This window comes from Pristis pectinata, chromosome 19 (genome assembly GCF_009764475.1).
Source record: "Pristis pectinata isolate sPriPec2 chromosome 19, sPriPec2.1.pri, whole genome shotgun sequence".
Taxonomy (NCBI): domain Eukaryota; kingdom Metazoa; phylum Chordata; class Chondrichthyes; order Rhinopristiformes; family Pristidae; genus Pristis; species Pristis pectinata.
The window spans coordinates 37,664,351-37,736,439 of NC_067423.1; the positions used below are offsets into that span (position 1 = coordinate 37,664,351).

Below are 72,089 nucleotides of genomic sequence, written 5' to 3' on the forward strand. Positions count from 1 at the left end.
GTCACTGACACCATTTCAGAAGTGTCTACGTGAGCACAAGAATCACCTAGGTGTAGAAGGCTACAAGCCAAATGCTGGAATATGGGATTAATACAAATGGGTGCCCACTGCTCAGCATGCCAAGGTGGGCCAAATGGCCTTTGGAAGTGGAAAATACTGGAAGCACTCATCAGTTCAGGCAGCATCTGTGGAATGGGAAACAGAGCTAATATTTCAGGATGAAGAGCCATGACCAGAACTGAGAAAGAATCAAAAGCTTGTTTTAAGTTACAGAATAGTTTGGGGATGTTTGGACAGGACAACGGGGGGGGGGGAGGGGGGCGGGGGGGGGGGGGGGGGGCGGGGGGATATCTGTGATAGGACAAGACCAGGTCAGATAGATTAAGGTAGGGAATTTGACGGTGAATCCTTGGGACCACCCTGCCCTCCCCACCTTCTCTGCTGCGGAAAACTAACTTGTTTTCTTTCTTCCCCACTTCCAATACACTAACACATTAACTCGCTCTTTACACAGATGCTGCCTGACCTGCTGAGTGCTTCCAGCATCTGTTTTTATTTCAGATTTGCAACATCTGCAGTTATTTTGATTTCCCTCCCTGACCCCTGAATACACCACCACAATGATAAAAGAAACGGGTTGAAACACAGGTTAAAGTTATAGTTATTGGTTCAGTTGCCCAGGCTGAGCTTAGTTGAACAGCAAACAAGGACCAAGTTGATAAGGGGTGATTGTCTCTTCAGCATTTTCTGTTTCCAAGTTTACCAAGGCCAAGATCAGACTTTGCTTCAAGTGTTACACAGCTGGAGAACCCTGTCCTGTCGTGTCAGCGTGCTGTAACAGGTAAGCGAACATCCTGCGCAATCTTCAACTCTCTCCTAAAGGTGCCGACGGTTCTTTGTTTGCCAATCCCCTCTCTCCAAGTCAGGAGACGAGCACTGACGTCCGCTGAGGGGTTAGGCAGAAGGTTGAAACGTCGTGGGGAGGTTGCCGGGTTAAAAGGGTTAGCTTTGGTTCCTCGCTGATGTCCATCATTCGCCGACGCCCCGCAGCTCGGCTCTTCCCTTGTGGCTTCATCTCCTCCATCTCCAAGATTGACAAGTGGCCCCTTTAAAAAAGGTCGAGCATTTAAAGAGTGCATGCCGCGCACAGGAATAAACGCCAGTGAACCTGCTATCAAACCTCCAACAAGGATCTAGAGAAGAAATATGAAGGTGAGTGAGCTGTAAGTGGCTTGTAGCGGATGGCTACTCCATTGTACTGAATGACCGGAAGATTACGACTCGCCCCCCAAGTGTTCATTGCAAATGATTTAACCTGGTCTAACCTACTGGTTATTGAGTCCAAAGCCATGCCGCCGGATAGGCTTTGAGGAAGCTGTCTGTTCATATAACTATACGCATGTGAGATTGGGAGTTATATTACGGAAGGTTCATTGGAGAGACGAAAGGAGTGCAAAGTTGGTCTATATTTGCAAAACAAAGTTGCACTTCCTAAACAAAAAAAAAATTGATGTAAGTTTGCAGGAAATAATGTGACAAATTATTTACTGAGCTCCGTTCTGTTGTGCAGGGTCTGGGGACTGTCACGGTTCTCACTTTCTTGCTCCTTGTGTCTTCGCTCTTCGTACAGTCCAGCAGCGTTCCACAGGTATTGGTCCAGTTACTCGTCCCGCTCAGCACTCGGTTATTTAAAACCAATTCGGTTCCAAATTCGCGCTTTATGCTTCTGCTCCGTGTTTATAGTTATAGCTGACGAAATTGTGCTTCTTGTTGGATAGGCTCCATTTCGGAGGCGAAACTGGACACCTCAAGCAATGTTGTATCTAAAGGCGCACGTAAGTCAAACCTGAGGGCAATGTAATGACCACTCTCCGAGCTGGCAACTTGTCCAACGGGGATTTAAACAATTATATCTATTCTTTGTTTCAATACGGAGAGATAAACTAAAGAGCCAACCTAACGTTTAAGGAATTAATTTGGTAAGTGAGAATTACACCTTCATTAGGAACTCTAATGATAAAGAAACAGGGCTCGGAAGTGGTATTACTGCCTCTCGATATCCATGCAGTGTTGGGATCTGGAGATGGGAGGTTTATACTGTTTGCAGAATACCTGATGAGTTGAGGTGCACCGTTGGAGGTTACTTATATAATTAGCTTTCATCTATTCTCTCTATTAATTCACGGTAGATCCCGTAACAATTCATTTATAGGAGAGGAGGACAAGGTTATATTTACTGTGTACCAAACTGGTACTCGCGATTACCTACAAAATAGTGAGTGCGTTTAAAAAATAATTATTTGGTGTGAAGTGCCTTGTTTTGCTCAAAGGGTTGAAAGTTATTACATGAATTTACACTCGCCAATGACCATTCGTAGGTAATCTGCACTCCCCGAGCATCAACTCATCTTGAACCGAATACAGCCGACGAAGGAGGCGGATAATTCGGAGCTAAGTGTAACTATTTCTTGCGAAATGGTCTTCAATGTTCCCGGCGAAGAGATCATTTCACACCGCCTTGACCAGCGGTTAAACAGCCGGGTTCACACTCAGTAGGATCTTAAGTTCGTAGTGAAAGGCAGGGAAATGGCAAAATAGTTCCTCGTTTCAAATGTGTGCGTAAATTACCTTTACAGAGGGACGGCGGTTCATAGCGGATGATGGAAAAGACAGCGACCTCTTTGAAAACATAGATATCGGTAAGAGGCAAAGTAGAATCGGGGAAGTCTTTGGTGATAAGGGTCACGGTATCTCAATGATGCTCTGTACTTTACTGTTTGGTATTGCATTAGACATGATCATATTGAATGGCGGGGTAGGTTTGAGGGGCCGAGTGGCCTACTCCTGCTCTTATTTTCTTGTGTTGATTGATTAGCAGTAAGAGTTCATCCTGGTAGACTCAATAACAGCTCTTTTTCTATCAGAAACGAGAAGCCAAACCGCCAGACCACTAACCCTATTGGAAGCAAAGGCCTTATTCCTGGCTGCAATAAGGCAGGCAGAAAAAGGCAAGTATGTTGGCAAGCGCTCTGCAAGTTCACTGCGCACGGAGGTAGGTGAGATTGTAAACTTGAAACACATGAAGATGGTGAGAAAAGACCAGCAGACCACTTTGCTAGGCTGTCCTCGTTGTTCGACACTCTGCAACATCAGTAATCTTAATTCCTGGGCATTTGTATTTCATGGCAAAAAAAAGTTCCCAAAAGAGCTATAAATTCTGCAAAGGAAAGCAAACGTGATACTCAGATAATCCGGCGTCCGATTGTCGGAAATCCTAATGGTTAAGCATCTGGCCCACTCATTGATCCAGAATACCTGATGTTCACAGTGCAATGGACTGTGTGGCCAGATGCAGGGGGCTTGGAGTGCAGCCAGGGCTGAGGTCTGGACCGTGGACCGGGTGTGCTGCCGAAACCAGGGTTGGTAGGGGAACGCCTCAAAGTCAAAGTGCAGTTTATTGTCATATGCATAAGTACATGTGTGCACAGGTGCAATGAAAAACTTACTTGCAGCAGCATCACAGGCACATAGCATCAGATAAGCAGCATTCACAAGAAAAACATCAACATAAATTATACACAATTTTTACAAGAAAATTAGAACAGAATTCCTGGAGCCAGGAACATGGGTAGGTTTGCGGCTGCAACCTGGGTCCAGAGTGCTTTTATATTTCCTGAACCCTTTAAAGTCACAGAGTTCACAGGAACACATTATATTACTGTGTTACATTAAAATGTTTGGTATTAATAGCAGCAGCATCCAATAACCTGGAAAATTTATTTGTCCAGCCTCATCAAAAAGTGCCAGAATATCAGAGTTTTACCACGCTGAGGTAATTCTAGTTCACACTGCTTTCTTTTTAAATGGAATTTAATAGCAGGTTCTTACAGCAGTTAATAAAATGAGATAAACTTGGATCAGAGATTCTAAACTAGAGGAACAGTGTTTGTTGTGGTGCTAAATGAATTTTGGATATGTAAAATCGTGATTTACTTTCTAATAGAGATACTTCATAGACCAAAGTCTGAGCCAACTAAGATCAGGATAATTTATTGATCCCACATCCAGGATGGGAGCTATAGCAAAGGTTGGAGAAGACATATGGGGTGCCAACTCTGTCTCCATCCTGCAGCTGCTTCAAGTGGGAGACCATGTTGGAGGCAAACAAATTACCCATTTCTCCAATACTCTTAACTTCTCATGATTTGACATAACCAAAATTCATTTAGCACCACAACAAATACTGTTTCCTCTAGTTAGAATCTCTGATCCAAGTTTATCTCATTTTATTAACTGCTGTAAGAACCCGCTATTAAATTCCATTTAAAAAGAAAGCAGTGTGAACTAGAATTACCTCAGCACTGTATAACTCCGATATTCTGGCACTTTTCGCACACATATCTTTATTAGTCACATGTACATCAAAACACACAGTGAAATGCATCTTTTGCGTAGAGTGCTCTGGGGACAGCCTGCAAGTGTCGCTATGCTCCCGGCACCAACATAGCATGCTCATAACTTCCTAACCTGTACGTTTTTGGAATGTGGGAGGAAACCAGAGCACCCAGACGAAACCCATGCAGACACGGGGAGAACGTACAAACTCCTTACAGACAGAAGCCAGAATTGAACCCGGGTCACTGGCGCTGTAATACGCTAACCACTGCACTACATCATATCAAGAAATAGCTCTGTAGCTGCCAACAAATCTCCCTTAACCCTCCCTTACCCTGAGAGAAAAAGCTAGACCTGAACACCAAGAAGGTGAATGTTGTTGGAGTCACCGATAATTCAGGTTTCACTGCAGAGCATAATTCTGACATCTGAAAAACAACACATGCAGCTGTACATCCACAATGTACTTTCCAGCAGTTATTAAGCCCAAACACAAGGCTATGAAAACATCTGCTGGTATTTCTTCCCCTTCCAAGTCTGATAGTGATAAGACTGGTAGTTAAGGTCCCTTGATAGTTATTCTTAAAATAGGCATTAATCCTAGATCTTCCTGCAGGAAAGAAAGTTGACAAGAGATGTGCTAGACAGCTTATTTGGAATGAGCTGTCAGAAATAGTGATTGAGGCAGGCACATTAGCAACACTTAAAAGCCATCTAGATAAGTACATGGATAGGAGAGGTTTAGAGGCCTATGGGCCAAATATGGGCAGAAGGGACTAACTCACTATCTACAGCAGTCAGTGTGGACCGGTTGGGCCGAAGGGCCTTGTTTCCATGCTGTATGACTCTATGACTCTAGCACTGTACACGTTCCCGGCTGGTTAAGTCAGGGTGGATAGAGGGAAGCAGTTTAAATTAGCAGTTAGTTCAAGGACCACAGGATGCACATTTGGCAAAAAGATACAGAGAGGTGAGAAAACTTAATTTTTTTTTACTCTGAGAGCAGTTATAATCTGGAACTCCCTGCTATTTGGCTGGTGGAAATGGAGTCAATCAGTGTTTTCAAGAGGGAATTAGGCTTGAACTTGGATAATTTGCATCCCTTGTGGAAGGAGTGGTGGTCTGACACTGATAGAATTGCTGTACTAGGAACTGATGCAGTCGAATGTACCAAAGTGTCTTCTTTGTGTTATTACATTGCTACAATTCCCACTCTGTAAGTCTTGGTCTAAAAGGCATCACATTGACCAGTGCATTCCCACATCCAGGAACTGGGTCAAAACTATAGAGTTTAAAGATCCCAAGGCACAATTTATCTTACCTTATAATAACACAAAGGAGGCTATTCAGCCCACTGGATCTATGCCAGCTCTCAGGGAGTAGTCCCATCATTCTCATTCCCCCTCTGCTTATTTCACTTGCCACTGAAACCTATTCTCTCCATTGCATGCCCATCAACACTACCCCCTCCTACCTCCTTCAAACTTTTTGTCACTAATCTGTACTAAGGGTAATTTACAGTAGCCAATTCACCTACCAACCCATCTTTGGGATGCTGGGAGGAAACTGGAGCATCCAGAGGAAACTCACACGGTCACAGGGAGAAAGTGTAATCTCTACACAGACAGATTCATGATTGATGCTGGGTGGCTGGAGCAGTGAGGCAGCAAATTGATATGTCACTCTACCACCTAGGACAGCAGGCATCTTCTCCTAGTACCAAGCACCAATATGATGCAGTGTCTTGTGAGCTTTTGGTGAGTATAAATTAGTTGCTACATTAGCTGAAAAATAATGAATGCTCTTCAAAAATAACTGATTATCTTTAAATATTTTGGATAACCAAAAGTGTTAAAGGAACGTGCAAATTTTAATTTGCTCCTGATGATCTTTGTCTGCCAAGTCTGAGCAGTTTAAGCCTACAGAACGAGGCACAGCGAGCAGAGCTGCTGCCTCACAGCTCCAGTGAACTGGGTTCAATCCTGATCTCTAGTGCTGTCTGTGTGGAGTCTGCACATTCTCCCTGCGACTGCATGGGTTTCCTCCCACATCCCAAAAGTGTGTGGGTTGGTAGGTTAATTGGCCACTGTGAATTGCTTGTGGCGTGTAGGTGAATGGTAGAAACTGGGGTGGGGGGCAAGAGTTGTTCAGAATGTGGAGCGAATAAAAAGTGGGACTGATGTAGGATTAGTGTAAATGGGTGGTTGATGGTTCGCACAGTCTCAATGGGTCAAAGGGTCTCTTTCCATGCTGTATCTCTCTATGACTCTAGAGGTGGAATGACAAATAGCACAATATGAATGTTTAAAAGTAAGCAAATGAATATTCTTTAAGCTATTACCTAGTTTTCTGTAATCTGCTGTTTGGTAAGTTATTAGTATCCAGGTTGCTGAAAAATTCCAGGAATCAGCACTTGTTCAAACAAAAGGGTAGGATGAAATCCTCACAACTATGGTCCAATTAATAGGAGGGAAACAGCTTTAAATAAAATAGGTAGAAAATTAACAATCATAGGCTAATTAAGAAGAATCACCGATGATTTGCAGGCTAATTGTCTTTAAATAATTTAGTTAAGCTTTATCATGAGGTAGTATATGAGGACGATGCTGTTAATCTTGTGTATATGAATGTTCAAAAGCCTTATGATAAAGACTACATATTGGACTTATTAGCAACACATGGAATAAACGAATTGGTAGTAAGGATACAAAAATTGATTGAAGGATAGATAGCAGAGCTCGAGAAAATGTTTGTTTATTAGACTCGAGTGAGGTATACAGTCGAGTTCTAAGGTTCTGGGGTTGCCACTACTTGTGCAATTTGGGTTTAACAGTACTATTGAACTTGTGCAACCAGCAATAAATATGACTTCAAGAGGACACAAGATCAGAAAATGGTCAGACATAACAGATAAAATTCAGTGCACAGAAGTGTGTGATGATGCATTTTGTTGCAAAGAATGAGAAGATGCATGCTAAATGGCATAATTTTAAGAACAGGTGGTAAAAGAGCTGCTTGTACACAAATCTCAAAGTAGCAAGAAAGGTTGATAAAGCATATTGGAGTCTGGGCTTTATAACTACTAATACAAACACAAATAAAACATGCCAATCCTTAAAACAAAACTTGTTTGCCTTCAGCTGGAGTACTGTGTCCAATTCTGGATGCCACATTCTAGGAAGGCTATGGTGCCTTGAAGAAATACAAGCAAGATTTAGGGATGGTTTAGGGATAGGAACCACAATGGTCTAGGGGTGATGAATAGGAGGGATGAAGCTTGTTTGAGTCACAAAGCATGCAATCAAATAACTCTTCATTTTCCAATTGGCATGGTGGAGAGGAGGCACCATGGTGATGGGTGTATCAGGCCATCAATCGCGGGAGCACAAGGGCAAGCAATCATGTGTTAAAGCCTCCAGCAATATATTCAACCAGACTTGGCAGCCCAACTTTACCAATTTTGATTAAACACAGATGTCTATGGATTATTTCCTGTTACATGTAACTCTTTTGAAATTACAGATAAGAAAAAGAAAAGTTAAACAGTAGCATTTCTGGGAAGAGAACCAAAACTGGAGAAAATCACTCTTCTAAATACTTGGACCTGCAGTTTTCCTTATCAATCCATTAAATTAATTTCATCTGTTCTATTAGACTCTGTACCAATGGTTACACAAAAGAATGTTTGTAAGTTATTGATTACATTGTAATTGGTAATTAATATACATCTTTTGCATTATCCATTGTAATGTAGAACTGTTTTATGAATTAAAACTCCATTAGCTTCTTGAATGCTAATTATTCCTGCCCAAGTATCATGGTTTTCAGTGACATTTTCCGCAATAGTTTATTAAAATTGGAAACACAGCTGTAAACTAGAAAATCAGAAAAAAAATTGTTCTCCCTCAATTTTTGATACTATTTCAAATTAGCCACATCAACTGTTCCAGATATGAAACATGGCTTTGTAATAATAAAGAAATTCTGATTACATTCACACAGACTGCCATTTCAATATAGTGTAATAACAAAAATTTAAAAAAACTTTAAAGAATTTTGGGCTTTTTGAGCATTTTACTTACTGACAAATTATATAATCAAGAGTTATATAATTAATGTCCACTTTAACTTAGATTTTTGACCTCCATTTAAAGGATGACTTGCATTCAGTTATGCCTTTCACAACTTCATATCCTACAGCATTTAGTAGCTGATTAAGTATTACTGAAGCGTAGACACCATCGCAAAACACTGCAGGCAATTTGCGGGACCGTCTTTCAGGAGATAGATAACCAGATCAAATTCTTTAAATGTTCTGTGACCGGGATATAGGGGAGAGCACTGCTGCCCTCAAATTAGCCATCTTTTATGTTCGTCTGGAAAGAGCAGATGGGACCTGGAACTGACACCTTTGAAATTGCCACATTCCTCATTACTGAAAGAGAGCCATGGCTTTCAATTTTTTTCCTCCCCTCGGGCACCCCATTTAACCAAATGGCTCTCCTCCACAGTCCCCAGTAATAAGTTCTCTGGCCTGCACACCAGCATTTATGTAAAGTAGGGAGACAACCAGACAGTTTGGAAAACATCCCACAACCCAGCCAAAAACTGATGCCCTGGCTTGAAAACCATTGCACTAGCAATGTAAGCCCAGATTTTGCATGAATATTTCTCTCCAAAATGGAATTCTTAATTGAGTAATAGCAACAGTAGGTTAACCAAATACTCCAAATCATAGGCAAAATTGGGAAAACATTTTTAAAATATATAATACATTCACAGCTTAAATATTTCATGATATTTATTGCACACTGAACTGATTATCAATTACACCTCATTAGTATCAATCAAAACAAACTAGTTATCTGAAATATCATAATGTTCTGTGCTGGTAGTGCTGTGTTAAGTAGTAGAATGCACCATTATCTAATGTCCTAGTGCAGCATAATTACACTCAGGAACAAAGAGCTACACTGACCAGGTAAGCAAACATTTAAAATACAATCAAAATTAAACTTAGATAATATCAAGGGGCAAATTGGACATTGTATGATGTGCCATGGCTTGAAATTAAGAGGAGATTCACATGTAGTCTGCAAATTTGGATTCAGAACTAGTGGCAAGGAATTCCAAAACATTAATTTGCAGTCACGACTTTTCAGGTCAATATTATGAAAACTAACAAAATTTAGAGTTCAGCAAAATAACAATGCAAACTTCACCACATCTAGCCAGAATTAAAATGAAAACTGCTAATTGAGATTAAACTATTGCATTGGAGACACTTTAATAGTGTTCACAAATTAAACTGGCAGTCAGTCATTGTGACTGCTTCTACATGATGCAAAATGGATCATTAATGCTGCAAATATAGAACAGCACCTATTAAAACCAGTCTGTATACATTATCACCACATTAGTCTCATTCCCACTGCATCACCTGTGGTTTTTTTGCAGTCAGTCTAATTCAGGGATAAACCAGGCAGATAGAAGTACCACTGATTACTATCTCACTGGACACCTTCTATTACCCTTTGCACTGTTCAAAGTAGTAACAAGTTTACAATCTAACTTTTACCATTGGTACCTGGGGCTACTGAACATAGTTAGAGCCAGGATTGTACTGGAGACATCTGCCCACGTAACTCATGACTGAGCACAATTCTTCCATCCTCTACTGATAGATGCTAGTTGTGAGATCAACTTATATCATTTTTTAAATATATTTACACACATTATAGGAGGCAAACTCCTTGCCAAGTATATTCTAGAAACTCTATAATGCCAAAATAGGAAGAAATAAACAGAGCTTGAGATATTAGATATTAGAGACAATACACAAGAATCTGAAAATCTTTGTCTGCTTTTTTGGCTTTTGCAATATAAATCCAAACAATGAACTAAATAGGAATTTAGGTTGCTCAGCAGCATATGCAATGAATGCTACTATTATAAAAAAAATTTTGCAGTTAAGCTATGCGTGGAGACTTAATGATGCTGATGTATTGTGCCACAGCTGCTAAGGTTTGGAAAACAACACAAATAATTCAGGAGCTAATGCATCACTCCTGGATTATCTAGCTTGGAAACATACCACCACCTTTTAGTATTTCTCTGCAATGGTGCTTACAGGAGTGAGAGAACTGTAACAAAACTGAACACTTTTGCTTAAAGCAATTCACATCAAATTACCTATCTTAATCTATTGAATAATTAAAGTGGGGTATTTTCTATTTCCCACATTTATTCCATGCTCCAAGATAGGCAGTTTAGTATCAACAAGAGTTAAACTAAAAGATTATTTTCTTGCCTTGTAGGCATGATAATGTGGTGACAGTCATATTTCATCAGACCTTCCAGTCGGATGAAGCAAAATTTTTACCTTATCAGTCTGGATTAGTTTGAAACTTTGATTCCAGAAGCAAGAGTGATGTGCTAATTAGTTGCAATATTCAGTCCCTATTGATAGCACCAATTAGTTCTAAGCTTCTCAGTTCTTGCAGTTTGACTGACCTTTGAGGCAAGGGTTCAAATATGGTTGAAATTGGATACAATTCTTCAAGGCAAAATTATAATTACAGCTACAAAATAATATTCTAAAATCATGAGTTGCAAAGAAATGCAGAAAAGGTGGAAACTATTCTAACTAAGAACTAATAGAACAGATCTGACTTGTGGGGTGAATAGATACTTGGTTTTAAGAAAACAAGCAATTTATACAACAGGAATACCTTGCATTTTCTCAACAATCCACACATTTCACCAGTTTGAAATTCACCAGTTACAGAATAAATTCTCAGCTGGATAGCAACAGCTGCATTTTCGTGAAGGAACTCACTTCATATATTTTCTTCTATGGTATGGGGGATAGGATGATTAATGTGCACCGTTTCACATGGGGGTAAATGATTTGGTGGTGAAAGAAGTGCTGCAAGTGGTCCTCAGTGAATGGGGCAACCTGTACATCCCACTATCACTCCCACCCAAAACAACCACTATGAATAATACTAGCATCCAATCAATCATAATATTACAGTCTGGTTTTGTTTACTGGTACTGCGAATGTCAAAAGTGGTTACTACAAGCTCCAGCCCCCTGAACTGAAATACCAGTTCAGATGGCAAATCTTGGTAGGTCTTTCAATTCACGGATTCTGAAGCATTAGGCACTTGGTGATAACCATCATGTCTTTCATTCTGAAAGATTGATTACAGAAAACATTTCCTAATGACTAAATATGACGTAATATAATTATAACATTCTAACAACCTATTTGTAGAGATGGTGTAAATGTGTTATGGAATCAAGGGGTGGCTTTGAGTGTGCATTATTATTTCCTTATGTGGAAATTTATTACTGGAATTAACTTCTGTTGAATTGGAAAGGTAGATGGAGTAACCAGATATACAGCAAGAAAGCGTGCAATCCTTTCAGCACTATTTTGATATAACACAGTAGGAAAGAGAAAAGGCACATCTTTTCCTTTATTACTGTAAGAATTTCAAAAGTTTACTATATGTATTTGCACACGACTTCTTCGTAAAACAAATTTCTGGTCTTGATATAGTTGAGAATGTGACAATATATAGTCACAGGACACAGTATAACCAGACTACATGGTTTTAATTTGCCAGCTCTCGCATTTCTACCTTCCCATTGTCAAAGTATTGTAAACAATGTTTCAAAGGGTAAAGTTAGCCATCTACTCAGTTTTGGTACTCTGCGTCTGATTGGTTCTTCCCAATGGGTGCTTTAATGTTCCTTCGATCCTTTTCTGCCTCTTCCTCCTCATCGTACCGCTCATCATCATTCTCCTCATCGTCACTCTGGTGCGGGCTTGAATGCAATGACACAGAAGGGGACGGGGGCACAGAGGCTGGTCTGGGATATCTGAAACCTTCAGTCTGGCGTGAAACAAAAAAGATTAGTCCGTAATGTTACACCCTAAGAAAAAGACATGCATTTGTGGCATACAGTTTTTGTAAGCCTGCCTTAACAGAAGTCAAATCAATCTGCAACACAGACAGACTTACCAATGGTGGCGCAACTGGCTCCATCTGGAACTTTTCTGGGAAGGCTTTACACAGCGCAAGATGGCGGGCATGCATGTAGTACTGAAGGTGAAAAAAATTGAAAAGTATCATTCACTGCTAGAGAATGCAATGAAGGTCATAGAACCCAACACTGCAGATCCTGTATGTGTCAAGTTTTCAGATTGAGCTACAGGTCCAGGATTTGGATGAATGCAAAATAACATACTGCAAAAAAATTTGCAATAACCCTCTTGCAAAATAACCATAAGGATATTAATTTTATTCAGTTTTGAAAATGCCTGATGTCCATTTTAAGTTGGAGGCAAATTTATGTTTACTAAATTTTAACAGGTTGGTTAATTGTCTTACTTTCTATTTGTCAAGGTAGTCTCTTCAGTCCAGAAATTAAATTTATTAAACTCATTTCCACTCCACTTTTGAATAATACATGAAAAGTGCCATACAGCAAAACTCTGATAATCTGGCAATATGATTGTTGGGAAATCCTGATGGTTCAGCTTCTGGCTCACTCGTTAGTCCAGAATGTGAGCTGGGAGTGCAAGCAGGGTGCAGCCAGTGCTCAAGGTCTGGACTGTGGGCCAGGAGTGCAGCTGGAGCAAGGATTGGGATCTGGAATACCTGGGATTGGGAATTTAGGTAGGTTTGTAGCTGGGGCCAGGATCTCAGTAGCTTAAATATTTCCCACTCTTTAAACTCACCAAGGTTCACTGGAAAATCATTATACTACTGTGTAACATACAAAAAAGTAAAAGTGTGGTGGGATATTAATGGTAAATCCAATAGTCCAGAAAAATCTCAAGTCTGGCACTACCAAAGTCCCAAGGGTGCTAGATTATTGTTTTACTGCATTTCACCTTCAAAGGCACAACCAAAGTCAACAACTTTCCCTTCATTCCCCCAGAGTCATTTAAAGCCAACATCTTCTTCTCTTAAAGGATGCTTTCTCTCTCTGTACAAATAAGTATCCTGCTACCTCATTCAACATTCTTTTCAATGTCTTCAAGTCTCAGACACAGGAGAATGTTTTAGTCACTGTCTCCACATTGTTCCTGAGACATGAACATGGGAACAATACTAGGTGTGACCTGACAAGGGGTTTCAAACAGCTTTAGCATCCCTTGGGAAATAAAACTGAATTATGTAAAACTGCCACCTCATGTAGTTTTGACACCAAGAGTCGACCTAAACCTTTAAACCTTTCTACAATATGCTCTTACAGCCATGGAGTCCATGTGCTTTTTTTTCTTCATTCTCAATGTGCAGTAACTTATACCGAACCTGATTTGCCACTGATCAATTCACAGAAGCATAAACTTTCATGAATTAAGCTAAGCCTCTAAATTCCATTGAGAATTTAGATTTTTTTTCTGGCAAGGTTACCACAATCACAATTAACCAACTATATTTCAGGAATAAGTTGTCAACCCATAAAACATTCTTCACTTCCAGCTCAACTCCATCCACTAAATCTCCTTATGCTTCCTATTTTGTGTTACATACATACTTTATTACTCTAGACACTAACCTTACTTGGTAAAGGAGACTACAATATCTTACCAAGGGAATTTTGAAAGCCCTTGCGCATCATCTATAACAAGACATGTCCATTTATTCACTAAGCAGGGGTGTCACCTTCTGCAGAAAGTTGAGGTTGATCAGATAAGATCCACCTTTTCTAAATCTGCTCTTTGTGTGGTTATTTTCAGACATTTACTTCTCTGTTCTATATCTGGTTACGAATCCCTAATGGCAAGCCTACTATGTCTGCAGTTGTTGGGAATGGCTCTGGGATCCTTACTGAGCATGGGAATTTGCTTGCTTACAGTCCATCAGAAATCTTTCTGTCTCCCATGATCAAGTGGTTTAATAGACTTTCAGATACTTCAATCTACTGGAATCTCAGCTTCACTAATCTCAAAGCCACACCAGTTCCATAGGCATCAGGTCTCAAAGCCACACCAGTTCCATAGCGTCAGATCTTCAGCTAACATGCTTTGTTGCAAGCCAGGAAACTGGAAATACAAAACACCAGACCCTCACCACATCCAAACTCCTCCCCATGTACATTTACTCTTCCTAAATGTACATGGTGTCAGCTGCTTATACTTACCCTGGCCAGGTATCTCCAGTCCAGAAGTTCTGAAAGCCTTTCTGTCCGATTCCTTTGGATAATTCTCTGGCGACGTGACTGCTTGCAGAACCCGAACATGAACTGTGTCAACTGATTGCATGACTCCTCGAGAGATCGGAATCTCCGATCGACGATATAAATCCCTGGACGCAGTGAGAACACGGAAGTTAAAGGAAACAAAAAAACCCTCAGAACTAAATGTGTATCATCCTATGGTGCAGCATTTGATGTACAAGGACTTACCATAAGCTGTTGGGTCTGCCACATGTTCCTGCATAAAACAACCAAAGCCAGAGAGGTTGGTAGTCACACTGGGAATTCCCATCACTGTGCACTCAGCTGCAAATGCAAATAGCCAAGTTGTGAATATCATCTTATGCAAGTTAACTTTCATCTTTTACTAACTGTTGCACAATAGTGAGTTACACATGAAAAGACAGTGAAGTGATTGCTGAGGATTAATTTCCTATGATGGCTTATTGCCCCTTTTAGCTCACCACTGCTTCATGATCAGCTTCCTTTCCTGGACAATAATGAGGAAATGGATGAGCACATGTTCACGATACCAGGTTCAGTGATGGGAAGGAAGTGTGGTGGGGGATTGCCGGGTGACAAGGAAAGCTCCCTGTTCTATTTTTAATAATTCTGTGGGAACTTTACATGTACAACTGAACTACTAGAAGGAAGGGACATCAGTTGGGAACCTGCAATACAAAAAAAATGGGGTCCTGTGTAGTAAATAGGACAACAGAGTTCAGAGGAATAACTGGTCAGATCATGCAATAAATGATGATCAAAAATGCACATGCTGAAAATCTGAAATAAAATCAGAAACATGCCGGAAACACTCAGAAGGTCAGGCAGTGTCCGTGGAGAGAGAAACAAAGTTGGCATTTCAGGTTGGAGGGAAAGGGTCTGAGAGATGGCTTGCTGACAGTCAGACTATTTCCAGCACTTTGTTTTTATTTCGTGCTTCATGCACCTTCACCCAAATGAAGTAGACAGTTTAGAGGAAGGGTATAAAACACCTCCTATACTTTGGAACAAAAATAGCAGGTGAGCTTCAAACACTTATCTCCAGCCCAAGGACATCCAAGACAATCCCGAATTCTAGTTCTTGCTTCATTTTCCTTCCTCTGAACCACTATACTCTGTCCAGTGTTCTTGTTGGATTTGTATTTTAACTAATTTTGCACTTTTCCTATAATATAATAGTGACCACGCTTCCAGATTATTTCCACAGCCATTGAATATTTTTGGTCAATTCAAGATCATAAACACAAGTTCTCTCTCCCTCTCATACCTTCTTCCAGTGAACTATTTAAGATCTTCCCCCGACACTACACATACAAACTTTTTCAATCTTTTTGGAAGTGAGATTAGTTATGGAACTGATGACACATACCAGGAGTATATCCCCAAGGCTCATAGTAGGACGGGAATACTCCAAGATGACAGCCTCGGACGAACTCTTCATAGTCCATAGGCAAAAGTGGACTGGTGGATGATAGAAACTCAGGATGAAAAACAATCTAGAAAATAAAAAGATTTTAAACACATCAACAACAAATGTATTGACAAACAAGTGATATTGCTATTCAGAAAGAATTTCTGGGAGCAGCTCTGAATGGCATTTTGCTTGTGAATGCATTGATATACAACCTCAGTGGTAAAACCACACCAGACTAGGTGTGAAACAGTGAGTGACGTCCTGCTCCAGCCCTCTCAGGGTTGATTACTGCAGTAACTGAATGAGGAGCGACTGATACACGATTGATGTAGGAACTTTGGATGAGGAGGCAAAAGAAATTACTCCACATCCAAGAATGCATGGCTGTTGAATTCACTGCATACTTAAGACTAGATTGGATAAACTGATGAAGCACAAATGTATAAAGCAGCACGGGAACAGTGGGCAAACACGAATAGGGGTATTTGCCCATTTGCTGTTTTCATACCACTGTACACTGCAGTTGCATCAGACCGGACAAACATCATTGACCTTAGACAATGGCCAGTTTCTGTATTTCAACTTCTGTACTTCAAGCTCAGATTAGGTTTGGAGTTAGGGTCCGGGTTAAAACTTAACTGGCAGGTGAGCGTCCTTGCACAAAGCCCCTGCTGGGACCTTGCATTCCAAACCACGGAAGGGTAGCATCATCAAACTACTGTTGGCCAACAACAGTTGGTGCACATATGTCAACACCTTGTGTCACATGGTTAGTGTACGAGTGCAGAAACTAATTCAGAACTTCACTTGGAAACAGTTATTCTCCTCCCCAGTATCGACAATTTTCAATTCCAATTGATTAACCAGGAGGCTGAACTGGAAATTGTTGGGAGTTGGACACAGGTCTGGATCATGCTAGTGTAATGGGACAGAAGGAATTCATTCTGCCCATCTGATCTACACAAGCTCTGATAGGAGCAAGTTATACCTATCCACCACCTCCTTATTGCCCTGTACCCTGTAACAACGTCTCTCTCATACATGCCCATCCACTCCCTGTTTATTTTATTTGCTATTAACCTGCATCAGGGTGCAATTTACAGCAGCCAACTGGTCCCCTCCAAGCTTTGGAATGTGGCAGGAAACCCACATGATCATGGAGAGAACTTGTGAACTCCACACAGACACCAAAGGTCAGGATAGTGCCCAGGTGAGACAGCAACCCAACAAAGCCCACAAAACTGCAGGCCTTTCCCAGTTCTGGATACAGCAAGTTCAGAGAAGCCCAGAACTTGATAGTTATTCAACTAAGCTGCAGGCGAACATCTGGGGAAGAAAGACTGGACATTTGAATCCAACTGAGGCAAGTTTCGGGAAGAGGAAAGTACAGGTGGAATGCAGAGACAGTGGGACCACATCAGCAAGAATTGGGCCAAAATTTCTGTCCACCATTGGTTGTAGAGTTAGGTTGACAAATATAGACATAATTATGGATGATCAGAGATTGACAGCTATGGAGTAACTGCACCCTTAATTAATCTCTTAGGTGAAACATGGTAGTGATTAATGATACCAAGCAGGAGAAATGAATGACTCAGTTGTAATGACTGAGTTATAATGATGTTTCAGAAAATCATTAAATAATAGACAATGCAATAGTTAAAGAGTTAAATAATAACGAAATGTCAAGCTCATTGCATTTTACTAATGTACAGTTACAAGAAATTGTTTCATCTTTGCAGAAATGTTACACAACTCAAATCTCTTTGGGAACGCAATCAATACCTCAACTTTCCATCCACTAATGCGTCACCAAATTCTGAATGATAGATCACGGTATTTAATTGCACCTGCCGTGCAGAACCGTATTAGTTAGGGGAAAAGCCAACTCTTCAGCCATCTGTACTCATTAAAGCAAGAGTTTATTTTCATTACAATAATTACCAGTCTAAACAATATCCACATTTCACCTCATTAAGATGCAATTCAGCTTGGTTTAGTTTTGATTTCAGCTTTTGAAATTTATCTCCTCCACCTCATTAGGCACTTTGCAGACCAGTTTTTATTCCACTGCACGCTGCAGTTATATCCGATCTGCTCTAGTGATTCCTGCCCCAATCAGTAATGCTAAGAACATAAAATTGCCTTAATGGGGATAATGTTCATTTCCACATGATGCATAAAGCAATGATGGGCTGTGTAGATCAATGTTATGGGATTAGATCTTCAATTAAAACAAAATGACTTCAGTAATACATTGAGAAGTAATTCACCCTTTCCAAAAGGGTAAAGATCCAGATATTGCAAAACTTTAGCTTTACAGAGAAAACAGCATATCTTATACTTGCAGGTAATAAGAGTCAAAGAGTAATACAGCATGGAGATGGGCCCTTCGGCCCAACTCATCCATGCCAACCAAAATGCCCATCTAAACTAGTCCCATTTGTCCCCATCCCGCCAAACCTTTCCTATCCACGTATCTGTCCAAATGTAAGTGTTGTTATTGTACCTGCCTCAACCACTTCCCTTGGCAGCTCATTCCACATACGCACCACCCTGTGTGTGAAGGAGTTGCCTCTCAGGTCCCTGAAAAATCTTTTCCCTCTCACCCTAAAACTATGCAGTCTATTTTTGTTTTTTTAAACAACTGTTTAATGCCAATGCATTCTGAACACACTGATATCAGACAGCAGAAGAATGTACAAGGAGAGGTAGATGGGCAACCAATCTGGGGCTGTAGCCAATGCATTCTCACCCATGGAGAGCAGGTTAAGTACGTACCTTGACCCTGTCAGCCCGGTTGTTGAATAGTCCAATTCGTCTGATGGTGCTGAGGATGGGGTCCTTGTCATCATCAAGCATGTTGTGGGTGGTCACTGGAGGTAAGGTGTGACGCTGTAGTCGGGAAAGAAGTTGTTCTAATCAGTAGCTGCAGTTATAGCAATAAGTTGTAAAGTATCATGGTAAAACCTTATGAAATAAAACTAATGGTAAACCATGCTTTACGTTCACCAGAATCAATGCGATGAATAGAATCGACTCATTGGTAAAGGCGCAAGTCCATGGTATCATCCAATAAATTGATTTAAATAGCAAGACAACCCTTCTATATTGAAAATGGAAAGGTATTCGAAGATTTTAAACTAGCTTAAGATGAAAGTACGGCAGAACAGTTTACACGTTGTACTTGCTTCTTTTTTTGGAAAATTCTCCCCCAGTACAGTTGGAGCTTAAGCAGGGCTCAGTAAGGGTATGACAGGGATAGCGATCAAGATGGGTAGAAGGGTCTGAGTGCCAGAGAAGCCATGATCTAACAAAATGGGAGAATAGCTTTGAGGGAATGGGAGAGCTTCCTCTAATCAGATTTAAAAATCAGGAGGTTGTGAGCACATCAAAATTAAATAACTCCCTAAAATATGCAAGAATATTGATTGTTTGAAATCCTGGCCCAAATCACATCCAAAAGGTACCCACTGCCAAGTCCAGTGTCAACAATATTCAAAAACCACCCAAGATGTTAATATACTAAACATTAAAAAAAGAAATACATGAACTTTCAATTCAGCAATGTCATTGCAATGGAAATCCTTGGGCATCAAGTTACGGACAAACCTTCACCTATCCTCTCCAGAGAGGATTCAATCAGAAGGTAAAAATCAAGGAATTTCAGAATTAGAAAAACTTTTATACAGTTTACATGGATTTATACAATTTCTTTCCCAACCATGGGAAAATACAATTTTCAATCTCTACCCTGCTGAAACAATGATTTCATTCCCAGGTGTACCTGTGTTGCATAAATGGCTCTTTTCATTACGGTCAAGTCATCACGATCGAGGAACTTGGTCATATCTGGAGTTTCCCCTCTGTAAACACACAGCATAGGCATGATATTAATGGGATAGATGAAAGCAATTTTGTTAAGGCTGGTGTAAATTAGGCTGAGTCTACCCAATGCCAATTCATTTTAATTTAGTCTCCCTGAAACCAGAAATGAACAGCAGAGTTTTGGCTATCTCACACCATTCCCTGTTCACCCAGCACACTGGTGATTTCGGACCCAAAATGACTCCTAGTCAAGCAACACCACCCCTCCCCTGCCCCACCCCCACTGGTTATAAAATTCTCAGTCACACTCTGAAGTCCTTCCTCATCCCTCATCACCATTCTTCCTCAGCTCACACCTCTCCATCATTGATTTCTTCTGGTCCTATAACCTTCCAAGATACCTCCACTCATCTAATTCCAGGCTCCAAGCTCATCTCCAGTTTTCACCAGTCTAACACTGGTGACTGTCCCTGTAGCTGCCTGGCTCTGAATTTCCCCGTCTATGTCCTATTGTCTCTGCTTCCATTTCCAGATTTAAGAGAATGCATAAAACCCATCTTGTTATCAAAGCTTCTGGTTACCTTCCTGTAATGTGGCTGCTGTGAAGCGAACTTTGGGACATTTTGCTACATTAAAAAAAGACACTGTGCGAATAGAAGTAATTTTTGTTTGCAAGCTATTAAAGTGCCTCTTAATAGTGGACTACATTTATGAATTTTATAGGAACATTCCAGAATATAGTCTTCATAAACAAATAAATGTATATTATAGCTGAATTTCTACCACTGATCTGCTTAACTACATCTTTTCTTTTCCCCTCTTGGCTAGAGATTGCGAGGACTTCTCTGCCCCCCCCCCCCCCCCCCCCCCCCCCCCCACCTTTGCTTCCTGTGTTACTCAGGAGTCCTCCTTTGGCCTCTTCCTATTTTAAATCAGACAGCACCCTTAGCAGCGTCATCCGAAACACAACATCAGCTTCCACATGTACAGAGACGAAGCAGCTCGAGTCTGTCACCATTTCAAAATGCTCAGATTGTCTGTCCAACATTCAGCACCACAGATTTCCTCTAAGTACCAGGAAGATTGATGCTTCTTTCTTCTGTCACAAACATTATTCCACTCCCCGGCAGCTAGCCAAACCCAGATCTGATTGCTTGCAGTCTTGGTGTCATACCCAGACACAAGCTTCAGATCACACCATTTGCGCCATCAGCAAGAGTATCCATTCTACCCAAGTTCACCACTTGTCTCTACCCACTTCAACTAACCTGCAGTTAAGACCTACACCCATTCCTTTGCTGCCTCCAGATGGGAGCATTTCACGACACTCTTGGACACCCTCCCTCATTTCCTATTGTTCTTTGTAAGCAAGTCAACCAGAACTCTGCTGTTCCTGTCCTAACTCACACCAAGTCCCCGTCATACAAGCCACTGCACCACCATTATCTTCAGCTGTTAAGGGCCTTGTGAAAAGGTGCTCCATCCCTGAACTTCTTTGCTTCTCCGTATGTTAGGGATGTTCCTTGGAATCTACTGCTTTTACCAAGCTTTTAATCACCTGATCTAGTATCTCATTATATGGCTCCATATCAAGTTTTGTATGATGGGACTCCTAGCAAGCTTTGATAAAGGTGTCATATAAGATAAGATGTCTTTATTAGTCACGTACATCGAAATACACAGTGAAATGCATCTTTTGCGTAGAGTGTTCTGGGGGCAGCCCACAAGTGTCGGCACGCTTCCGGTGCCAACATAGCATGCCCACAACTTCCTAACCCGTATGTCTTTGGAATGTGGGAGGAAACTGGAGCACCCGGAGGAAACCCACGCAGACACGGGGAGAACGTACAAACTCCTTACATACAGTGGCGGGAATTGACCCTGGGTCGCTGGAACCATATTTGCTGTTATTTCTCATATTTTCTTATGACAGAGTTGGAGGCCAGTTGGTCCACTGAACTTATGCTGACTCTCAGAACAATCCCATTAATTCCCACTTATTTCCCTGTATTGTCTCTCATATACCCATTAACATCCCCTCGGATTCTACTTCCGCCTTCCTACACTAGAGGAAGTGTAGGAAGGCGGAAGTAGATTAACCTATCAACCAGCACAGGTTTGGGATATGGGAGGAGACCTGAGCACCCGGGGGAACCCCACGCAGTTACAGAAAGAATGTCTAAACTCCACACAGACAGCACCCAGAGGTCAGAACCTGGGCTGCAGAAGCTGAATGTTTACCACAGAAACTCATACGTACCCATCGGTTAATGCAAACAAATCTGTGTTTTCCTGATGCTAGTGCAAGTCTGATGATGGCACAGACTGCAAGTAAAGGTACTCAGACAGTTTGAGTTCGTGTAAAATAGCCCAGTACCACCTACACAGATACACTCTGCTTTATTTCATGTCCAAGGGGAGTTTCATCTCAAGCAGATTCAAACAGGCAAATGGAACTAGCTCAGTTAGGCAACTTGATCGGGGATGGACAAGTTGGACCAAAGGGCCTGTTTCCATGCTGTTTAGTTCTATGACCTGTCACTTTTAAAAACTTAAAGTAGCGAATGAGCACATCCGTTTTCCATTGTATTATTATGAAGGACCTGTGTAACTTACTTTAACAATGCTTCATAAAGTCGCTTTCCAAATTTCTCCTTGACTAAATGGGCAGTATCCCTGCAAACAAAAGAAAACAGAAGCATCATTTGCCACATTGGTGTTTTATATAAACATGCACAGTAAACACTAGTTATTTTTCTATGTGCCCTGGATACCTACATTGTCAAAACACTAGTTATTTTATTGCCAGTGTTTGACAGTGTAGATACTCAGGGCACACAGAAAAATTCACTACCAACTTCCTCTCCATCTAATCCTTCCAACAGGGTGTTCCAGGGGATTGACCTTACAGCCTGGATAGGTGCACAGTGTTGTGTCACAGGAGTCATGTTAGCTATGGGCTGGTTGAAGTTATCCTTCCTCTCAGTATTGAATAAAGACAATGGGTATGGATATTCTCAGTCCAAATTTTGCCCCAAGTCTTTGCACAAGAGTCAATTGTACACTCATTAAGCTAGGTATCAGATCAGAGAAGGAATTCAGAGGCTGATAAAATTAACAGCCACTATGAACAGCACACTTCAACCTTGATATCCAAATTCACACAGGGGAAGCAGAGCCTCTCAAAAATTGTTCATTTTTCTTTTAGTCACTCGCCTGTGATTTGTCCATTTCAATCATCAGTTTATTTGACACAGTCTGGTAAAATTATTCCTGGTCATACTATTATACATGGGATCTAGGGTAGCAAGGGCTATCTTCTAAGTGTGCACTTGAGTCATTTGAAGATGGATTAATGGCAGCCATGCAGTGGGGAATTCTTTATTTGGTCACAGCAAGATACAAATTAGTCAGCTCTTAAAATAGGAAACTGTTTTGGAATTGGTACAGTGTACCAAAGTACAGTGAAAAACTGGTCTTGCATACCGTTCATACAGATCAATTCATTACACAGTACATTGAGGTAGTACAAGGTAAAACAATACAGAATGCAGAATAAAGTGTTACAGTTACAGAGAAAGTGCAGTTCGGCTAGACAATAAGGTGCAAGGTCGGAACAAGGTAGATTGTGAGGTCAAGAGTCCATCTCATCATACTAGGGAACTGTTCGATAGTCTTAAAATAGAAGGATAGAAGCTGTCCTTGAGCCTGGTGGTACGTGCTTTCAGGCTTTTGTATCTTCTGCCCAATAGGAGAGGGGAGAAGAGAGAATGTCCAGGGTGGGTGGGATCTTTGATCATGCTGGCTGCTTTACCGAGGTGGTGAGAAGTATAGACAGAGTCCATGGAGGGGAGGCTGGTTTCTGTGATGTGCTGAGCTGAGTCCACAACTCTCTGCAGTTTCTTGCAGTCACTTGCGGAGCATTTGCCATACCACACCGTGATGCATCCAGATAGCATGCTTTCTATGGTGCATCGATAAAAATTGGTGAGGGTTGATGGTGACATGCTAAATTCTTTAGCCTCCTGAGGAAGTACAGGCACTGGTGAGCTTTCTTGGCCTTGGCGCCTATGTGGTTGGACCAGGACAGAGTATTATTGATGATCAATCCTAGGAACTTGAAGGTCTCAACCCTCTTGACCTCCACACCGTTAATGTAGACAGCAGCATGTGCACTGCCCCCCTTCCTGAAGGAAGTGACCAGTCTTTTGTTTTGCTGACATGGAGGGAAAGGTTGTTATCATGACACCATGTCACTAAGCTCTCTCTCTCGCCTTCCTGTACTCCAACTCATCATTATTTGAGATACAGCCCACTATGGTGGTATCATCTGCAAACTTGCAGATGGAGTTGGAGCAGAATCTGGCCATGCAGTCATGAGTGTATAGGGAGTAGAGGGCTGAGGACACAGCCTTGTGGGGCACCAGTGGTGAGAATAATCATGGCGGAGGTGTTGCTGCCTATCCTCACTGATTGCAGTCTGTTGGTCAGAAAGTCAAAGATTCAGTTGCAAAGGGAGGTGTTGAGTCCCAGGTCTCAGAGTTTGGTGATGAGTTTGCTTGGAATTACAGTATTGAAAGCAGAGCAGTAGTCAATAAACAATAGTTGTCTTTATTGTCCAGAAGCCCCAGGGATGAGCTTAGGGCCAAGGAGATGGCATCTGCCATAGACCTGTTTTGGCGGTAGGCGAAATGCAGTGGGTCAAGGTTGTCTGGGAGGCAGGAGTTAATGCATGCCATGACCAGCCTGTCGAAGCACTTCATGGTGGAGGATGTCAGAGCCACTGGGTGGTAGTCAGTCAGGTATGTTACCTTGTTTTTCTTAGGTACCAGGATGATAGTGGTCTTCTTAAAGCAGATGAGAACATCAGATTGAAGCAGAGAGAGGTTAAAAATGTCTTCAAATACTCCTGCTAGCTAATCTGCCAAAGACACAGCCAGGGACACCATCTGAGCCAGAGGCTTTCTGCAGGCTCACTCTCCAGAAGGCTGATCTTGTGTCCTCAGCGGTGACAATGGGTTCAAATGCATTGGAGGCTGTCGGGGTGGGTGGTGACTTATCAATTCCTTTGGTTCAAAACATGCATAGAATGAGTTTTGAAATTATCCTAACAAGGTGGTGCCAGAGTGTGGCAACTCGTTGCAAGCTGCTCTCTGCAGATCCACTGATTACTTACCTATTTTGGCAATTTACACAAGTTCTCGTGATAATTAATCTGTATCAACTGTGGTGCATAAGCAGGTTTGCTCAGGGTACAGATGCTGCATTAAAAAAAAAATGAATCTGCAAGTTTATAGCCAAGTGTTGCTGTGGTTATACTGTAGATCAGTTTTTACTGGCAGTGAAAGGCACCAAGTGCATAGATGTTTGAATTATTTTCTTGTATTATTGGTGGTTCATAGAATACAACCCACCTGGTTCCACCTCAAAACATCTTTTTTTGTACTCAGGTTAAAGGATATTTTCCCAAGAGTTTAAAACTTTGCTCAATAAGCACCCAGTACTGGCATCAAGCATTTAACGTATACATAAAGAACAGTAACTTCGACAAAGCACGTCATGATCACCTTCAATACTCTTCCACCTATACCAGAGAGACATATGTTAACTTTACCCCTCCTCCATCTCTCACAGCTGCTAACCCACGGTCATTTCTTGCCTCTTGCTTCCAGAAGAGGATTCGGGCTGCCCCAGACCCATTTTACAGACTGGAGACTTTTATCCCACCAACTGGTGCTATGCTTGATATCAGTTCAGGTGTTCAATCCAGTACATTTGACCAACAATGAATAAATATAAAACAACACCATTCCAGTTTTGTGTAAAGATTTTAAAAGATTTGTTGATCAGGGAGGCTAAAAACTGTGCTCAAGAGAATTTGAACCAGTTTAACTCATTCAGAACTCTTGTACTATAAGACCATGTTAACCTTTCAAATGCATTAATGAACATTAAAAACATGTAGAAAAGATTTTATTACCATAGCTGTTTCCTGACTGCCTGCCCCTTCAAGGTTTCGATATTAAAGTTGTGAGTTTTCGCGGGCATTATGAAAAATACCACAACGGTCACATCACATTTCTGTACCTAATAAGAAAGAAAGGTACACTGTATGTAAACTGAACAACTTAGTTCCCCACGCAAGAAAGGATCTCCGTAGAGCATGGTTCATAATCTACGAGTCATTAATTGGCTGTGCATGTTTAAAGACTGTATACTTTAATGTTTTCATTTAACAGCATCTGCCAAATGTTTCTACAAGGACAGCAACTGCAGACGACATCTCTCTTTAAAAAAGTCTTATGCATAGGAAGGTTTAGTTACACGCACAGGGTAAGCACTACAGAAACACTGAACCATCCTGTCCCCCACACCACTGTATGTGACTTCATAAAGATAGGAATCTTTTTGTAGCCCAAGATTTTAAGAATGAATGGAGCTATTTATTGAGCCGCTAACAGCTGATCACCTAATGGGTTAGCAAAAGGAGCTCTTTAAAAACTTATCACACATATATATCAGCAGATTGAATGGGTGTTGTGTGATAATGTGGGAAATGTTTACTGGCTCATTAAATGAATAGGTCTATCTAAATGCAAAAGGTTCCAATTTGGTTCAGGATTCCTCAGATTAAATCTGGAACAGCCAACTTTGACTTTAGTTGTTTGACTTTGGTCCCTTGTAGCAAAATAACACCAGTTTCCATAGAATTAATTGCCACTACAAATCCAGGTCAAAGGACCATGATAATATCAAGTGTACACTTGACCCCGACACCTAATAATGGCCCTTGAGCAGAAACCAAGCAGACATTTTTTTCTTTGAGAAGAAAATTAAAAATGTGCAGATGCTTGAAATCTGAAATAAAATACAAAATGCAGGTAACATTCAGTAGGTCAGGCAGCATGCGTGGAAAGGAAAACAGTTCATGTTTCAGGTCAAAGACCTTCCTTTAGCACCCCAGCAGAGTAAAGAGTTTCTTGTTCCTTTTCTCCTCCTGTCCATGAATCCAATGGTACTTAAAAATACTGGAAGAACAACTTTTTTGTTTACACACAAACAGCACAGAAATATGCAAATGGTCCAAATAGTTTGTATTCATCCTCCAATGAATTCACCCTTTCAATCTACCCATGCCATTCTACTTACTTTATGACTCCATTAACATCTCCTTTTAATTTCTCTCTCTCTACATCCTCTTATTAACACTTTATTTCCATCTCTCTACTCAGCTTCCTCTGAAATCCATCAAAATCATTTGCTTCAGCCATTCTACATAATAACACTTACACCATTTTCCAAATTAATATACAGATTTAAAATATACACAAATGTTAGCTACTTCTAAAGTAGTTCCTACTGGAATAAATACCAAAAGTTTAGTTGATTGACAATAAAAGTTAGGGTCATTTAGTATCAAAGGGATTCTCTCAAGGTAGAAAACTCTTCTTTCACATTTCTGTGGGAGAATGATTCATTGAAAAGGTCAACAGCAGAATAAAGAGATTTGTTGCAGACACATTCAGGATGGACAACTTTCAAACATGGTCTACATCACTAAGAAAACACTGGTTACGTGGCACTGAATGGATGGGTGCCCGACATCAAACACAGGAAATGCAAGAGACGCACTCGCTGTACATCCCTTACATTACATGGGAGTTTGACTTCCCCTCCTAAAGAGGGGGAAAAATGGTCAAACCTGACTGAAAGAATTGAAAAGACTTCATTATTTATTGATCAAGATGCAAACTACATGCCAATTTTTTTTATTATACAGGTAAGCACCTCTTGTTAAACAAAAAACTAAACTGCAGCCCAGTCGAAAAATGGAAAGTCATTTAATGACTTCTTTCATAATTCCATACCCGAACAAAATACTTAAACACAAAAGAACATCATCAGTTCTGTATTGGCACAGCATCCCAAGGATTCAATAGGGAAGTGAAGGGGTTGTCATGGGAACTGAAATGCATTCTCATGCAAAGTTCTTTTAATGTGCATGACACCAAAGGCCATATGGGGCATCACCTCTAAATGAATAAAGGAGAAGGCAGAAGAATAATTATTAGAAGCTGGAACACTTAGAGGCAAATGCCAAAAGATATTTTAAGGAGCCATTTCTGCTACAAGTCATCCACCTGAAATTGACTCAAGATTTCTCTCTTCATTAGCACAGTCTGACCTGCTGGGCACATCCTATGGCCTGTACAACTTACCCCATAGCAATCCTGGCCTCACCTTAGAGATACTTCTTTTGTTCTATCCATCCCTCCCCATCATCTCAACAATTTAAAACTAATTTGTTTTTCTCTCTTTCCCAGTAATGGGGGTGGGTCTTGGACTTTCTCTTTCCACAGATGCTGCCTGACCTGCTGAGTGGTTCCAACATTTTCTGGTTTTATTCTAGATTTACACCTTCTTAAAATTTTCAGGTCTTTCAGAGAAGCTGTCATGGTAAAGGAAGAAATTAAGGTATAGAGCAGGCATGGGATGGAAGTGGACGGCTCCAATGTTTAAAAACAAAGAGCAGCAACATAATAATGGCAGTACTTTGGACTACAATTGCTTTGATTCAAATTTATTGGTCACATAACCTCAACATACAGTGCACTCACTCTGCAGATGAAATGGTGGCTTAGTGTGTGCTAATTCAATGAAATCATTTAGTATAATAAACCAACAATTTAAACAGCAGCATCAAGATTTATTACTTGTATACCTAGCACATGGATACCTTAAACAGACTAACATTTTATTCAGTTACAGAATAAATTCATCACAAATTATCACAACTTTTAAGTGACATAAATTATTGTTACAATTCTGATCAAGCATACAATGGAATTTTGCACTTCTAAAAAAACAACTGTCAGATTCTTACCCTAAGGAGGAAGTTTAACCTTGACAAAGCTTCTATGAATAGGTCAGCCCCTTTATTTGTAAATTCATATCTGCCAGCAATGAAGAAGAAGAGTGTCTTTTCCAAATTGAAATCCAGGTGGCTGGAATTAAATACATTTTATTTAAATTTAACAAATATAACATCCTTAGAAATTCATAGCAACTGGGAAAAAAAAACATTCTTCCATTCAGGATTCATGCTGTTATATTTGCACATTTATATATTTGCACATTTATATCAACAATATTATAAATGAACAATAGTTCCAATGAATGTACACATTTTGGTTTTGCATATTTTACCTGAGAATATGTAATTTCTCCTTCTTTCAGATTACTCCTGGTGTAGAAGTGCTATAATTGAATGCTCTGCCTCAGAAAGTCTAACCAAATAGTCAGGAAACAAAGCACCGAAGATGATTTGCAGCAGGTAGACCAGTATGATCCAAGGAAACCCAATAATGAACTAATTTTCAGACTATTTTGCACATTAAGTCTTGGCAATCTTATCTCTGTAGCTAAAACAACCATTCCCAGGCTGACGGAGCATGAAACTCTGCCTGCAACTGTTGCTTCAAATGGAAAGAAATGTGCAAGGCTTAAGTACCAAGGCATTGTCAAAAACATGGGATAGCGCGTGCGCAAACATTCAAGATAATTTGGAAGCATATTGTGGTGTGTGTGTGGTGTAGGAAAGCTTAATCAGATTGGGAAACAGTCTTTATGGCTCTTAGGCTTTCAATCAGTGATTAACACTGTAGATGACAGGTCTCAAGATACTATTCATCGGATATAAAAAACCTAGCATTTTGCCGCAACGCATTAAAAGATAGCAAGGTGAAAATGCAGCATACAATACCCATAGAAGTGGCCCCGAATAAATTCTTGGATGCGAGACTTGTACAGGGCATGCAGGTTCTGAAATTCGTGCATGGCAGAGAACTTCTTGATGTTCAGTCCATTAGGTGTGATCACATCTAAAACAAGTTAACAAATAAAAAATTGTTTTCTGTGGTGGTCACTTCACAGGCTTAATGATAAGACAAACATTTAAAAAAGAAAAAAATTTAAGTACTGTGAACTGAAACTGAACTGGGCTAACATTTTAGTTGGATCAAGGGAAAGTTCTCTTGCATGGATACATATGCAACTATCAACGTCTTAAGCTGTTCTCTCATCAGTACCTTGACATTCACACTCACCTACACAAATGGTACCAAAATACATTCCAGGTCTGAGAAGTAAACCAGCAACTAACTCATCAAATGTGACCCTCAATGTCCACTGGCAATGGAGGTCTGATTCCAATAAGAATACTGCCTGGCTACCAAAAATCAAGGGAGTCATTCAAAGATTGGAGATCGTACAGAAGAGATCTTACAGAAGAGATCTTACAGAATGATTCTTAACTTTGTATTGTAGAAAAAGTGTCCTAGAGGCAAAGGTACAGAGATCCCAGAGAAAGATAAACCTGGATACAAATTCAGTCTTATAAAAGGGCCAGATCTGGTGAAGTACTAGGAGGTTCTTCACACAATCAAAACAGTGCAAGGGGCAGAAGAGCAGACAAGGAGTCTGAAATAAGTTAACTAATGGAGGAAATGGAAGATAAGTGGTAAGGGGATAAATGACCATCATTGTCCACACTATTTAAACTCTGACATTGTTAGCTGGTAACAAACTATGTTACTGCAGAAATTCACAAGAAAAAAAACAGGGAGAGTAAAAGTTGAGAAATAGGTTTATGGATCTTCATTAAGGTAGGAGTTGGAGATGTGGGTGGTCTCCATTCACGTGTAGATCCTATCCATGTGAATGTTATTCTATAAGCCTCTGGGTGAATAGGAAGTAAAGTAAGATTGGGTGCATTTTAGCAGCACCTCAAAACATCTGTACCTGCTATTCCAATGTTCCCTTGCTCTATTTCTTACTAGTAGCAGTTTATAAAGAATATATTGTGGCCTGATCTACATCTAAATGAACAGACCCACTTTAAATCAACATTTGTGAAAGGCAATTCTCCAGTGTGTACATTTTTCCATCATTTCTTAATTTCCCCAAAATCTCTCTCCTAACAGATTCAGAATTACAAAACCATTAAACAGTTATTGGACCAATACAAACACAAACCATAGTTTGTATTTGATCATAATATGATGAATACTGGATTGAAATCTTTTATTCTATGGTAGCAGAGTGAATAGTAAATGATCCTTGTAACTTAGTTGGTTTAGGGCAGTGGTTCCCAACCTGGGGTGCTGGATCCTCTCAGGGGACGGGGCAAAGGTTGCAGGGAGACCTTGAGACTTCATTACCTTTGAGATAATTTAGTTAGAAACTTCATAAGTAAAAAATATGAATACACATCTATATTTGTAACAGGCAGTTCCTGGGTTACGTAAGGGTTCTGTTCCCGAGAACAGTCAGTTTTCTATCATAACCCCTTTTGTATCACTCTACATACACTTTCTATAATTATTACACTTCATTCAATACTCACCCTAACACTACCCATAATTAAACTAATGAAATATACACTGCATCCAGTCATTAATGAATACCATGAAACATTTTATCATTACGAGCTTAGAAAATGCTTTAAAACTGTATATTTGCATAAAGTCAGGTCATTTGTAACCCAGGGAACTGCTGTATTAACGATATGTATATGTCGTCTTGTAGGGCTTCAAAGAGTCCCAGGAATTCCTGGAATAGCCCTAACCCCTTAAAAGGTGTAGCCACTGACATTATTGGGCATTTAAGGGACATGATAGATGGGGGCACAATTTACTAAGTGAAAAGTAGGATTACATTCAGAAAAAAGTTGGGAACCACTGCTTTAGTGAGACACGCAGATGGGGGAAGGAGAGTTCATTGGCCAGCGTAAACCTTGCCTGGTTTTCTCTTTATCATGTTCTCTGCCTCAATTGCGGTGATGGCGGAGACGGTTGTGAATACGTGTGCACAGTGTGCCGTTGCTCTCTCTATGCAGTAGCGGTGGTAAATCTGTCTTTCTCCTGCTTCCTTGTCAATGTCAAACTGTTTCCAAAAGAAAGAAAGTAGGAATGCACAAGCTTATAGAATCATTCAGTCACAGCACAGAAACAGACCCTTCCGCCTTCCAGCTCCACACCAACCAAATATATATTAAAAAAATCAGAATTTAAGTCTTTGCAACACTGAGAAATAATCAAGAAATAATTTACAAGACCAAAGATGTAGCACTTCTTATTAGCATCTACACTTACAATTCTGTAGCCATTATGTATTACAATCAGATTTGACAAACTAACATTTACTTCAAGATCAGATGTCCTAACAAGGGTTGTCCTGACTGCAAGAAAGGTCAACGAGGCCCAAAAGGCCAATAGCAAAACACAGCCGTTTTCCGTTGCAGTTTGATTATTAAATTACACTGATGGGCAGATCCCCAAAGGCAAGAGCACTCTACAAATGTCAGGTTCAAGCGATCAAGTAGTAAGGCCTCCACGTCAATGGCAGCTGCTGAGGGATAAAGCACATTTTGAAAACAGACTAAATGCCCAAAGGTGCTGTGAGCATTTTGCTTCTAAGACAAACATTCATGCACATGCAAAAAGAAGCTTTGCTTATTATAAAGCAAGTTATTTTAAATACTCAGTAAAGAGATAGATCTAAATTTACAATATGTATGAGGGGTTTAAACAACAATTCTGGCATCGGAAGCACACTGTTCCAATCTTTCTGGAAACACTGAGCCCTTTAACGCAAGCTTCTGAAAGAATTACAAGGCATTGTTACAGAATCACCCGCTTTGTTAACCGCCTTTAGGTGTACAGGTTCATAACACCATAAGAGATAATTCTCTCATTTAAGTCAATGTCAGCTGATTAATAATGAAATGTCTGGCTTAATCCCCTTCCCCAGCTTCTTCTCTACCACCTTAATAGAGTGAACTGTAGTAACCCCTACAGGTCCTGCTTAAGTGCCATGACTGCTTCAACCTCCATCACACATCTTCCAGACGCTCAACCACCTCTGGGGCAACAAAGTTGGTTGTCACCTCCTCCCCAATTCCTTCATATTTGTAACCCTTGGTTATTGACATCGCCAAGTCCTTTCAATCTACTCTGTCCAGGGCCCTCAATTATATGCACTTCAATAAATCAATCGCTTGGACTCCTCTATCAAAAGAAATCCACCTCAGCCCATCCACTAATGCCTCATAACCAGAATGCTCCAGTCTTGGCAATTTGTTTGAAAATTTCTCCAGCACAACCGCTTGCGCTACTATATTTTTCCTACGATAAGGTGACCAGAACCGTACGCCATACTTCAGCAATAACTGAACCACTGTTTTATATAGTTCTGGCTCTCCCCTATGATGCCTTGGCCATCAAAGCATTCCTTTATGCCTTCTTAATCATATTGATCTACTTGGCCCATTACCTTTAGTGGGCATGAACACTAAATATAGGTTCCTCTGCAGTTATTTGTATCCAATCATTTATTTTCTCGTTTCCTCTCACTACATGCGTTACCTTGTTTTTTTTGTTTACAGATACAATTCCATTTGCCATTCTGTTGCCCAACTAACCAGTTCACCAATATCTGCTGGTGCTTTACAGCTTTCTTCTTTACCGTCAACCATGCGGTCAAGGTTTATATCATCAGCAAAGTTTTTAAAACACGTCCTCTATGTCCAAAATCATCTCTGGATGTCAAGAAAAGCAAAGATCCAAAGCACTGAGCTGCATGGAACCTCATTGAAACAACCTTCCAATCACCAAAATGTCACTATTGTCCTTTGATTCCTGACACTTTCCTTTGGATTTCTTATGCTTTTATCTTTTTGCTCCAAGTAGAATTCCATCACAAGCCTTTCTAAACTCTTATCAAAGTGCATGACAATTATCGACCATCCTTGTGACTACAACAAAAATTTCCAATCATTACTCAGATATGACATTAACATTGCTGAGTATCCGCAGTTTAATCTATGGCTGTTGAAACAGCAGATTAATACCATCCCTTTCCAATAATTTGCCCAACATTATTCCAGGTTTACAACCACTCAGTCTGTTTCCTTTTTTAAACCGAAATATGGTGTCAGCAGTTGATTAATCCGCAGACACAGCCTGAGAAATTGAATGGGTTGGAAACTGATGGCCAGAGCCTCCAATATTTCATCCCCTGCTTTTCTTAAAAGGCTTGGGATATATTCCAATAAAACAAACCCCAATTTGTTTTTCTCTGCATGGATGTTGCCCAATCCACTGAGTATTTCCAGCATTTTCTGTTTTTGATATCCAATTCTGTGGTATTTTGCCTTTTTTTTTAATTTGGGCCTCACAATTTATGTCCCGAAGGTAATAAATCTGTTAATATTTCTCTTCTTGCTATTTTTGTTTTATACAATATTTCACAGAACTTCACTACAATGACTAGATTCCACCCCTTTTGAAAAGACTGAGGTGCAGTATTCATATGAACCCTCCCCAGTCCTCCACATACTTGCCTCTTAAGGACAAGTCTCCAGGATTTTATGGATTGCAGATTCCCAATTAGCACAAGCACCTCCCCACCCAAGTTGTAAACATATACACAAAATACAGCCTACAATACCTCATAGGCCCAAGTCTAGATAACGCAGAGTTTTCTCAAAAGGAAAAAAGCCTGTAGACCACTTATAATTTCCATAAATTACTGGACGTCAAGATAAACTAGGAGATTCCTCACCACGCTCGTCAGCCTCCACCCATTAATTTTTGCTTTCTAACCAATGCAATCTCTCATTTATTACCTCCCTGCTCTTGAATAATCTCTCTTTTGGTTTTCTTTGACATTACTTGGCATGAAATAAATATTGACTTCTCTTGGCTGACCGCGTCTTTTTTCCAATTTTATTCCTGTACCTACCAGTAGTCTCAAGTATTGACCCTCTTGATCACTAACAAAAGCATTCCAGGGATCTTGAAATGCGGGCATCTCTTTCATTTTAGGAATATAATTTGCTCTTAAAATAAAATCAAATATAGTTAAGCAATCAGAAAAAGAGTGAATATTAAGACATGGACAAATAATTAAGGTGTTAAGATAAAAGTGTTTACCTACACGTAGCTTTTCCATAGATTGCTGGCCATGCATTGAATGCCTTCCATTGCTCTGGCACTGATTAACCTTCGTATAGCTGCTTTTAGTCCAAAAATAGCAACTCAGCTAGGTAAAATTAGCAGTTCTCCAATGAGGAACATTTGCTCATAGTCAATTGTTGCCCTCTTTATAACCATGCCAAATCTAACTGAATTATAAATAGTGTAGCACTGGGGCCTTACTACTTAGTCAGCTCCATTTGGCAGGTTCTTCACATGCTTCATACTAGATTCCCAAAACAGACACTCTATTTCGAGCTCTACAACACGAAAAGGTCATCAGGTGGATAGAAGAAAGGATTCAAGGATGTTCTCCTTGGGGGAAAAGAAAACCCAATCAAATCCTGGGAATCCCCGGACTCTACAAGAAAAATAGGAAGAGTAGACCACCTGGCCCCTTAAGTCCACCCCACCAATAGATATGTTCGTGGCCAATTTCCTCCAGGTCTCGTCTCTGCTTCTGAGTCAGTTCCCTGTAACCCCCAATCTTTCATAAACTTGTCCATCATCTTTTTAAAAGCCTCCAGTGATCCAGATTTCACAACCCTCCAGGGTCAAGAATTCCAGAGGGTCATGGCACTCTGCAGGAAGAAATTCCTAGAGTTTTAAATGACCAGCCCCTTATTTTGTAACTACTCATCTGAGACTCTCCCACCAGTGGAAACATCTACCCTGCCATGCCCCCCTAAGATCTTGCATGTTTCAATAAAATTGCAGCTACATAAAACTTTGGTTAGGCCGCTCTTGGAATATTGTGTGCAATTCTGGGCACTCCATTACAGGAAGGATGTGAAGGCTTTGGAAAGGGTGCAGAAGAGGTTTATAGAGGATGCTGCCTGGATTAGAGGGCATGAGCTGTCAGGAAATGTTGGACAAACTTGGGTTGTTTTCTCTGTAGCATTGGAGTATGAGGTGAGACCTGATAAAAGTTTATAAGATTATGAGAGGCACATATAGAGGAGACAGTCAGAATCTTTTTCCAAGGGTAGAAATATCAAGCACTAGAGGACATGCATTTAAGGTGAGAGGGGAAAGTTTAAAGGAGATGTGCAAGGCAAGCTTTTTTTTTTGATATATACACACACCCATAGAATGGTAGGTGCCTGGAACAGGGTGCCGGGGTAGTGGTGGAAGCAGATATCATAGTGATATTTAAGAGGCTGTTAGACAGGCACATGATATGCAGGGAATGGAGGGATATGGATCATGTGCAAGTAGAAGAGAATTTGTTTAATTTGGCATTGTGCTTAATGCAGACATTGTGGGCCAAAGGGCCTGTTCCTGTGCTGTACTGTTCTAGGACCAAAAATCACCTACCATGCCTCTAAACTCCAAAGAACACAGATCTCTCTGCTTAAAATGGAGCAGCAGCATTTAGGATGGTACCAAGAACCTCAAACCCAGGTGTCAGAAGCACACTGAAGCCCAGCGAAAATGCTGGAAGGCACATGCTCCCTCAAACTACCCACCTCATCAGGTACTCTGTCCAACCCGGCACAGATCTACTTCCAACCCGGCACAGATCTACTTCCAACCCGGCACAGATCTACTTCCAACTCTGCCTCTTTCCCAACCAAATCCAAGCAGGTTCCCACCCACCTCAATAGTTTCATTTAAACTCTCCGCAGCAGCACCAATAAACCTTGCCATGCCAATATTCTCCTGATGGAATGAGCAATGCAGCCTAGCTTTTGGCCACAAATACCTCAAAATTTAAAAGGAGCACAATGGCCGACTTGCATACAGATCAATCAAAGGGCACACTCGCATAGCTTTGCTCTGTAACAGGATCTTATTCAAACGTCCCTGCATCCCAGGCATTTTATTCATATACTAAACATCTGCTGAAGCATGCACTTTGCACAAATCATTCGCCCTCCCACATCTCTAGAATAGCAACCAAGTTGTCTCCTCAGTCCAAGAAAACTGGCCACCCGAGAACTCAACCTGGGCTTTGCTTGCATCATCATCACACACACACACACACACACACACACACAACACACACACACACACACACAGGAAGGGGCATGCCATTCTAAAGGTGTCTGTATTATCCTGTGTAATGTAACATTGCCTTTCTCCAACACTGATCCATGGGTGAAGGCTCCAGCAAATAAGGAATGACTTTTTCTGCAAAGGAAACAACTTGGAGAGCCAGTCACACTGCTGTAGGTATATAAACAGAAAATGCTAGAAACACTCAGCAGGTCAGGCAGCAGCTGAGGAGGGAGGAACAGAGTTAATGTGCCAGGCCAATGATTCTTCAGCATCAGCTTTTTTCTTTTGCTTTCCAATTACCACTTTAATTTCCTGCTTCTTCTCTTCCAGGAGTGCCAACATTGAAGTACATCTCTTCTCTCCACTGGGATTCTCATCTTTCTCTTTTACTTGGCTCACCGTCATCAGTTTATCTTTTCCTACTTTTTGAGGTGGTGTTATCCAATATTTGCTTCCACAGTTACAACTCTTTGGAAACACCAAATGCAATTGTGTCAAGTGAATAACCTTGGTCTCCATCCTATCATAGACATTCCCTGTGTTGTCACTACCCCTCCCCCTCTCTGCAACTGAAAGCATGATTATTCTCTCACTTCAGTCCTGATGAAGGTTTGAAGTCTTCGAAACTTCAACTGCATTCCTCTCTCCACAAATATTGCCTGATCTGCTGAGCATCTCCAGTGGTTTCTGTTTATATTTCAGATTTCCAGCATCTACAGTGCTTTTTTTTTGCTTTTCACATCACAGCAGGATTAGCCAACATGTTCTCTAGCAATCTTCTGGGCCCCATCATATTAATTGCCCATAGTGTATAGGGCAAGTGGAAGAATCTGGGGAGAGCCGATAGGAATGCAAAATGCATAAAATGGGATTAATGTAAATGGGTGCTTGATGGTCAGCACAGACTTGGTGGGCTGAATGGTCCATTTCTGACAACAGAACAACACTAAGGATGAATAGACATCATGGATGGAAGAAAAATAATGCAACCTACTCTTGAGATTGTATGTGCAGACCATCTTAATATTCTTGGAGATTACTATAGGAACAAGAGCCAGGCATTCAGCCTGTTATTGACTGGTCTCCATCTTGAATCCATCTACCCAATTTTACTCTATATCCATTATATCTGTGGTTCACAATAACCCTTTACTGTAGTCTTGAACCTTGCAGTTGACCCCAACATCTGCCAGGGATATTGCAGAAAAACGAAGTTCTATACCTTTACTTTCCTTTGTATATGAAAAGTACTTTCTGCTGTAGCTTTTGAATGGGTTAGCTCCAATTCTATGATCATGCTCCCTTGATCTTGATTTACTCAAAAGGGAAGTAATCTCTCTACATCTATCCTAATAAACCTTTTTTAAAAAAAACACTTCAATGCTTATCAGGTACTAGACAAACAAACATACCCGGTGTAGAAACTATTTGAAAACTATAATCTCGTGCAGCACATTGTACAAGTCACCAATCTGAAATTATGCACGTTTTCTAATTTTTGCCACTGTTCTGTTTCGCCTTTGAGACATGTGTATCTCAAATAAATATTTAAATCAACCACTCCCAACCAATATCAGCGACAATAAGTAAATCTCCTGTGATGTCGGACCTGGGCAGCCAAGGTTAAATGAGTTTAGGCTTGATTGATTTGTGACTGGCAATTTCTTTTACGTTGCAGAGGTTAGTTCAAACAAGCAGAGATAGTAGGCTGACGCAACTATCAACATTTTATTGTAAATAATGTATAAAAAGAGCATTCAAACCCTCAAGGAATGCTCCCACCCCTTAAGAAATTCAGTTGTGAGACAAAAAGCAAACTGAAATATAACGGTAATGCAAAATCATGGTATGAAAATGAAAAATACAGAAGTTTAAATAGTTTTTTTAAAAACTATTTGAAGGAAAAGTTATAATTTTCTGTTCATATTAACGTTATAGTAAATAAGTTGATACTATTACATGGAACATTTTGCTCTCTAGCAATGTGTTGCTATTGCAATTAATATCACTTCAAATGCCTTCCATTACTGGGCTGTAGGTTTACCTCAGAATACTTCAGTCCCCATACATTGGCATCAATTTATTGTATGATCTTAAGTGTGATCTGTCTCAAATTAACATCAAACACCATCATTTTATTTCCCTGGGCTTTGATAATGCTCCAGTGGCTGATCAAGACATCTCAAACAAGAAACGTGCTTCAGGAGAAGATGGACAGACAGGAGACTCCTCTTACTATCAAGGTACCCCATACGAGAGGAAGTAACAATCAGAACTACATGATAGCTTTGCAGAGCTGTCATAAAATAGGTGCTAGTATTAGTCCAATGTAAAAGAATAATGAATTTCTTACCTGTAATGGAAGTTGCCTTCTTTGCAATTATACTCCAATACTATTGGGACCATAACGCATAGGAGCAGAATTAGGCCATTCGGCACATCCAGTCTGCCCCACCATTGAGAGGGAAAAGCTGACCTGCTTTTCCCTCTCAACTCCATTCTCCTGCCTTCTCCCCATAATTTATTGGTTAAAATAAAAAGGCCCTGCACAGTTTTAATCTTTGCTTTATTTTAGTAGCCTAAGCCGATCATTATCCTTTTGCATGTCACAGTTTTACTTCCATATTTCTGTTTTCCCACAGTGTTTAATGGCTTAAAATAACAAGATTGCCAAATTATCCAAAAAGTTGGCACAGCTTTTCTGCACAAAAACACTGGTGAAACGTTACTCACGTCTCCAAACACTGGTGCCTGATGAAGGTCCTAATAGGCCAAGTTTTGGGCCGTCAATCTAGGCAGAGGCAGGGACGGCTCATCATGGAAACAGCTCAGAAGGACATGAAGGAGAGACTAGCTGGGGCTACAAGTCCTAGGAAAGCTTGTATTTTGCTTTAAGGATTTATCATCTTGCATTGGAAAGCAACTAAACTGAATGAATTACAGATAACACACGAGGGTAGACATGTTAGCCTGCCTGGCCAGCTAATCTGTCGACAGACCACATCACCAATGAAAACCATTACCATTATCTGGCCACAGATCACACCACAGAGCAACACAAATTTGCAGCACAGAAATTTTCATTCAACTGTCCACACCAGGCGAAAATGGAGAATCCAATTGCGTGCTCGGAATCATTAAAGTGAAGAATAGGTTAAGAAGAGAGCCTAGACTCAGGCCCTTCAGCTGATTGAATCTGTACTGACCATCAAGCACTATTTACATTAATCCCAGTAATCTATCATGGTAGGATGGTGACCAGTGTAGGGGTAGGAATCATCATTTGAAATAATTAGCATTCCTCAAGCATTAACTTCATACTTGGCCATTCTAAAATTGTATATCTCATCACTCTCTGACTGAACGTTCATGGAGAGCCACGTCCTTAAGTATAGTTGGGAGAGTTTCCGGTTGCCAAAGCAACCTTCCACAGGGTGCAGCAGAATGACCGACAGTTCCATCACAGGGAGCATTGGTAATGGTAATGCATCAACCTGTGTGGTCCACCGGCACCCATAGTTTGGGCAAGAGTGTCCGACAGGCAAGTTAACAGACCAGTAAACAAGAGACCCAGGTTCAAATCCTACCAGTGCAACTGCAGAAATTTAAATTCAGTTAATAATATGGATTAAAAAGATCAGTAGTAATAATGACCTCTGCATGTGATCGAGCTGAAGAGGGTGCAGAGGAGATTCACCAGGATGTTGCTTGGGATGGAGGGTTTCAGTTATGAGGCAAGACTGGAGAGGTTAGGTCTGTTCTCCCTGCAGCAGATTAGGTTATGAAGGGACATGATTGAGGGGTATAGATAGGGTAGACTGCAGAAAAATTTTCCCCCTTATCAGAGGTAGGTAAAACAATATGACATAGATTTAGGGTAAGAGGGAAGAGATTTAGAGGGGGTTCTGAGGGGGACCTTCTTCACCCAGATAGTGGCGAGTACCTGGAACACACTGCCAGGGAGATTGGTGGAAGCAGAGTCACCGATAACATTTAAGTGCGTTGATGAGCACTTGAATCGCCTACGTATAGAAGGCTACAGGCCAAGAGCTAGAAGATGGGATTAATACAGAAGGGTGCCCACTGGATAGCACCAATGTGGTGGGCTGAATGGCCCATTTCCATGCTGTACAACATTATGACTCTTAAAACTACCCATCTGGTTCACTAACGCCCTTTGGCCAGGCAGTCTGACACCCTTGCCCTGTTTGGCTCATCAATATGGTTACAAACCACGCTGTTCAGGGCAATTAGGGACAGACAATAAATGCTGACTCTGCTGGTGATACCCAGATCCCAAAATATTAATACACAAATAGATAGATCATCGTTAGCACCAAGTGCTCTAACCTTTTTACAGCTAGAGCACTAAATTAATCAAAATAATAGTCCCTAGGCTATTATTTTTATCTCCTGATTAAAACCAACAATGTGTCTATGTAATCCTGCCTCTTAACCTAACAGTCCATTTAGATCTTGAGCTTGCTCCCAGCTGTATATTGGTTCTCCATAAACACACACAAATGTGTTCACACACCACTTCCAGCTTCATGCATATCATCAAACCATCACCCACTAGTCTCAGCAAAAATTTGCAAAACAAACCAGCGTCTAAACATACAAATACAATTTTTGAAATATCGAGTAATATAGGCTGTGCCAAAAGGTGAAAGATATCTCCAGCTGTGTAAAACTGATAAACGCAATTGAATAGTTTTAGATTTCCAAATTTATCTAGTGAAGTCACAGTGGTCAGGCAATTAAAAGCTTACCTTATCGAGTTGGTTGTAAAAGTCAGTATTGCCAGCACACAAGTACCTTCCCAGCAACGTGGCGTGGGTGGTGAAGATTGTTGCGATGGGGTACTTTCGGATTCTGCTCAGTACCAGTCCGACACCCGCTTGCCATTCATGAAAGTGGGCGATGATGTTTGGTTTGTCATGGAACTGATCAGCAAGCTGGAAAAATGATGAAAGAATGCAAGCTGTAAATAGATGGATTACAAACAATCCCATTCAGGGAGAATCAGTGGGTGATGGTGCTTAGATGTTTCCAGGTGCAATTCTTCTTAGTAAGAATTTTTAAGGGGAAATCTTTATAAAATGACAAAGCTACAAGGTAAGTGTTCCATTCCTTTTGACCTCTGGTGTTGTTGTGTGGGGTTTACGTTAGCTGGTCTGTTTTCCTCCCACATTCTAAAGGCATGCCAGAGGTTAATTGGCTGCTGAATGTTGCGAACAGATCAAAGGGGAGTTGATGAGGATGAGAGAAGGAACGAGCTGCAGGGTTACAGAGAAATAAGGAACAGGGGAGATGGGACTGATGGGGTTGCTCTGCTGGCACAAACTCAATGGGCCAAATAGTCTCATTATGTATCACAATAAGCCATTTATGAATATACATATCAAGCCTCCATCTGCTGCTAACTCAAGGATGCTAAATTCTCAGCTCCCCTCCACCACACACTCTACGTACCCTCTCCCATTGTGTTGGATCTGAATATCAACACAGGCCATAGTGTAAACTGGAAATATACATGACAAAAAGATTTTGCTGCCATCGATAATGTTTTTGTTAAAAAAAGATGCCAGAAATCCATCTGCCAAAGATGGGCTCAGATACCTTGGGTTAGATTTTGTGGTTGTCCTTGGACATATAAAGCAGAAAGTTCAGGTTGATAATTAGAGCATGGCTAATCTGAACCTCATCTCCGCTCATCAAACTCCTGTTCTATGCCAGGAAAGTATTATTTTAGTATTTTATACTTCAATATCTTAGCCATTTGGGTGGATTCCAATCTCATCAGAACAAGGGCCAGTTGCTCCACTCATGTATTAGGCAGCAGTACCCTTTACAACATCTGACAGTCAGGCCTTGGGGAAAATAGCAAAACAAGTGCAGTTCCTGATTAACGTGCTTTAATGCAGTCCCAACAAACTGCCACCAAGCATTCCTTCATGGCCTCAAGCCAGCTTTTCACCGCAACACAGTGGTGCAGCCAGTAAAGGCACTGCCTCACAGAGCTAGTGACCTGGGTTCAGTCCCAACCTTGAGTACTGTCTGTGTGGCGTTTCCACGTTCTTTCTGCAACTATGTGGGTTTCCTCCAGGTGGCTACATTTTCCTCCCACATCCCAAAGTTGTGCAGGTTGGTAGGTTAGTTGGCCAGTGTAGATTGCTAGTGTGTAGGTGAGTGGTAGAATCTGCAGGGAGTTGATGAGAATGTGGGGAGAATAAAACAAAAAAAGGGTGATCAACATAAGATTAGAGCAAGTGGGTGGTTTATGGTTGGTGTGGACTTGGTGGGCCTAAGGGCGTAGTTCTGTCCTGTATCCCTCTCTGACTTTTACCTGCAAGGAGATGTGGCAGTCACTGATAGGGCATGTTTTGGGCGCAAATTGGAAAGGAAATCTCCTGGAGGAAGAGAGGTGGTGGAGGGAGGAATCCAGATATTTGAAGATGCTCCTAAAATCGATTATATGGCACACGCTACATTAGTTTTCAGAATTTGCCTCCAAGGACAAATCCCAGCAACTGCAGAAAAATGAGCAGTGGGTGAACACAAAACAGAACAGTAAATAAGGCCAAAATACCTCTTTCAAAAACAAGGCAGTTAGAGATCCAAAAATTATAGCATCATTTGATTCGCCATCATAATGTGGGACACCAATGTTGCAAGCATCCCAGAATTCTCCTTTCCATCTGTCCAGGTTCCATGTTGCTGAACCAATATCAAATAGCAGTACATAGGGATTACCTTCGATCAACCATCTGCCAAAGCAAACCTGGAAGCAAAGATTGGAGGAGTCAGAGGAAAGTGATTCAGATTAGAAAAGGCTTTTTGTTTTAAAGAAAACATTTTGCATTTAAATTATCAGTTCATTGATTTCTGCCAATCATTTCATGTTTCCAAAACTATTAAATCTGCTTTCTTCAAAGCGCCAACTTCTGCTGATGTTTGTCTGCATCAGGATCTGCCGACGTTCGTATTTGATCCTGATGCAGGGTCTTGACCCCCAACGTCGAATTGCATCTTTAGCTTCCACGGATGCTGCATGACCCTGTTGAATGCTTCCTTCTTCTGTCTTTCATTCTAGATTCCAAAATCTGCAGTCTCTTTTATCTGCACTCAAACTTATTCATTTTACTTGTTCAAAGCAATTTTTCCCCATTCATTATAAAAATACTCTAAATTCTTATCATTTAGTAATGTTCCCAAAAGATCATTCATAGACTTTTAAAATATGCTTAATTTAAGTTGCATTAAATATGACGAATGAAAAGCAAAAAAAAACCTGCAGATACAGGAAATCAGAAATAAAAATTGAGAATGATGGAAGTACTCAGCAGGTCAGGCAGCATTTGTGGAGAAAGGAAGAGTTAATGTTTCACGTTAATGGTTAGATCTAGGAGAAGCCGGAAGTGTCAAGTTGTGGAGAAAGATGAAGAGTAGAGAGAACAAAGGGTAGATTCCAAGAGAGACTAAATGATACAAGTTGTGGTGTCAGACTAGGAGTGATACAGCAAATTAATGTGACAGACCACTGGAAGCTCAGAGTTCCCTTCGCATTCTGGGCAAAGGTATTTTGCAATCAAGCTGTAACATTTACTCTACAGATGCTGACAGACCATCAGCTACTTCCTCAGACCCAGGGTAACGCTTACCCGAAATCCTTGATACCTCATGAAATCCATTGTCTTTTTGATGGCAAAGTTGTTTGGTTCAAACACTTCTACTTGTGTCTTCACATTATGCTCATAATATGGACCAATCAGCACATAGTTTTCTCCCCATTCATCTGCTGTGACCTTTGCCTTTGTTTGTATTACAGTGTAGATACCGCCAACTGAAAGAAAAATGTAAAGCCAAGCAACATATTGTTAAACACCAGAGCTATTATGTATTTCAAGTCTATCGAGATGACTTGTTGAAATGATTGTTCACCTCATTTCACTTTTTCTGAGATTTAAATTTTCCCACACCACACTAGGGTCAAAACTCCAATCAATATTTTAGGGATTATCACTGACCTCAAACAGGATTAGCAACAAATACTTGTGGCCACATGAGGGGATCAGAGGCTGAGTACACTGCAGCAAGTGATTTGTCACTTTATACTCCAAAGCTTCTGCATCACCTACAGGTACAAGTCTGGCAGGAATAAGCATTCACTCTTCCAGGTCCAACACTCTTGGAGCTTGATACCATTCAGGACAAAGCAGTCTTCTCCTAATCTTGAGCATTCAATCACTTACCTATCAGAACACTGTCATCGACAAGATACATTGCAACAAATCGATATGGGCTCTTGGAGTTATACAACACAGAAACAGGCCCTACTGCCCAACTGATCCATGCCAACCAAGATTCCCATCTAAGGTGGTCCCATTTCCCCACATTTGGCCCATATCACTCCAAACCTTTCCTATCCATGTACCCGTCCAAGTATCTTTTAAATGTTGTTAATGTACCTGCCTCAACCACTTCCTCAGGCAGCTCATTCCATATACTGACCAATCTCTGGGTGTAAAAGTTGCCCCTCAGTCTCCTATTAAATCTCTCCCCTCTCACCCACTAGTTCTTGATTCCCCAACCTTGGGGAAAAAGACTAAGTGCATTCACCCTATCCATTCCCCTCATGATTTTATACACCTCTATAAGATCATCCCTCATTCTCCTACACTCCAATGAAAGAAGTCCCGACCCACTCAACCTCTCTCTACAACTCAGTCCCTCAAGTGCCAGCAACATCTGCACTCTTTCCAGCATAATGGCATCTTTCCTATAGCAGGGTGACCAAAACTGTACACAATATTCCAAATGTGACCTCACCAACACCATGTACAACTGCAACATTAAATCCCAACTTCTATATTCAGTGCCCTGACTGATGAAGGCCAGAGTGCCAAAAGCCACCTTCTTTTGGCTCTTTAAAAGCACATTACATATCAATAACCTTTACCATGCAGAGGGTTAATGGTACATTGGAACACCATGTGCAAGTGCACAGTCCTGACCTGGCAAAATCTCACTATCCCTTCACCGTCAATGGAGCATCATCACCACATGAACTGCAATGGCTCAAGGCAGCAGCTAACTACCAAAAAACATATAAAGAACATAAATAGCAGTAGGCTATTCATTCATCCAAGAAGATCATGGGTGACCTTTGATCTGAGCACCACTTTGCTGCACTTCCTCCATATCCCATAGAGTGAGAGCAGGGACACAGGCCATTCAGACCACCATGTAAATACTGACCAGTGGGCACCCATCTGTATTAATCCCTTGTTCCAGCACTTGGCCTGCAGCCTTCTCTGCCAAGGCAATTTAAGTGCTCATCAAGTCCTTGGTCCCTTAAATATCTGAAAATCTATCACTATCTTGAATATATTCAGCAACTGTCTCAATTGTACAATTGGATAGAGAATTCCAGAGACATGTGACCTTCGGGACAAGAATTTCTTCTCATCTTCCCTGAATAGCCAACCCTTTATTTTGTGACAGTGACTCCTAGTTCAATTCACCAAGGTCAGGGGAACCATCAACTTCACACCTACCCTGGCAAGCTCCATAAGAATTTGGTATGCTTCAGTGAAATCATCTTCCTTTCTTCTAACTCAAGTGAGAATAGGCTCAGTCTGCTGAGTCTCTCCTCATATGATAATCCCACCATTTCTTTTTTTTTTAAACTTTCACATACAGGATGTAGGCAAAACTAGCACAACCAACATTTGTCTCCTGCAATAGGTCTCGGTGAACCAGTATCTAGAGTTCTCCTGGTGATGGCACCTGCACTTTTGTGAGGTATGGTGTCCCAGTGAAGGGAATGGCAGTACCCTTTAAGTGCAGCATGGGGGACGGGCTGGTTGATGGGTGGAAGGTTGCGGGTTGGCGGGGGAACCTGCTACCTTGAAGCATTCTAGTCCAGGAGACGAACATACCCCTACAGTGCTGTTTGGGAATGTCCAGACCTTGGACTACCCCTACGGCCCTGCTGATCTTTCCCTCCTTGGGGGAAAGAAGTCACAGGTTTGGAAGGTGCTGTCAGAGTAGCCTGGGAGCATATTTTGTAATTGGTGCACCCCAAAACCAGAGTGCACCACTAACAAAGGGAGCTTACACAGAGAACGGTGGATGGGTGCAATCATTGCCTTGTAGATAGACACAAGGATCTGGGTAGTCAGGAGATGAGTCACCTGCCAGAGAATAACCAGCCTCTAACCTTCTCTTGTGGCCACAAAATGTATATGGCTGGTCCAGCTGGGTTTCTGGTCCATGGTATTGGTGGTGGGGGACTTGGCAATGGAGATGTCAGGAAGAAGATGAATTAACATTTTCCACCACCAGGAGTAGATAGTTGCAAATACATTGGCCATATTCACTGGCTCTCCCGTGTGGGGCTCAACCATTGTCGAAGATGGGCAAGAAATGGCAAGGAGAGGTGATTAAATTCCCTCTTGTATCAGATAGTCATTGACTGGCAAAACACTATGATGCTGGAGGAACTCAGCAGACCAGGCAGCATCCGTGGAGAAAAGCAGGCAGTCAATGTTTCGGGTCAGGACCCTTCTTCAGGACTGAAGGTAGGAAAAGGGGAAGCCCAATATGCAGAGCAATGATAGGTGGACAAAAGAGGGGAGGCGGGGTGGGCATAAGGTGGTGATGGGTAGACGCAGGTAAGAGATAGTGATAGGCAGGTGCAGGGCAAGAACAGATCCACCAGGGGGATGGGAGTCATTGACTGGCACTTCTGTGGCCCAAATGGCACTGGTCACTTATCAGGCCAGGCCTGTAGGTTGCCTAGGCCCTGCTGCATGCAGGCACAGAGCACTTCATTTGCTGAAGAGTTGCAAACAGAATGGAACACGACGCAATGATCTGTACACAGCACCACTTCTGATATCCTACTGGAACAGAAGTCATTGTTGAAGCAATGCAAACTGGAGGAACAACGCCTCATATTCCGCCTGGGTAGTCTACAACATGACGGCATCAATGCCGAGTTTTCCAGTTTAGGTAACATTCCCCTCTAGTGGGTTGTTCTCCCCCCCCCCCCCCACCCGCCCTCTTTCTCCTTCCAATCCTCTTCTAGTCCTCCCATTTTTGTGCCCTTTCCCTCGCCCATTTCCCCGCCCCCTCTTCATTCCCCATAGGCTGCCCCCCCCCCCCCCAAATCTGGTTCCACCTGCCATACACCTCTCCCCTAATGGTTCCCATTATCTTTACTCAGCAGACTCCAGCACTGGTAGTCCTTTACGTTCCTGCTCATCTCCCTCCAGCAGCCATCTCCAACCTTCACACTCCCTTCCCTCCATCTATTTTTCCCCTATATTTCCTCACTCTTTGTTTGCCTTTATCTATCATTCACCTGCCACCATCTCCCAACTCCATCCCTGCTCCCCTCCCTTACCTGGCACTACCTGCCTGTCACGTTACACCCCTGCCCTCAGTCCACCAATCACCTGACTCCTGTCTCACTGCTCCCCTTCTCCTCTTTACACTGGCCATCTACCCCTCTCAGTCCTGATTCAAGTTTTTGACCCGAACCATCGACAATTCCTTTCCCTCCCACAGATGCTGTCCGACCCACTGAGTTCCTTCAGCAGATTGTGCGTTGCTCCAGATTCCAGCATCTGCAGTCTCTTGTGTCTCCTTTGTTGAAGCAGCTTGTGATACTGCCCCAATGAACAATTGCAGCCATACCTTGGGGCTAGAACCATGACCATTTTCCATTTTGCCAGGTATGAATGAATTCTGTGCCCAATCATTTCTGTGGTACTACAGTTCCTTGAGGCCACACTCTGTCAAAGGGCATCTTGATATCATGAGCAGTCACTCTCACTGCACTTTAGCCCTTTGATTGATGCTGAATGAGGTCTGGAGCCACATGCTATTTGAGGTAGAAGACCTTTTTGAATAACAGAGCAGATTCAAGGGGCTGAATGGACTACCTGGGCTCCAATTTCTTGGGTTCCTTTAATAACACTGTCTGTGACCATTTACAACAGTTACTGGTTGAAAATGGACTGAAACCCTGGCAATTAGATAGATTGGATTTGTCCTGGTTTTTGTGAACAGGGGACACTGGGGCAATCTTCCAAAGCGTCAGACAGATGCCAGTTTTGTAAGTGTACTGGAACAGTCTGAATAGAGACATGGCTAGTTCTTCAGTACTCAGCCAGGGACGACCTCTGGTTCCACATGGTTCACAGTGCACGGTGTTCTCAAATGAACCAAACTGGCTGAAGGCCGACTTCTGGCGTGAGTGGGCTGAAGGGGAGTCGGAGCATCCACTCAGCACTTCTGCCCACCAGTGACAAACACTTCAGCTTTGTTCTTTGGCGCTCACGTGCTGAACTGGCAATTGTTGAGTGTGGGATGTGCAAGAAGTACTAGCCTTTTTAAATTATGCCCATATTGCATAATTGAATAAAAAAAAGATTTATTTTTTCAATTCATGTTTTAAAACTATTTCCAGTGTACATGCACATTAAAGGCAAGACATTGCATGCACTAAAAAAAACAAGGGGACCCCCAACCCAGCTAATGTCAACCCCTGCTTGGATCACAATAAGAGTTAAGGTCAAAATTGGTTGCCACTGTTAGAAATGACAGTAAGTCACCATCCCAACATATCAGTGCTATAGTTGACACATTCAGCAGAGACAGGGCTGATTCACAGTCTCTCCCAAAATACTTCACAAAATGGCCATGCTCATGTGAGGACACGGGCTGCAGCCCCAAATGGGTTGTGACACCTCACTGGAGATAATGTTAATGCCCCCAGCTGATTTGAGATCAGCTTCTGCTCTTCGATTCCAAAGGCAGCGCTTTTATCGTTCAGATATTTTATCAGTTAAGATATCAAGGGGTAAAGTTTAGTAGGCCCTTTGCTGGTTGAAGGATTCTGAGGTTCATCCCCTCACAGCTCTCCATTGGAGAAGTGTGGAAGTAGTGGACGATTCACAGGCTGGTTAGTGGTAACTAGCTTTATTCTGGCAAATAGGCTGATTAGTTCTGCATGACTGGAGGGTTGCCTAACACACACAGTGGTGCAAAGGGGCAGGGGTAGAGGTGATCCTTTACTCACTCGGGGCTGGATGGATACAAACCAACTTGCCTGCACCATCCAGTGAGGGTTCAAACCTTGCATCTTCTGAACAAAATGCAGGAACAGCAACACACTGTCAAAGACTTGCTGCTACTTCTGAGAGTTAGCAAGAATTTTCCTCTCCTCCCAACGGACACATCCCTTCCTCCACACAACTTTCTGAATATCCATGTCAATAAAAATCAACTCCTTTTAATGGGTTTACATATCTACATCCAACAATCTAGTCATAAACATCTAAGGTTTGTTATTATCTGCACTTACAAATCAACCAAAACAACATCTAATTTAGTGGTGAAGGTCATAAATGATGAACTATTATTTAAGCCTGTTGGATCACATCTGGCTCACCTTTCTTTGACATGGCATCGGTCACACAATTACATTATAAACCAGCAGCTAACCAGATATTTCTAAAAGGACAAATCAACAGCTGCACTTAAGAGACAGATCTCTCCCAACTCCCTGTAGAGCCACAAGATCTGAATGAATCTCTGATAAAATTAAATCAATTTCCTGCAAACCTTTAGGAGCCTCTTGCTTCGGTTCAATTAAACTCTCTAATCAAGCTTACCCCAGATACAAAGGGGCCCAGTGTATTGCTCAGCTCCAAGCTTTTCCTTTTCACCCAAATCTCACCCTTGGCTAAGATTTTCATCTTTAAGAGACGCCTGGCCATATTCTTAACGGCAAAACTCCGAAAACATCACTGCAGGGCCGGATTTCTTCTATTGGCTTCCAAATGGACCTCTGCAAACACCACAGAATCTCGATCTTCATTTTTACTTAGTCTTCAACCAAGACCACTGGCTTCTTGTGCCCCCACAATTTACGTAATGACTAGTAAAAAAGCCACTCAGCCCATCAAATCTGTGCTGGCTACCAGCACAGCAATCCCAAGAGTCCCATTTCCCTGTACCCCATTCTCTTTCACCTGCCAATCAATTCCCACCCAAATCTTCCACCACCCTCTTACACCAAGGGGCAAGTTGCAGAAGCCAGTTAACTTGGAGCTTCTCACTGATCTGGTTCTCATCATCTCTCACAATGCTTCTACCTTCCACTCCTCCAGGATCTTCCAACAACAACATCCTTCATTGCCATTCCACCCACTTCTGATTGTTGTTCTCTCTCATTGTATCCCATCTCTTTACTGTAGCAACACATGGTATCTGCCCACCCCCAACAAAATCTGTCCCCTCAGCTCTCACCCATAGATACCCTTCTTGAGCCACATTTTTGGACACCTAGCCCTCATTCTGGACCTGGCCTTCAAAGTTGTGGGACCTTGCTCTTAAGACGTACAGTGATAAGTCATACTTTATGGTATTTTATTATTTGCAAACATTTTAATATTTTCAGTTTATTTTCATGATCAGAAATAAATCTTGACCCGACAGTCTTAACCTTTCCAATTCTTACCCAATTTACCTGGTAAAAATGTGTTACTTGTAATAAACTTAAAATTGACATAGAATTTGTAGATAGAGAGAGAGAGAGAGAGATTTCTCACCAGGAATAACAATCAACCACTTGTAGCAGTTTGGTGCCCTCTATCTACAAAAACTAGAACTCATTTACCAAAATAGAAAGTGGGCATCAATGCAGAAATAATCTTTATATCCCTTAGATCAAGAATTGTCAACTTGCACTCAGGCTAAATACTGAACAGTTCCCAACCCACATCACATCTGATGAATCAAATTAACATGTTCTCCTTACCTCCTCCCACACTGCCCAGTTTTCCGAACATCCAAGAAGGGAAATCAAAATAAACAGTAGCTCAGAAACTGCTCTAATTATAGAAATGGGACATCATAATGGAGTGATGTGGTCCTTACCTGCAGCAGACTCAAAGGCAACTTCTATCCTGCTGTGAACGGACCTCTTGTATGATAAAGATGAACTCTTAATCTCACAATCAACCTCACCGTGGCCCTTGCACCTTATTGTCTACCTGCACAGCAGTTTCTATGTAACTGTAACACTATATTCTGCATTCTGTTATTGCTTTTCCTTTTGTACTACCTTGATGTACTTGTGTTTTGAAATGATCTGTATGGATGGCATGCAAAACAAAGTTTTTTTAAAAAAAACAGTATCTCCGTACATGTGACAGTAATAAATCAATTACACTATCTAGGTCAAGAAAAGCAATTCATGTTACTGACCTGTATAGTTTGCTTACTTCTCAGCTGTTCCTGCACCTCAATCCCTGACAGTTCCCATTGATCTGCTCTGGTTGTTAACTTTACCCTGGTACAGCACACAATGAAAAACTTTTTTCCTGAGAAGACAGCAAGTCTTCTCCTCAACCCTGAACTCCACAGCTCTCAAGCACTGGGCTGAATTTCTGACTTAAGAACTCCGCTTCACTGGTTCCCTGGTTTATCTCAATTTATCTTCCATGTCCTGGGCTAGACAGTAGGAGCAGTGTCATTGAGGAACCAGAGAAATGGTTTATATTAGTTTCAAACAGCTCAATATTTTCCTGCCCACTAATTTTTGGATCAACGGCACTCTTCGTTAGTCTCCTAATCTATTGTCCTTTACTCCACTTTTCCCACTTGATCTTGGGTTGTCATGTCTCCAAACCAGCAGCCTGCTTTGCCACTCACTTCAAGTCCTCCTTCGTCTTACTTTTGAACCATGTATTTTCAGCACATGTTTTATATACATGTGTAATTACCACAAAGAACAATATACTGGGTATCATCAGAAACTTAGTGTACACTAAACTCAGGTTCCCCTGCACCTTTACTACACCACAAGCAGGGTCAAAAGTAGTCCCACATTTGGAAATGGGCTACAAACATTGTATGATAAATAAAAGTGAACTTAATTCTGGTCACTCATAAATGCATTTGGGTTTTTTTTAACTATTGGAAACGTATTTTGAGAGCTGAACATAAGGTTGTATCTTCATCTGTATGGAGCATGATCTTTCAATTAGAAATATGCCTTCCAGCAGGAAACCACCTTCCTTATGTAAAGGTGGGACTCTTTCTCTCCTAAAAGGCTGTGCGCGCTGGATCATTTGGAATTTCCAAAACGTTATTAGCTCAGAGGCAATTACATTAAGGGATTAAATGGTGTTTGTATACAGATCAGCAGTGATGCAGCTCATGAGCATAAGTTCCAGGAGAGATTGGAGGCTGACTAGTCAGCTCTCACTTTCTTGACTTAATCACAATACTCAAAACAGTAATCAGTCCAATAGAAGAACCAATCACTTCTTTCACATCCCCTTCGCGGTGGCGTTGCCACGTTCTCAACCCCTTAATTCCACCTCTTCCCTTATTGTCACTTTACCTTTTCTTTTTGCACTACTTCAGTTTGCTCTACTATACTTTGTACCATGCCGTTTTGTGCTCGCTGCTGTATTTATTATTACAATGTACACTGTTTACTCTTGCGAGCTTCAGGCGAGCAAGGACTTTCATTACACCCTGCGGTACATGACAATAAACTAACTGAATCCGAATCTAACCCATCCCGTGACGGGGCTCAAACTCCTAGGTGAACCCTACTGGATAGCGTGAATCTTATTGAACCGCCAGTTTCTACACAACTCAAAGCAAAAGGAGGACAATGCAACTTTGCACCTAGATATCAAACCAGTTCTCCCCTCAAACAGAGGCATTTCCTAAAGTCAACTGCTTTCAAGTTAATGAGCAACGTGTAAAGGTCAAAGGTTCGGAGAGTCGATAACACTGAGCCTGACAGGGAAATTAAAGGTTAACATAACAGTCCGACACTATTAAAAAATTGGAAGTCAATCATTTGAAACGGCTAATTTAGAAATTAAATGTTCTCGTAAAAAAAATCCGGCAGTAATTTTAAGTATGTAATTGGTCGAAAGACTCAGGGGAGTGGGATGTTGCCAATGTTTTCGGCAGGATTCTGTGGCCGAAACCGATTACTGACCTTTGTTGGTGACTTCCCAAGAAACCTCAAAGAGCATTAGATCTTCCACGGGTAAATTTTCATCCTCCCAGGCGGGAAGTCCATTTAAAGAAGTGACCGAAAGTGACCTGACCAGAGGCATTTCGGAGAAGTTCCTTGAGATCAAAAGTGCGCAGAATTGGCTTCTCCTGGCTGTTGAATGGGCTCAGTCCTTCCTCCTTGTGGCTCGGCGTTGGGATTTCAGTGGGGATTTCACTGACGGGGTGAAAGGCGCCTCTCGGAAGTCGGATAATGAACTGGACTGCAATAAAGAGAGGAAGGGTCCTGACTGAGGAAAAGTTCCCAACAGCTGGAACATGCCTTTATCACGTGATTGTCCCAGTGTCCAGCCCCATACCCCGGAAGCAGCACAAACTTCCCCAGTTAGGAGGTGCATTGATGTTGAATTTAGGTCGAATCCACCCCGTTATCTCCTGGCTAATAACTTGGTCAAATATCGATAGTGAACTTAGCTTCATTTAATCATACGCAAAACAAAAATCAAGTTTTTGAATAAATCTTTCTAAACCCTAAACTTTTATTTGCGCTTAATTTGAATGGTTAAAGAATCCGCCCAGCATATTTTAAATTCACAGATGCACACAGCCATATGCTTAGAAATAATACGAAGGCGACTGACTGCACGTGGTTTTCTGGTTGTACGTGCCGTTTCCTTCAGTAAGAAAAGTAAAACAATTTTGTTTCTATTTTCCTGTTTAGTTCTTGTAACGACAGAAGGATCCGTACTAGCTCCCAGATTAGCAATCCCATTAAACTCCTCCTCTCGTTTCCCTGCACTCCGGCAACTCACCCTCCCTCACACCCGCCCGTCAATTCCACTTTGGTTCCCTTTTGCCATTAACAGATACTCATGGGTATACGGTACCCACAGTAGTCAATTAAACTATTAGCCTGTGTTTGGGGTGTGAGAGGAACCCAGGGTACCCTAGGGTCCCAAGAAGAACATGCAAACTCCACACTGACAGCACCGGGGGTCAGGGTCACTCCCTGGAGCAGTGATGTAGCAGAATTAACCTCCACACCACCATGCAGCCTACAAATTAATTTTGTTTCTTTAAAAAAAGCACCATTTCCTTCTGAGAATTGTTTATAATGATTGCTTTAATATGATATCATTGCATTACAAAACAGCTCAAGGTGCTTCACGGGACCAGTGTTAACAAAACAGAGAAATATAAAAATCTGCAGGTGAAGGAAACCTGAAACAAAAATAGGACAAAGAGTTTTTGACCTCAAACTCTGTTTCTCTCTCCACAGATGCTGCCTAAACCTCCGAGTTTCCAGTATTTTCTGTTTTTAACAAAATATGGCTTCAGCCACGGAAGCTAGCTGGACAATTAAGCAAAAGCTTGGTTGGAAAGGTAGGTTTTGAGCAGTGTAATACAGGAAGAGAGACTGGAGGTGGAGGTCATTAATGAGAATGTATGTGAGTTATAGGCATGGCAGGTCAAAGTAAGTCCCTGATAGTGGAACGAACACAAAGTGCCGAGATGCTTCATCAGGACTCAAAGGGTCTCAGCCCAAAATGTCAACTGTTCATCTCCCTCCATAGATGCTGCCTGACCTGCTGAGTTCCTCCGGCATTTTGTGCTTGTTGCTCCAGATTTCCAGCATCTGCAGAATCTCTTGTGCTTCCCTGATGGTGGAACAGTTAAAATATGGAATGGACAAGAGGCGATGTGTCAGAGGGTTAAAGGACTGAGGGGGAGGGATGAGCCCATGGAGAGTTTTAAAAACTATTGTGAACATTGTAAATTTGCATCACTTGCTTCTCCAGGAACCAATGTGGTGATGTTGGTCCTCGAACCCCTCCCTCACCATTCAAAACCCTACTGCCATACCTAACTGTCAGAGGCCCTGCAGCCATCACACTTGTATCTGCTGACGTTCACTCACCTTTCATCCAGAAATGCTTCATCATTGCTTTCAGATCCCGCTGTGGCCTCACCCACTTCCGTCTTCCATAATGTCTTGCAGTCCTAAAACCATCCAGGATTGTGATACTCATTTAACCTCTCCACCACTCGGCTACAAGGGTGGTATGGCCTGGAAAGTGTTGTCAGAGTGGCTTTTCATATGACGTAAATCAGCCTTTATATCATCTTGCTCCCTTAGAGAATGGTATGGTTTATTCCAAGTGTAGAGTGTGAAGATGTAAAAATGTTTCACTAATGCAAGCATCAATATAACAACGTTAAAGATGCCATGTACCAGCACGTGGAGGTCCTTGACCATGATGAGAGAGCTTTTGTCTCACTTGCTCTAACTCCTTCATTGGCACTACACTGCCGACACATTCCTCATTGCACTCTCTCTATAATCCTCTTCTGCTCGTCCTTGTCCCACTGCTTTCTTAAGGAATTGAGTTAAATGGGATTGCTTTACTTGTCTAATACTTTTTTTCTGAAGTGGGGCATCAATGGCAAGTCCAGCATTTATTGCCCATCCCTAATTGCTCTTGAGAAAGTGGTGGTGAGCTGCCATCTTGAACCATTGCAGTCCAGGAGGTAAAGGTGCTCACATACTGTGATAAGACTATTGAACGGTTCCCTTATACGATGAGATGGCCTATGACCTCACGATCTACCTTGTTGTGACCTTGCACCTTATTGCACTGCACTTTCTCTGTAGCTGTGACACTTTACTCTGTACTGTTATTGTTTTTACTTGTACTACCTCAATGCACTCTGTACTAACTCAATGTAACTGCACTGTGTAACGAATTGACCTGTACAATCAGTATGCAAGACCTCGGTACAAGTAACAATAATAAACCAATACCAATACCAATGCTGTTGGGCAGAAAGTTCCAAGATTTAGACCCAGTGGAGATAAAGGAATGGCAATATATTTTGAAATTGGCATGGTTTGTGACTTGGAGGAGAACCTGCTGCCTTTATCCTTCTTACTGGTAGAGGTTCTGGGGATGTGATGTTGGAGTAGTCTGGCCAAGCGCTGCAATGAATTTTGTAGACTGTGTGACCAAGTACTGGCGATGGACAGACTGAATGTTTAGGAAGGCGGCGGTGCCAATCAAACAGGCTGCTTTGTCCTGGATACTGTCAAGCTTTTTTTGAGAGTTGTGGAAGCTGCACTCATCCAGGGAAGTGGAAAATATTCCATGACACTCCTGACTGTAGATGGTGCAAAGGCTTTGTTGCGTTGGCAGCTGAGTCACCCTTCCAAGGATTCCCAGCCTCTGACCTGCTCCTGTAGCCAAAGTATTTATGTGATTAGCGCAGCTGAGTTTCTGGTCAATGGGAACCCCTGGATATTAACATCTGTGATGGTAGTACCATTGAATAGCAAGAGTAGGCAGTTAGACTTCCTCTTGTTGGAGCTGGTCAGTTCCCAAGACTCCTGTGTAATGTTACCTGCCACTTATCAGCCCATGCCTGAACATTGTCCAGGTTTTGCTCCATGCAAGCATAGACTGCTTCATTTGCTGAGGATTTGCAAATGGAATTGAATATCATATGATCATCAGCAAATATCCCTTATAGTCAACCTTATGATGGAAGGAAGGTCATTGATAAGCAGCTGAAGATGGTTGGGCTTTGGACAATGCCCTGAGAAACTCCTGGGGCTGGGATAATAAATACCTAACAACCAGAGCCACCTTTCTTTGTGTGATATATGAATCCAAACACTGGGACACTTTCCTCTTGATGCACATTGACTTCAGTTCTACCAGGTTCTTTGAGGCCACCCTCAATCAAATGCTGCCTCGATGCCAAGGGCAGTCTCTCTCACCTCACCCCTGAAATTCAACTCTTTGTTCCCCATCTGGAACAAGGCTGTGATGAAAGACTGTTCATTTAAAACGGAGGTGCAAAGCAATTTCTTTTCGCAGAGGATGGTGAATGTCTGGAATTCTCTACCCAGCGGGTTGTGGAGGTAAGATCATTGGATGTATTTAAGATGGAGGTAGATAAATTTTTGAAAGATCGAGGAATTCAGGGCTGTAGGGAGCTGGCACAGGGAACTGCCCTTTCAATATGATCAGCCTGCTCCTGCTCCTACTTCATAGAGCTTTGTGGAGAGATGCAACATGGAAATAGACCCTTCAGCCCACTGACCGTCAATCACCCATTTACACTAACCCTACATTAATCCCAATTTTATTCTCCCCACACTCTCATCAGTTACTCTAAGATTCTATCATTCACCTACACAACAGGAGCAATTTACAGCGGCCAATTAAGCTAACAACCCGCGCACCTTGGGATGTGGGTGGAAACCTGAGCACCCGGAGGAAATGCCACGTGGTCACAGGGAGAACGTGTGAACTCCATACAGACTGTACCTGAGCTCAGATGTGAACCTGTGTTCCTGGGCACTGTGAGGTAGTAGCTCCTCCAACTCCACCACTGTTCTGCTCTGTGTTCTCCCTGCACTGTGAAATCTATAGCTCCTGGCGAAACCCAACCGGGCATTGTTCATTGGCAAGTATGCATGTAAACTATTAGAGAGAATGACTTGCAAAGTTCCTTAACATTTAAAACATGAAAGGAGAACTTGAATTTGTATTGGTTCCTGAATATTCACTGGACATGTCCAATTATTTTGAACATTCATTCATGAACTAATTTGGTATCTATTTTGAAGAAATAAAAAGGTGCGTTATTAAATGTACCAGCATACACTTTGAGGGGAAGTACTGAAAAACAACCTTTTCCATGGTTTGATACAGACCAATGAATCTTAAACACAATGGATGGACTTTACGTATGATATGGGATATTGGGTTAATTTAAGAGTCAGTGCCCAGCTGCTATTTGAATGTCCCATTCTAAGGCCGAATTATTCCGTACATATTTTCTAGTTCTCTTTTTTAATCCACCCCCTTGTTCTAGTTTGGATGTCTTATTGTAGCTGGGATATTTTCAATAATTTTCTGAAACTCCAATTAAACTGCATTGTGCAATTCCACTAACCAGTGTCCTTGAGGAATTCATGGCAGTTTGCCAACCTGAATCTACCCATTCAAAACCTATGCATACTGTTTTATGTTGTTAAAGTGCAACACTTCAAGGCCGATCCAACAATTCTCTCTGTCTCCTGTTCTTCTGAAAGGCAGGAATTCATCCATTTTGCAAGTGGATCATTTTACAAGTGCACTTTTTTGTTATTCTTCTGCTGCTGTTGACATTGAGACTACCCTTAGTTATTTTGAAAGCGAGAGTTTAGGACCAACATCACAAAATGCTATTAGTGGGACAAGAGTGTGAAGCAATGAGTGTGGTTGATGGTGGCTGGTTAGTTAAGGCCACTGATTGACTCTCATCATCTTAACTCACTGAGGGATCTTTTCAACTCAAACTAGTCAATGTTCATGCCTGCCTTCATGCTGTTGATGGCAACATTGATGAACCAGTTGAAGACAAGCTGGAGACCCAAGAGACTGCAGATGCTGGAATCTGGAGCAACAAACAATCTGCTGGAGGAACTCAGCGGGTCGAGCAGCATCTGTGGAGGGAGATGGAAATCGGAGAAATCAATGTTCATGCCATCGGCTTGTAGACTACACAGGTAGAATATGAGGTGTTGTTCCTCTAGTTTGCATTTAACCTCACCCTGGGAGTGAAGGAGGCCAAGGACGGACATGCTGGAGTGGGAATGGGGAGGGAGAGCATTGTTCTGTTCATTTATGATATGGGGACATTCCTGTCAAGGCCACCCTTTACTGACCATATCAAAATGCTCATGAGAAGGTGATGGAGGCTGCTATGGAATCAGCCTTGAGTAGGAAGTTCTAGATTTAGACCCGCAAGACTTTGCCGTTTTAATCTAACTGATGCGATATTCACGACTGCAACAAACAACCATCGGTATATTGGTAATAATACCACATATTTGTTAAGTAAGTTACATCCAGCAGAAGGAAGCAAGAAAAGCAATAGTCATCATTTGCTCTGTCAAGTTTCCGAGGTTTGCTTTCTGGAACAGTCTGTTTCTGAGGGACTGTGAATTTATTAATAAGTGTGGATCAGTCTCTCCTCTTGATGTTCGCAGCAGGTTCTCTTCTTTCTGGCCATGCATTCTCTCTCCCTCGGACTCTGTATTTTTATACACTCTTGCTCTTTGATCTTACATAATGACTGCCCATTGCCATTCCTCATCCTCAACACTATTTCTTCTCTTTGATCCAAAGCTATTTATTATATATGACTTCCCACATCACTGGTCCTGTATATTAGTACCAATGTGTCTCCCACTCCAGTGCTGTGCACTTACAGATATTTCAATCCCATTGGTGTTCTATGATACTCCAGGTGTGGCCTCACCAACATCTCGTACAGCTGCAACATAACGTCCCAACTCCTATACTCAATGCCCTGACTGATGATGGCCAGCGTGCCAAGCAGCTTCTTCACTAACTGTCTATCTGTGATGCCACTTTCAGGGAACCAATGTATTTGTACTCCTAGGTCCCTCTGTTCTACAGCACTCCCCAGGGCCCTACTGTTTGCTGTGAAAGTCCTTACCTGGTTTGACTTTCCAAAAGGAAACATCTCACATTAAACACTGCTTGCCATTCCTCAGCCCACTTACCCAGCTGATCAAAATCCCCCTGTAATTTTTGATAACCTTGTTGACTGTCTATGATACCACCTATTTTAGTGTCATCTGCAAACTTACTAACCATTCCTTGTACATTCTCATCCAAATCGTTTCTATAAATGATGAACAACAAGGGGCCCAACACGGATCCATGTGGCACCCTACTAGCCACAGGCCTCCAGTCCAAAAAACAACCTTCCACCGTCAACTTCTGTTTCCTACCATCAAGCCAATTATGTTTCCATTTTGCTAGCTCCCCCAGATCCAAACTCAAACACAGCCACTCCCAAAAAAGGCTGCTCCACTATACCTTACCAGGGCAGGCACGGTAGTGTAGTGGTTAGCATAACGCTATTACAGCGCCAGTGACCCGGGTTCAATTCCAGCCGCTGTCTGTAAGGAGTTTGTACATTCTCCCCGTGTCTGCATGGGTTTCCTCCAGGTGCTCTGGTTTCCTCCCACATTCCAAAGACGTACGGATTAGGAAGTTGTGGGCATGTGATGTCGGCGCCGGAAGTGTGGTGACACTTGCGGGCTGAACCCAGAACACTACGCAAAAGATGCATTTCGCTGTGTGTTTCGATGTACATGTGACTAATAAAGATGTCTTATCTTCTTTTTATTGACTAATGTACCTCACAACTAGCCGATCAGAAATGCTTCCTCAGCCTTGCTGTTACCCACCAACAAACCCTTGAACAGCTTTGACTCCTTCTCTCAGCTGCTACTTCTGACGGGACAGAAATTAACTACTCCTTACCTGTCAATGAACTTTTAAACTGCTCTGGCCCCTCCTCTCAGCTGTGTTTGCTGCCGGAGACACAGGAGACTGCAGATGCTGGGATGTGGAGCAACCAATGATCTGCCGAAGGAACTCAGCAGGTTGAGTGGCATCTGCGGGGGGAAAGGAGCTGTCGATGTTTCAGGCTGAAACCCTGAATCAGGGCTCAGAGATGTGAAATAGCCAGTATAAAGACGAGAGCTGGTGTGGTAAGACCGAGGCCAGAGGTGACTGGTGGATTGACGGAGAAGGGGAGGGGAGGGGAGGTGTGGAAGGATGATGGGCAGATCGAGCCAGGTAGGGGACGGAGAGCGATGGAGTTAGGAGACTTGATAGATGGAGCCAGACAAAAAAAAAGGAGTAAGATGGAGCCAGGAGGGGGGAGGGGAGGGTGAAGGTGGAGACGGATGTTGGAACACAAACGGCTACCTGTGCCTGACTTTTGCCTTGTATTTTTATTATTCATTCAAGGGAATAAGGGGATCATATCCAATGGAAGTAAGCCAGCTTCTTCACTCCATATTTAAGTGGAATGATGTAGTTTTAAACATAAAGTTAGACATTGGCCTAGCAGAGGGGACCAGAGATGGTATTAAAGGAATGGAGAATTCATATGTTATTGGGGGTATAAAACAGACCCTGGCTGATTTTCCTACCCTGACTGTAATGGTGAGGCAATTCAGATTTTGTGTAGCAAGTGATCAATCCACTGCCACCTGTGATGGCTAATAGAATCACCAAATGAGACAACTCAAAATCAGGCCCTTCAGCCCATTTGCTTGTGTCAATTCTTTGAAAGAGCCATCCAATTAGTCCAACACTCCTGCTCTTCTCTAGAGCTCTGCAATGGTTTCCTTCCAGAACATAGAACATACAACAGTGCAGCACAAGAACAGGCCTTTCGGCCCATCATGTTGTGCTGAACTAATTAAACTAGTAGTTAAATGCCTAACTAAACGAATCCCTTCTACCTACACAATGTCCGTACCTCTTCATCCTCTGCATATTCATGTGGCTATCTAAGAGCCTCTTAAACACTATCGTATTTGCTCCCACTACCACCCCTGGCAGCACATTCCAGGTACCCACCACTCTCTGTGTAAAAAAAACTTGTCCCACACCTCTCCTTTGAACTTTGCCCCCTCACCTTAAATGCATGCCCTCTCATATTAGACATTTAGACCCTGGGAAAAAGATACCAACTATCTACCCTATCTATGCCTCTCATAATTTTTAACCTCTATCAGGTCTCCTTTCAGCCTCTGCCGCTCCAGAGAAAACAACTCAAGTTTGTCCAACCTCTCCTTATAGCACATGCCCTCTAATCCAGAATTCACAATCCTCTTCTGTATTGTTTCCCTTTGGAAGTTACCATTGATTTTGCTTCCAACATCTATTCAGGCAGAGTATTCTAAGGCAGAGCAAATCTGCGACCCTCCGCTACAAAATTTGAATGCATTGCCAAATTTATTTTCATCATTGTATTACTTACAGTTCATTAACAAATTAATTAAAAACAAACTGCTTCCTGCACTTACCTTTGCAATAAAGCTCAGGGACTCCAAAAGGATTGAGCTCTGAGCACTGGCTATGGCTGGGGTAAGGGTGAGGGGCTGGATGCAAACTGTGTCTACCCCCCCCCCCCTCCCGTTAGATATTGTGTGCCACCCTTAGACTCAGTGAGGAGTCTGGCAGCAGAGTGGGAGAACAGATAATCCGTCAAACATCCTGTGGCTCATGATGCACCAGTATTTCATCTTTCTACCCAGCAACACTCACACATCCAGAATCCGCTCATTGGTGATCCTACACAATGTACCGCAAAGCCAAAGAAATTACATTCAGAGAAAAGAAGAACAGGACTTAAAAAGATCTATATATACTAATATATTTTAAGTGTACATGTAGAATATAAGAGGTATTCCATTTATGCAAACAGTTTTGTGACCTGGCCTGTCCTTGTTTCCACAGACACCAGTACGGTTAAAATTAGCTCTGGAATTTTTCCATCAATCCACAAGAGTGTTCACTCTCCGGGAAGGTCGTGAAATATGCCAGCCCCCACCTCATTACCTCATTGCATAGGGATCCTTTATGAGCATTCTTGCCACGTTACATCACTTATTTCTCAGTCCAACCCTTGAGATAGAAGGAAAAAAGAAATAAATCGTAATAATGAGATGACCAGGCATGAAATAAAATCCTGACTCATGTTACTTGCAGCATCTTACTAGGGAGTAGGTCGACTCATCCTGGACTTCACCAGCACAGTGGAGGTCAGAGAGGAGCTGCAGCACAGTTGCCAGTCCTCTTCCCTCCTGCTCTGCCTTTGGACTCACCACTGAGTCCGGGGGTGTAGCACAAAGGTTTTGAGATGAAGGGCCTTTCGGTTGGTATGGACGAGTCGGCCCAAAGGGCCTGTTTCCGTGCTGAATGACTCCATGACCAGACACAATTTGCATCCAGACCATCAGCTTTAGGCAAATTGTGGCTGGTGGATGTAGCCTGACTCCATTTGTTTGAAATGATTGAAAAGGTATACTGAATCCTCTTTATCTGCTAGCGAAGGGGCATGCACTCCCTGAGGATAACAGAAAGGCTGTTCCCACAAAGGTCCTGTACTCAATATACCCCTGAATAAACAAAAATACATTGAATATTTGACACTTATGAATAGTGAAATCACAAGTGTGTAAACAACAACCATTCTCTATTAGATGTTGCTCAGCAGGGAGCCACTTGGCACAAGTGGTTCTGGAATCTGATCACAGTCACTCTCCACTGAAATATCAAGCTGATTTGGTCGGTTTATTGATAAGCATCAATAAAAAGAGAAAGTTTGGCATCTGTTCACCTTCCTGCTCCTTTGGGAGTGTTTCCAATCTTTTTGGTGTAGCTCGAAACTTTGAAAAATTTGAGACATGGTCTTGGGCTGTCCTCATAAGCATGTAGATCCACGGATAACAAATCAGCAGATAATGAGGACTGAGTGTAAGGTGCAGGAAATAGGTTTGCTTTTTTTTTCTTTTTCTTGCTTAATCTTAAGGATTTTTAATTTATGTCACTTCATATTTTCAGGTAAGTTGATACTTTTAAAATAGTAATTTTATTTCTTCTAGTTTTTTAAAACTGTTTAAATTATTTTTCACTGATTATTAAAGCCAGTTAAAAGCCTCAGGAAGGCCTTCAGCAGGGTCTCAGGATCCACTGCCTGAGGCCTGGTTACTGCCTGTGGCCCACTCTTCTTTGTGGGACAGTTGCAGCAGTGTAGCCTCTTGTACAACTGGATCCACAGAGCCACGGAGAGTATGAGGGCAGGAATAGTGAGGAGGAGGGGGAATTGTGAGTGAGGAGACAGGGCCAAGCAAGCACAGTGTAGGCCATTGTCCATCCTAGTTGTTTTCTACTGTACTACTTAAAATCTTTTGCCTCCTTACTCTGCACCACAGACACTTTCTATCATATTCCTTTCCCATTCTCCTCCCCTCTCTGGAAAGCTTTGGTATTGTATTGGTTTATTATTGACACCTACTGAGATACAATGAAAAGCTTTTGTTTGTGTGCCATCCAGACAGATCATGCCACACATAACTAAACTAGGAAAACAGAATGCAGAATATAGTGTTACAGTTGCAGAGAAAGTGCAGTGCTGGGTTGTTTCACCTTCATGATGCCTCACCCAGATGGCTTTTATTCAAGCATGAGGCTTGGCTCTGAGTCTTGCCAAGTCACACAACTAAAGGGGATGTATTGGGCCTTTTGTTTCTTCACACAATGTCCAATGCAGCTGATTAGAGTCAACGACTAACAATTAGGAGTGAGGCCTCCAGCTGATTTTCTTGTCTCTAATCCAGAGGTATTGAGACAAACTGCATCATTCTGGCTGCTGCCTGGAGTGAGGCAAATTAACATCACAGGTCTGGGAGTGAACATTTTGTCCTCCTGGTCCGTTTGTCTTAGATATACTTTGATAAATATATCTTTCTCCGCTCAAAGCTGTACCTGAGTTTGAAGTTAGATGGATGATACCAGCCTGCCTTTCTTACAGATTAGTACTGTGCATTTCAGCAGGTGTCTGACAACCAGTTGCCAATGTTATTCTTATTTTCAAGTTGATTACCTACTTGCCCTATTTTCTCCAAAGCAGTAGTGGTTCCATTGATACATAGTTTCTTGCCTGAGGTAGGGCATTTCTTTTGTAATTGGACCCATTCTGAACAAGACTGATCAGGGCAAAAATTATTTTTAATCGACTGGCAAACATTGGGAAATTAGCACAGAAGTTATGGGGGCACAATCTGTGATAGCATGTTGATGTTTCTACAGCATCAGGCCAACAGCTAATGCCAACACAAGAGACTACAGGTGCTGGAATCTAGAGCAAAAAACAAACTGCAGAAGGAACACAACAGGTCAGGCAGCATCTGTGGGGGGAAATGGAATTCTGTATGCCATTCTGGTCGTTCCGTTACAGGAAGGATGTGAGGGCTTTGCAAAGACCTGTAGGCTCTTGTGTCAGCACAGAAGGGTACAGAAGAGGTTTACCAGGATGCTGTTGGGATTAGAGTGCATGAGCTATAAGGAGAGGATGGACAAACTTGGTTTCTCTGGAGTGTCAGAGGCTGAGGGGAGACCTTAGAGAAGTTTATAAAATTATGAGAGGCATAGATAAGGTAGGCACTCAGAATCTTTTTCCCTGGGTAGAAATGTCAAGCACTAGAGGACAGGCATTTCAGGCAAGAGGGGAAAGTTTTTTTACACGGAGAGTGGTGGGTGCCTGGAATAGGCTGCGAGGGAGTGGCGGAAACAGATGCGATACTGGTGTTAAGAGGCTTCTAGGTAGACACATGAATATGCAGGGAATGGAGGGATATGAATAACGTACAGGCAGAAGAGATTTAGTTTAATGGCATTGTGTTCTGCACAGACATCATGGGCTGTGATGCACTTTTCTATGTAAGTGGACAGTCGGCATTCCAGGTCAAGACCCCTCACCTGGACTGAAACATCGACTGTCTCTCTCCCTCCACAGATGTTGCCTGACCCGCTGAGTTCCTCCAGCATTTTTGTTTTTTGCTTAACATCTAATGGTGTTGTCCATAAGCAGCAGCAGTTTTGGTGTGTCCTGAGAGAAACTGGGTGTTAATTGTGCGTTGATAGCACATGAAAAAGCAAGGAGCAAACCCCACAGCAGACTGGCAAAAGGACTGAAACTTCACTAGTCCCCGCAGTTCCATTGCTGTACTGCTCCCTATATCTGCCCCTTCTGTTTTATTGATCAGGATATTTCTCCCCACGTCATGGGAGCTCTATGACTTACAGCAGTCCTTCTCCATAATTCCCTGCAGATATACACTCCAATCTTTGTCAGGCCCACAACTCACAGTGGTGTAGACACAGCAGAGGATGCAATCCACGACGTGGGTTCCAAGGTGGGAGCTGGGTGTCCAGAACACACTGAAGGCACCTGTTCCCCTTCCCCAATGCCACCACCCCCACCCTCCATTAGCTGGTCCCAGGGGAGAGGATCTTTAATGCTCTGATGGGCTGCTAGTGCCTCAGAGTGGCAACGGCACAGCAGCTGCCATCTCTAATGGGGACCGCCACTGGGAACTGCAGAAGAATGACTTAGAACATAGAACACACAGCAGTACAGCAAGGAATGGGCCCTTCAGCTCACAATGTTTGCGCCGAACATGATGCTGAATTAAGCTTATTCTCTTCATATCCCTCCATTCCCTACATGTTCATGAGTCTACCTAAAAGCCTCTTAAATCCCGCTATCATATCTGCTTCCACTACTACCCCAGCAGCTCGTTCCAGACACCCACCACTCTCTGTGTAAAAAAAACTTGCCCCGCACATCTCTCTTAAACCCTCCCCCCTCACCTTAAATGCATGTTCTCTAGTACTTGACATTTCTACAAAGGGAGAAAGATTCTGACTGTCTACTCTCTTTATGCCTTTCATAATTTTATAAACTTCCATCAAGTCTCCCCTCAGCCTCTGACACTCCAGAGAAAACAACCCGTTTGCCCAACATCTTCTTATAGCTCATACCCTCTAATCCAAGCAGCATTCTGGTAAACCTCTTCTGCACCCTTTCCAAAGGCTCCACATCCTTCCTGTAATGGGGTTACCAGAATTGCACAGAATACTCCCAGTGCAGCCTAACCAAAGTTTTATGCAGCTGCAACATGACTTCTTGACTCTTACACTCAATGATCTGACCGATAAAGGCAAGCATGCAATGTGCCTTCCTTACCACCCTATCTACTTGTGTTGCCACCTTCAGGGAGCCATGGACTTGCACCCCAAGGTCCCCCTGTACATCAGTGTTGTTAAGGGTCCTACCATTTACTGTATACTTTCCCTTTCACCCTGGTTCATGGTTCCACAATTCACCTGACTGGGCACTATGACGACAGTTTAGTGTACCAAAAATTGGCAAACTTCAACTTTCAAGTGAAAATTGAGAAACTGCAGATGCTGGAATCTGAAATAGCAGGTCAGGCAGCATCCGTGGAGAGAGAAACAGAATTAACATTTCATGTCTTTATAGAGGATCAGAACTTCTTCAAAGTTGGCATTCATAATGATTCACAGTTATATATATAAAAAAAAGGCATATCTCCCTTCTGGTTTTATCACCAATTACATTAAATCTAGGCCCTCTGCTTGGTGTAACCACAACTGAGCAATTAAAACTTTCAAGGTTTACTGAAGAGCAGGTATTTTCACCAGCATCTTAAATTTAACACTAATCGGCAATATAACTCCAAGCACCATGAGACCACATCTTAAACATTACAAAAGCCTATTTTGTTGACAGCTCTGTCTATAAACCAACAATATCACAAAGCAGCATATTGAGGACTAGTGACATTCTGAACAAGGGTGCAAAGTTCAAGGAACTTGTGCTTACCCAAACAGTAAAATCAGATCACAATCTTGAATTGACAGCTTCTCCAGAGGGATTATTTGACAGAATTTATAACATAAACTGAGTGGGAAAATTTCTGTCCTCGGGCACATAAACCAATTTTGTTTTAAGTTGTTTTTTAATTTTCAGTTTCAACTTTAATAACAAATAGAGAGCAATTTCTGGATTTATCTTTATCCAACATGAAAACAGACCCTTCAGCCCATTGAATCCATGCCAACCATCAACTATCTATTGACTCTAGCTCCATTTTAATCTCCCCATATTCCAATCAATTTACCCCCCATTCTATACTCACCTACACACTAGGGGCAATTCACCATGGCCAATTAATCTACCAACAAGCATGTCTTTGGGATGTGGGATGAAACCAGAGCAACCCAGAGGAAACCCACGCAGTCTCAGGGAGAATGTGCAAACTCCATGCAGACAGCACTGGAGATCAGGATGGAACCTGGGTCACTGGTGCTGTGAGACAGCAGGTCTACCAGCTGCATCACTTTCTGTCCTTTCACCTTGTATTTTATCCTTGATGCTGACAGCTCTATTTCCATTTCTGTAATTTTACCTTTATGATTGCCAACAGCTTTCAGTCAAGGTATTGACCGAGCTGTCCTCACCTCTGGCCAACAGTCTTGTAAGGAACTGCCATCCATTCCCTCCCTGCTGGCTGGCTCATCTCTGACTTCTGTGCCTGCACATTGAATGGTAAAGGTTGGAGCCGAGTTGTAGGGCCTGTACTTCACAGCTGGACTCACCCCTTGTGTACAGGTGCTGGTGAATTTGCACTGGTCATTCCATGTTATGCCGGGCTGGCTAGGGAAAGTAGGCCGACCTCAATCATTTGAATGGGCTCACAGATCCTGAGTCAAAATGTAATGCAGATAAGTGATTTACTTAATTTTCTTTATTTTGCTTTATCATTATGTTTTTATTACCTACATAATTTAAATGTATTAATTTATTTATTTTTTGAAAAATCACAAGCCTATTTCAAGTGTTTGGAAATACCTCTGGACTATCAGAGATACTTAACAATAGTTCAAAGGCCTTTGACAGTGAGCAGTCAAAAGGCAGGCAGGGCATTCTGGGTCCGCCATCTAAGGCCTGGTTACCATTTGTGGTTCGTTCAGCTTTAAAGGATTCATTGGTATTGGTATTGGTTTATTATTGTCACTTGTACTGAGGTACAGTGAAAAGCTTGTCTTACAAACCGATCGCACAGGTCAATTCATTACACAGTTCAGTTACATTGAGTCAGTACAGAGTGCATTGACATAGTACAGGTAAAAACAATAACAGTACAGAGTAAAGTGTCACAGCTACAGAGAAAGTGCAGTGCAATAAGGTGCAAGGTCACAACAAGGTAGATCGTGAGGTCATAGTCCATCTCATTGTATAAGGGAACCGTTCAATAGTCTTATCACAGTGGGATAGAAGCTGCCCTTAAGTCTGGTGGTACGTGCCCTTAGGCTCCTGTATCTTCTACCCGATGGAAGAGGAGAGAAGAGAGAATGTCCCGGGTGGGTGTGGTCTTTGATTACACTGGCTGCTTCACCAAGACAGTGAGAGGTAAAGACAGAGTCCAAGGAGGGGAGGCTGGTGTCCGTAGTGCGCTGGGCTGTGTCCACAGCTCTCTGCAGTTTCTAGGGTAAGATTAGGCATCTCTCCTATCCAGATCAGGTTAGTGTGGGAGGGAATTGTGGGCAGTGAGTTCCGTCAGCATGTTGGGTCCAGGACATTCCAGGATATTAAACCATCCTCCTGGATGAATGAAAGTGATCTCATGGAACCATTTGAAGACAGGCAGAGATTTCCTGGATAATGCTTGTGCCTGGACCATTATCAGTAAAATGGGGTGTCTGGCTATTATCTCACTGCTGTTTGCAAATTAGTTGTCTCGTTCCTCATATATAATGACAACCACACTTCAATAACAATAAAACTAAATATTATGGATACTGGAAATCTGAAATAAAAACAGGAAATGTTGGAATTGCTCAGCAGGTCAGGCAGCATCTGTGGAGAGTGAAACAAAATTAGTGTTGGTGAATATTGTTGCTAGGACTAGCTTAGGTGGGAATCTTGGTTGGCATGGGCCAGTTGATCCAAAGGGCCTATTTCTGTGCTGTAGGACTCTATGACTCTAATCTTCCCAGTATTTGCTGTCTTATTTCATGAGCATTTCATTTGTTGTAAGGCACTTTGCAATTTCCTGACTAAATGCAAGCCTTTTTTCCATCTCTCCTCTAGTTATCCACCAATGAAGTGTTGATTTCTTTTTCTGAGAGTATTTGAAACCCATCTGTGCAAATTTTATAACTTCATGTAAAAGAAATACGCTTTTTACATTCACTGTAATATAAATTTAATTACCAATTCTATACTCAGGGATAATCACACACAAGCATATTGACAATTAAGCAAGAGATTATTTTCAAAATGCCCACAATTCATTATGTCCACATTCATATTACTAAAGATCCCCACCATCTGGGTCATGCCATCTTCTCGCAGATGCCATCAAGCAGGAGGTATAGTAGCCCTAAGCCCCACACCACCAGGCTCAAGAACAGCTACTTCCCTTCAACCATTCAGCTCTTGAACCAACCTGCACAACCCCAATCACTACCTCTGTATAGCAACACTATGAACATTTTGATCACTTTGCACTACAATGGACCTTTAGTTTTGTTCTAATTGTGTTATTTCTTGTACAATTGTGTCTAATTTATGTTTAATTTATGTTTTTATTGTGAATGCTTTGTATCTGATGCTCTGTGCCTGTGACGCTGCTGCAAGTAAGTTTTTCATTGCACCTGTGCACACATGGACTTTCTTGAACATTCTAATAAGTGCTCTGGAATCAGAGACCTTTATGGCAGTTAAAGTATTTTGCCAGCAGGTGGCGACTGTATACCAGTTAAATGGAGCCAATGCAATCACTGGCATCAAAACCACACAGAGAAAGGAAGATGCAGCTTGTAGTTCTTTTCTGGAAGAAGTACTCCAAATTATATTTGCAATCATACCTGTAGCCTTCACAAGATTATCGTGTATTTCCTAAGGGACCACTGAATCCTGCTTTTCAGCTTCTGAATTTATATATCATTGAATACAGAACAGTACAGCACAGGAACAGGCCCTTCGGCCCACAACGACTGTGCCGACCATGATGCCAAACTAAACTAAACCTATCTACTGCACATGATCCATATCCGTCCATTCCCTGCATGTTCATGCGCCTGTCTAAATGCCTCTTATACACCACCATTGTATCTGCTTCCACCACCTCCCCTGGCAACCTGTTCCAGCCTCATCTTAAATAATTCCAGTGTGATTGCCTCCACCATTCTTACACAGAGTGTATTCCATGCATTCGGCCTCAACTTTCTATTTTGTGTGTCATTCTCAGATTAGGTTGGGGTTCAACGTATTCAGTCAGCTGTTGACAATGGCAAGGAGGCCACTGATGTTGTGGAAGGGGGGGGGTGGGGGCCTTCCGGCTGGGTGGAAAAAGCAGCCATTGGATTAAAGTGGTGGGTTACTCTTCAAATCCAGATAAGGTTCCTGGGCCCCCCAGAGGGCTGGGAACTGACTGACAACTCCAACGACAGCCCAGATAAAGGTGAATCTGGACCTGGCTCTCTGTTCACTGAAGACGTGTATTTTAGCCAAAGAGACTTGCAGCAATTTACGTGGATATATACTGAGTTGAAAAGTGGAGTACTGGCCAAGTGTCTCCAGGACAACTGAGCCCAGATCCCCATCGAGTCATCGTAAAGGGTGAAAACTCAAGCATTTCAGCCTCAGGATCCCACAGCTGG

The 72,089-nt window shown here is 41.9% G+C and overlaps 1 protein-coding gene across 1 annotated transcript; it reads right to left on the reverse strand.

Moving 5' to 3' along the window:
• Positions 1-8,661: 8,661 nt before the first annotated feature.
• Positions 8,662-54,294, reverse strand: gys2 (glycogen synthase 2). Its single transcript, XM_052033658.1, has 16 exons — positions 53,936-54,294; positions 44,559-44,740; positions 43,487-43,678; positions 41,667-41,852; positions 31,657-31,801; positions 29,622-29,739; positions 28,743-28,863; positions 25,839-25,945; positions 22,475-22,534; positions 19,818-19,896; positions 18,812-18,925; positions 15,986-16,112; positions 14,824-14,919; positions 14,560-14,723; positions 12,429-12,509; positions 8,662-12,299 (listed from the first exon to the last, which is right to left on the reverse strand). Exons 1-16 carry the CDS (start codon positions 54,054-54,056, stop codon positions 12,102-12,104), a joined length of 2,091 nt encoding a protein of 696 aa, XP_051889618.1. The 5' UTR covers positions 54,057-54,294; the 3' UTR covers positions 8,662-12,101.
• Positions 54,295-72,089: the final 17,795 nt, after the last annotated feature.

Bases quoted from the DNA above. Each gene is read 5' to 3' on its own strand.
- gys2 (XM_052033658.1), bottom strand. From the start codon at position 54,056: ATGCCTCTGGTCAGGTCACTTTCGGTCACTTCTTTAAATGGACTTCCC. The intron at 31,802-41,666 runs GTAAGCTTTTAA...TTTTGGAAACAG, and splicing joins TTTACAACCAACTCGATAAG to TTTGACATTGACAAGGAAGC. The intron at 14,724-14,823 runs GTAAGTCCTTGT...CACTGCGTCCAG, and splicing joins GGCAGACCCAACAGCTTATG to GGATTTATATCGTCGATCGG.